Raw genomic sequence first — 72,089 nt, 5'->3', positions numbered from 1 at the left:
CTCCTTTTCTCCCTCTTCTGTCTCTTTTTCTGTCTCTCCAACTTTTCCCTCCTCTATTTCTTTTCCTTCCTCCTTCATTTCTTGCTTTGCTCTGTCACCACTGGCTTCATATTCTCCTCCTTGCTCTTACTCCTCCTCACTACCAGTAGGACTGACATCATAGGTTAATGCATTTATGTCATCCTTAGCTGTCATATTTCGGAAAAATTCCCATGCTATAGGGAGTGTAAAGGTATGGAGGGTTTCCTCTACTAGAATTTTGATTAATCCATGGTTATCCAATTTCCCTGAATTTCCTACTTGTACCTTGGTGCTGGAGTCAATGAGGGACTGAAGGAGGAAGTAAGGGATACTGAGCTTTTGAGGTGCTGGGGTATCTATACCAAATGTAGGTTTTAACCTCGTACAAAAATTACCTGCATACGAATTATAAACCACATAAAATAAACAATGTGAGAGCATAACACATAAAACACATATACACAGAGATTTTCCCCTGGATCCCAAAACTGGGACTACCAGCTTCATTTTTTATTATGTTCCTTTCAATGTTATAATACATATTTATACATGCAAAAGCATCCAATACCATGGACCAAAAACTATCGCAACCAATACAATGGACTGAAAACCATCGCCTCCAAAACATGTGAAAAAATAATGCACAAAACCATAGCTGGGCCCGCCCAACCTAACATAGGTTCCAAAACCAAAATTTTCCGAGGTGTTGCCCCGGACCCCATGTAGTGGGGTTACATGCACCCCTCTGACCCCCTCTGACCCCCCCGCTATGAAATCGCTGCAACAAAGGGGGGCCTTCACCCCCCCTTTAACCCCTCGGTTAATTACATGGGCTAGTCATGGAAAGAATATAACTAAAACCAACAGGCCATGACGAGAGTGTTAAAGTCATGATAGGTATTTTGAGGGAAATTAATATACCACTTGGATGCAACACTTGTAAGGGTTCGCTGGAAAAGTTGAAGGTGAATGGAATCATTGATGTAGGAATTCGAGTAGCACCAGAGGTGATATCTCATCACATGGGCTTATGGATCCTCTTCCACTTTTCCTTCAAACTTTGGAAAATCGCTCAGGATCTTCAATGGGACTAGAGGCTAATATGGCGAAAGAAGAATTAGGTCATTTGTGAGCCTAGACACATATGGTAATTCCAGTGTAGCCAAGAGCGGAAATTGAGTATTGAAAGGGATTTAAGGTCGATAAGTGGACCCGGTTGGCAAGACCCATCCCTGTTGGTAAGGATTTTCTCCCCACACTGTAGGTTACCTTGCCCGTATGGGGGGTTCTGACCTTGAAATCCTTGGAGATGTCTAGCCATAGGCTAATAATAACTAACATATGGGTTAAATGGCTGTTGAGCCTACTGCTCTTGGACATACATATTTTTCACTTGATGCCCCTAAGCATTAGGGTATTGAGCTTCTTTCCCCTGGACAAAAGGGTTTTGGACCTGATTCCCTTGGACAAAAGGATGTTGAACCTGTTGCCCTTAGACATAAGGATTCTGTGCCCGCTACTGTAAGACTTGAGTCTGGCCGTGCCTTTGCAAAGGTTGACCCTATTCATATGAGTATAAGGGTTGCCACTTCCCGGGTTGACCTTGTTGTTGTAGGGGTCTGACCTTATGGCTGTAAAGGTTGTCCCTATGGTTGCAGAGATTGACCATGTGAAGGCAAAGATTGGGAGGATTGTGGCACATACTGCACTTGCGACTGCATGTTTTTTTGCAATAGTTGTGAGGGATTCCTCTGTGGTTGTTGCAATTATCCTTACTGCGGCATTATCTACCCTTGCTACTCCAAGATTGGCCATTGATGGAATAAAGGTTGCCCTTGTTGCTGTAGAAGTTGTCCTTGTTACTACAAGGGTACTTCAGTTCCCGGAATGACACCTTGAAAGTTCCCAAACTGTATCTGGCCAGATCCACCTGGCGCAATGGATGGACTAGGTTGAACATAACGTCTAGGATAAGGAATGTAGGGTAGAATAACCATTGCTTGTGAACCATATGCAACATAAGGAGGTTGGTACTGAACCTGAGCCACATTAGGCTGGGGGTACTGGATGTTACTTGAACTAGATGAACCGACAGGGTTCAGCTCTTGGTATTGGACGTTACTCGATCCAGCAGGACCAATAGGGTTTAGAATGGCACCCAAAGAGGGTTGGTTCATTCCAACCATGTGATCTTGTGAGCCACTCACATTCGTTGTGCCAGACATCATAGAAATATTCAGAATTTGCCTCCCAGGTGGTGGGAGACCCTATCCACTTACCGGAGGGAATGAATAACTGACAAAGATGTGAATTGAGACTATCTGTTAAACAAGACATGTTACTTGGACTAACAAAACAAGAGGATTCAAAACGATGGGTTGCACCCGAAGTGAACTAACTGTAGAATGCAACATTAGTTGAGAGGTCGGGTTCTGAATGAACAGACTTGAGGTAGGCACAGTGCCAGATGCCTAGACAAGGTTGTGATATAGTGATAAGGTAGTAGGCGTACTCGAAACCAACTGATCCAAAGTCAAGTAATTACGTGGTAACTCAAGATGAACACTTGTCGAAATGCCTCCCGTGTAAGGGAAACCTTCGCGAGGTAAGTGATATTCTTTCTCCTTCACTATGCATGGAGTGGAAACCTCCGAGTGACTCAGAGAGGAGACTAGGATTTCGCCTTGTGATTCTATGGGTGAGAACAGGTGACGACGGACTACCAAAGATGTTAGAGAGGATAATTCTAAAGGAATACCTAGTTGATCACATGGGTTGTACGGATGCTACGGTGATATCACAATAGGATCTAACAAAGGATTCAGAGGATAGACAACCAATACAAGCTGACCTTCAGAAGTTGGCGTACTCTTGGGAGTCTGGATAGGATTATCTAGAGATTCTTGGGCAATGTCAGAAAGTGACCCAATATCTGCGAGAGGGAGGACGAGATGAAAAAGGTTAAATTCTAAAAACAATTTCAAGTTCAACACCTTGGTCCTCAAGTGACTACGGAAATTCAAGAAAGGGCTCCTCAGACAATCTTTGAGATAGAGGAGAGGAAGAGGAAGTAGGCAAACCTGATGGTTCAACCATGATGATTTTATCTCAATTAACTAGAAGAGAGAGATTTAATCCAAGGCTTTAAAATGTATTTAAAGGTATACTCACGATGTGGTTTGGAAGAAGGCTAACAAGAATGTTATATGATCATGGGAAAAAAAATTTAAGACAAAAGAACAAACTGGTGCTCTTTCATGCTTTAAGAGTCAAGAAAGAAGAAGAGGCAACTCTATCCCTTTCAGTTTGAAACGAGCTTGAAAGGACAAGCACTCAGATGATAATTTATATTTAGGGAGTCAAAAAGATCAAAATTACTACTCGGGATGATCTAGGCAAAAAGGATTACAAGGTAACCGTGAACTGCAGAATACTTCCCGGCAAATCGAGAAGTATGGGGAGGAAATCATCCCGAATTCTATGTTTGGTGTATCACGTTTATAAGGTAGCAGACTCGGCTTCTTATGGAAAAAGGATTTCAACCTAGTGGGGTCTCCCTTTATATATGCAATGGTATGGGGAGCACAACTCTATAATAGCATTGTCTAATGCCGAAGTGAACAACAACTGCTAGGTTTAAAGACACTGGAACACGTATCTAGCCTAGACCTTCTAAATGTGATCATTAGGTTTCAAATGCTCCTTAGGTTAATTGAATACATTTTAATGTTTATCTTGAAATTATGTCTCAGTTTTCAGGAATTATCAATGTGATTCGCAAAAAAACTCATATATGCACCTAAATGAGACAAGACCCTTTCAATTCAATGAATTGTTTACACTAATGTGAGTAGAAAACAAACTTAATGCAACAAACAAGTATTTGAAAGAAAAATGACCTTTCGCTATTTCGGTTTTTGAAAAAAAAATGATGAAAAACTCTTTCCAATTCCTGTCTTTCCTATCAAACGCACTTCAAGTAGTCCTTTCACTAGTGAAGAAAATTTATTTATTTTCCAAGGCAAATGACGATGCAACTCTAGTCTTCAATGATGCTAACTAATGTAAAATATTGATTCAACAAGCTAGAATTATGTATTTTTCAATGAAATGAGAAAAAAGATCTTTCACAAACACTTCAATGAATTTTTTTCAAAACAATCAACCTCGAGCAAATGCAAAGAAGAAAAGAAAATTCCTTCCAAACCAATGATGAAAAGACTCCACCAAGAACAAGGTGAGCAATGTGATCTATTCCCAAAAAGGGATGCTCAATCAAAAAATGAAACTTTTCAAACTTGTTAAATGGAAATCGAGGCAAAAAAGGACAAGAGACGAAATGCATGGAGAAACTTAACTAACAACTTGACTTGCTGAGCACACAAACAGGTGAATGGATGATGACCTAGATGCCCTAGGGATACAAACCATCCATGAAATCAAGAAACAAAGTGAAGAAAAGGCATACCAAACTAGCATATAAACGAAGCTAAAGGATCTTTCCAGTCAGGGAGAACACATTCAAAACATGATAAGAGACAGAAATCAAGAGGGAAAGACACACTGGTTATGATCTAGGGGAAACCCTGATCTTCACCTACAGGAATTAGCATGACTGCCTAACTGACAACAAGCACCAAAAGGGGGTTGGCACGACTATTTTTTAGAAACTTGCACTGATCGGTGCGACTGTCAGAAAAATAAACACGCTGACCGAGGATTCCAGGAAAGAAATAAAAATTTTCAAAGGTTAAAACTAGACTTTCCACTATAAATTTCAAACTCATAGTAGTAAAATATGAAAAGCAGAGAACACTAAAGGGAAATGGTGATACTAGAAAATTTCACACAACCATAAAATGAAAAACAATCAGACAAAAGGATTGGCTCCCAAGTGGAGTCGCCAATTTGTGGTGTAGGTAAATTCTCAGTGTGGACACAAACAATTCCTCTAGCTTGAGAGAGTGGGTCTAACAACAAACAAACAATCTATGGAAAATTTCCTTAAGATAGAATCAAATAAGAGGGCCTACCCCTTAGAACACTATTTTGTTTGGTGATGATCCTGCTTCCTCACTCCAACTACTTTCTATTTTCTTCCTTCGAATACATAAAAAAAGCAAAAAGACAACAAAAACAATAGCATACAAATTTTGTTTAGCCTAATTAACAGGTCAAAGAACATTAAGTCATCAAATGTAAGATAACACTTCAATGTAGGAAATCAATCAGTAGTTGTATTCATATAAGTTCAGAAAGAGATTACAACCAATGCCTTGACGTTGCTGGTCTCCTGCGATGTATCCGGGTTCCCACCCTTCTGCTAGCATCTCATTGATAGCCCCAACAATGGAAGATTTAAGGCCTCTTCCCTGTAGCCTCACACCAAACCAAACACACTATTATCCCTGAAACATCAACTAGAGAGCTACAATCTATAAATGTCTTGATGATTATTCAAGCTCCAAAAATACCAATACTCTAAAGTAGTGAAGCTTATAAAAGGATGGGTTTATATAGCCTAGATAGAGGGGAGATGGTTCCTCTTATCATGGGATAAGGATTTATCTCTTGGGTTGGTTCCATCCTAATAGGGGAAAGGAGCCCAAATTGACTTCCTCGGCTCCATCCAGCCCAACCATTTACCAGACTTCCATTACGAAGCTTCTAGACCTAGAAGCTTCGACTACGTATTTAAAAAACTTGCCAAAAGAGGATGGTCATGATTGAGGAAAGGCTCAGTAGCACCGTATGACACTAGTCTTAGATTTAATCTCTGTAAATCGGCGTGAGGAGGAAACGAGTCATTACCGTCGGTCTTGTAAACAGGGGTAAAAGGAAGATTCTTGGGAAATGATGCAAAAGGGAATTGTTTTGCTCATGAAGATGGACGCGATGGGAGTTTCCTCATGATGGGAAAGAATATAGGGATCACTGTAGAAGTCAACCAAGATCGTGGAATGGGGAGTGAAGGGATAGTGACAAAATGATGTGTAACAAGGCCATACCCCCATTGCAAAATGTCATCATCCATTTGCGTTGCAATATATCTAGTAGCCAGAACTAGTTGCAAATGTTGATGCTCAGAAAAAGGAGTCCCTGCATACATTGGAGATTGCACCTTCCAAGAGTGCTAGTGAGACAGAGGGAGATGGGATTCCCATTAATGGGCCACTAGTGAAAGGCTTCTTTGATGAATACTATCTCTGATTGGGAGAGTGTTAGGTAAAGAGGAGAGTTTGGACCTGTTAGGTCCCTATACTACTAGTGTAACCCCTTATTTTTATTAGTACAACCCCCTTATTATATTGTTGTGCCCATGTAGTCCCCATATTGTTATTATTGTGCCCTTACATTATTATTGTTATGTCGGCTCTGATTATATTATGACCCCTTAGACTCCTATATATAGAAAGGTAGTCTTTTCATTTGTATCTTCGAAGAATTGTTCATTTGTGTAATGTAAAGGAGGTTTCCACCTCAAAGAGGCTTATTTCTAAGGAGTTCATCTACCTTTTCTATCTTTTTGTGAGTTGGTTTCATAACATTTGCTATGAGAGCTTTGGATTCTAAGGTTTCACTGCTCCAAAGAGGTCATCATGGAATTTTCACTATAACCTTTTTTATGCGACATTTCAAATGCAAGAAGAAAACCCATTTGAGATGAAATCATGTTGAACCTTGTGACTGAATTTTATATCTTGTCTCACTATATTTTCAGAGATATGGTTTGAGGAACTCAGAGTTTTTGCAAGCTCCAAAATTTCATTGTGGAATGTTCAAGATAACACTTTCTCTACGACATTTCAAAAGCTAAAAAAAACCCATTTGAGAAGCAATCAGTCTAAACCTCGTCTTCAAATTTCAGATCTCGTCTCACTATATTTTCAGAGATATAATCTGAGGAAGTTAGGGTTTTTGCAAACCCCTGAATTACATTCCAAACAGGTCACCTTGGGAAAATCGTCATAACATTCTCCCTGAGCATCAGATTGAATTTTCGTAAGAAGTTACAAAAAGAGGACTTCCTATGGTTTTTTGTATATTAGCTTCAGGTACTAAGGTTGAAACAGTGTTATGTGGCACGTCATACAATTTCTCTCTACTAAACAAGTCTATAATCAGGTCACCGTTGGAGATTTCGTATAAGTCTTTCAAGTTCAAGCTCCTAAAATCAAGATGAGGAAGTTTGATGGCAAGGATGCGGTAAATTGGATACTGCAGATGGAGAAATATTTTGATCTACATGGTATTCCCTTGTTACAAAAGGTATTTATTCCATCTTAATATTTAGAACAAAATCAATTTTTATGGTATAAAGGGATTTGCTCTCGTAAACCACTTGTTACGTGGTCAATTTTCATGAAGAAAATTATAGCACATTATGAGGATGCAAAGAGAAACACCTTCTCTAGAGAAACACCACAAAAATTGGAAGAAAAAGAGCGAAAGGGCTTTGTTAGAAAGTGGAAGGAAAAATTATGGAAACAAGGAAGTCTACCCCTCACAACTATAAAGATGGAAGTGTTTTTTCTCCTAGTCTTCCACAACCTACAAGGGTTAGAACACAACAATTGGAAGAGAAAAAAGAAAAAGGGATTTGTTACAATTGTGATAAAAAATACATTAAAGGTCATAAGTGTGTTGAGAAGAAATTATTTTGCATTGATTGTGGAGAAGAGGAAGAAAAGGATCAAGAAAAGTCAAAAGAAGAGTATATACACTAGGAACATATCAAGAAGAAAAAGGTTCAAGAAGTGAAAGACCACATCAAGAAAGAAGAAATGACTCTAACCATATCTTGTAATGCAATGGCCAGAATTACCACTGCTCAAATTAGATAGAAGGACATTTCAAGTAGAGAAATGTTCAAGAAGTGAAAGATCACTTAGAGCATCAAGAAATGAATCCGACCATATATTGTAATTCACTGGAAGAAATTACCACTCCTCAAATTATCAATATAGAAGGGCATATCAAGAAGAAAAATATTCCAGCAGTGAAAGATCACATTGAGCATCAACAACAAGTTCTCCAACTTTTAAAGGATAACTCCAGTTTGGTGCAGAATTGAATGAAACAACATGCAGCGAAACATCGCAATGAAAGAAGTTTTGATGTAGGGGATTGGGTATTTTTATGGTTACATACATACAAACAAATGTCCCTCAAGAAAGCTATTTATGAGAAGGAAATGTTGGCAATACTACAAGCACTTAAGAAATGGCAGCCTTACCTAATGGGAAGACACTTCAAGGTAAAAACGGATCATGATAGTATTAAATACTTCTTAGAACAAAGATTATCCTCTGAACAAAAACAAAAATGGGTCACAAGGATGTCGGGTTATTACTTTGAGATCATCTACAAGAAAGGGAAACAAAATGTTGTGGCAGATGCACTCTCAAGAAATTATGAGGATGTGGAAGCATTGTTGTGTGCCATTTCTATTATCCAACCAAATTGGATAAAAGAAACAAGGTATGAATGTAAGAATGATGAAGAAGTGTGGCCACTCATTCAAAAGTTGCAGAAGATCCCAGTTCAAACAATATTTCCAGAACTTGACGAGGAAGGAAAAATCATATTAGAGCCTAGAGCAGTCACAAAAACAAGAACGCGACAGCTACGAAATCTATGAATTTTAGAGTATCTCATCAAGTGGAAGAACTTACCCACTGAAGATTCCATATGGGAGGACAAGAATTTTATACAGGATCATCAAGAACTACTCAAGCGTTGAGGACAACAGTTTTCGAAGGAGAGGGGCATGTTTTGTCCCTATACTACTAGTGTAACCCATTATTGTTATTAGTACAACCCCCTTATTATATTGTTGTGCCCATGTAGTCCCCATATTGTTATTATTGTGCCCTTACATTATTATTGTTATGTCGGCTTTGATTATATTATGACCCCTTAGACTCCTATATATAGAAAGGAAGTCTTTTCATTTGTATCATCAAAGAATTGTTCATTTGTGTAATGTAAAGGAGGTTTCCCCCTCAAAGAGGCTTATTTATAAGGTGTTCATCTACCTTTTCTATCCTTTTGTGAGTTGGTTTCATAACACGGCCATTGATTCTATGAGTCCTCCTAAAATAGTGTTGTCATTCCATTGCACACTTCCAACAAGAAATGATCATTGATTAAATATTTTTTTCTCCATGCCACATTCCACATATGAGATCCTTGAGGGCCTTCTAACATTCAAATAAGTTGGGAGTAACAGAGGCCATTGCACATATCTATTTTATCACATTCAACACCATGGTACTGAGAGGTTCTTTATCTAGTGCCACAATCTCTTGGCAGTTAACACCTAGCTTAAGATGTTGGTCTCGTAGTCCTAGACCCCTTTAGCTTTGGGAAGGCACACCTTATCCAAAAATACCAATGCCCATCTTCTCTCCATATTGGCACCTGCCCATACAAAGGAGCATTAAAGGCCGTGAACCATGTCAGGAATGGATTTAGGAGATGGTAGAGTTGAGAAAAAATAGATAGTCTTGGATTAGAGGATATATTTCAAAAGGATTAATCCTCTAGCAAGCTTAACGGTTCAACTTGAGATTTTTTCTTCAAATTTTATAACGAGCTCCTCCCATACTGATAAGTAGAGAGTATTAGAAATGGGGGGGGAGGGGGCTAGGTATTTGGATTGAAGGGAGCTCTTCGTGAAATGCATGAGATGAGAGAATTGGAGTTGAATGTCCTCAGGGGTGGTAAAGAATAAAATTTTAGATTTACCTTTATTTATATGTGTGCGTCAGGATGCAACAAAGGTATCTGATATTTATTTGATTTACTTTGTCTCTTGGATGCAAGGGTAGCGCGTGAGGAGGGTATCGTCCACAAATTTTTGGTGAGTTAAGAGTTGTTGGGAGGATCCAAGGGGGCGACCTAAAAGACACTGATGAAGAAGAGCATGCTTTATGGAATGGCTTAGACCTTTGGTAGCAAGTAAGACGATGTAGGGAGATAGTGGGTCTCCTTGTCGGATACCCCTGGATGGGGTAAGGGTAGGCGAGGGAGAGCCATCATCCAAGATTGAAAATAATTCTTTCAAGATAAGATCCATCACCTAGGAAGCCCATTTATCATTAATTCCATAATCCTTAAGAGTGTGACAGATGAATTTCCAACTGACCTTGTCAAAATATTTTGACATGTAATGTTTTAATATCATAATTAATTTTTTGCTGGAGCGAAGTGAGTGGATATGGGCTTAAACAAGGATGGTGTTCTATAGGATGTGTATCCCTTCTACATATCCTATTTTATTAGGAGAGATAAGAGCGGGGAGGAGAAAATTAAGTTTGTTTTCAATGGTTTTTGAGATGATTTTATAAATGACATTACAAAGAGATGTCAGACTAAAGTTAGTAGGAGAAGAGGATTTAGTAGATTTGAGGATGCGAAAGTTGGATTGAAGGGAGAAGGTAGTGAGGTGGAGCATCAGGATTCTTCTATGACTTTCTAAACATATTTGTCCAGAATATCCAAACAAGATTGGAAGAAGCCTTCTATGAATCCATCAAGGCTTGGGCACTTATCTCTTGGCATACTCATGACTGCTTCCACCACCTCTTGGAAGGTGATTTCCTTGAGGAATCGGGCATTATGATTTGTTGAGACAATCATTGAAATATGTTGTGTGATATTTTGAATGTCATTCTTTCTTTTAGGGGTTGGCTCTGCCAGAAGTGTTTTGAAGTACTGATAGATTTCTTGTGATATATCTTCATGATCATCCACATACTAATTGTTTCTGTTGTACAAGTGATGGATATGACTGTGTTCCCTAGAGTTAAGCATGGATTTGTGGAAGAAATTTGTGTTGTGATATCCTTCTTTGAGCCATTTTAGTCTAGATTTCTGCTTGTATAGGATATCCTTTTGAGCTAATGATTCATCTAATTTATATCATAGGACCCTTTCAGCTACCTTTGATTCTTCTATTTTTCCCTCTGCAATTATGGTTTTCTACACTACTATCATTTAATCATGTACCTTGAGCTTTTGTTGGAGGATGTTGCTAAAGTCTTTAATGTTCCACTCTTTCAATTTCTACTGGATAAATTTTAATCACTTTTGAAAGCAATACATGATGCACTAGAGAGTAGAAGAAAATTCTTGCCACAAGGTTTACATCAAGTTAGAGAGTAATTCCAGATGACGCAACCAAAATTCCTTGAGGAATAAGGGTTTGTTATGGAGTGATGCAAACCATCCAAGCTGAAGTTTAATTAGCCAATGATTAGAGCCATAGCTTGGGAGGATTACAACTTAAAAGTTGATGCTTATTAGAAAAATAGATTCCCAGAGGAGAAATCGATCAAGCCTTGAAGCCACCTTATGGGATCCCCCTCTTTTGTTGTTCCATATGTGGATTGGATTCAAGGTGTGTATATATATCATCTTACATTTGTTAATGAAGGAATTGAAGATTGAAACTTCCTCTTTGAGCCTTATGACAGCTCCCTTTTTTACCTGCAGAGATATTGGCAAGTTGAAATCCCCTGCCACGATCCATTGTTCATGCTGGACAAGATGGGTAATCGTGGAAAGGTTGGATATAAGAGAGTTTTTGTGCTGAGAAAGGGTAGGACCCTAAACATAGGACATGAAGCCATATGGAGAGGAGCATATTGGTTGAAAGCGAGTTATGACAATTCTGGGCAGGAAGATGGATTCTTTGAGGGTGACCATTGAAGGATTCAAATGAATAGATAGAGCACCAAAGGTGCCAACTACATAATGAGTGATCATATCACATTTTTTCCAGAAAGTGTGAACCATTTGGTAGAGGCTATGGTGAGAGAATTTTATTTCTTGGAGAAACAGGATGTTTGGATCTTTCTTTGAGAATTTATTTTTCACGATCTTACATTCGGATTTGTCATTTAAAACCCTAACATTCGAAGAGATGGATTTCATCGCTAGGGTTTGGAGATAAGAGGGAAGAGTGAGGTAATGGGAGACACTCTCCCTGATTTAACAAGAAATTCACCTAATTCTTAAAGTATTTGGTTGTTGGATTTTCTCACTTTTTTATTAGGCTCTATGACTAAGATGGAGTAGTCTTGGAGAACATTTCAATTAATTCCTAAAAAGGAAAGATAAGTGGAGGCTGAAGGGGAGATACTTGGTGGAGTTACTTGATTTAGGAACATGTCTTGATGGAATATATATGATTGTGCTCATTTGAATTTGATCTTCAAGAATGGGTGCAGGGTCCATGTTTTCCCATTCCTTTGCAATTTGCTACAGATACATAGCTTGCAAGTCCAAATCCTCCATATCTTCTTCTTCCATTGGCGACAAAAGATCTTGTTGGGAATTCTTGTTTGTAGGAGCCAGTTCTTGACTGGGAGGGGCTGGATCTAGTCATGTACTAGCTTGGTCTTTCTGAGGGGATTGCTCTAGAGGTTTTTGTGTTCTTGGTGTCTCCTAGTTCAATGAATTTTCCTCTTTTGAATGCTGGAGAACTGTGTATATATTAGTTCCTTGATTTCCCTTGAGAGAAGAGTTCTCTCATCAGCTTTGAGCTTCTCTTCTTCTTCCCCACACAGTGGTGAATCCTTCTTCTGAGGAGTGTTGATCAGTTGATCTATTACCTAGTGCAGTTGATTGAGGTGGTTTTATAGGGAAATCTCTAAAAAGGTGTCCATATGCATGACAATGGTGACACATGAAGGGGATTTGTTCATAGTCGATTAGTTTCTCCCATTTTATGCCTTCACAACTCAAGTGTATGCTTTTATGTAATTGTTTTGTCACATCCATGTACGCACATAATTCGGCATATGATGTGTACTTACGAGTTTTGGTGATGTCTGATAGTATAACAAATTTCCGTATTTTGATGTTGATGAGAGCCACGATCTTTGGATCTCGACATTCTTGTAGCAAGGAGTATAGTCTGATCCAAACATGTAGGAATAAGAAATCTTCCTTTTCTAGGTTAAATCTTGGTACCCAAGGTTCCATGAAGAGGCTTGCCAAATTCATGAAGTAGGGACCCCCCTTAAGGATGTGATTCCTATCTTTGATGTTGTTCAAAACCATGGTGAAAAATCCTCTTGGTCCCACATTAAGCTCTACTTATCCCTTGATATCTAGTTTCTTTGTCGCCAATTAATTAGGGTCTATTCGGAAGGCCAACGCCCTAGCAAGCGATATATTGGGTTTGCGTGGGGCAACGATTTGTTGTGGGCTCTCGTCTCGAACATGCACTAGGTGAGTTATTGGCATTTTGTGTAGCTACGAAATTTGTAGATTTACGCAACTACTACTAAGAAGGTCAATTAGACACCAATGATATGAAAGAGGGGTCGTGTCCCCCCATTGGGTGCATCACTGTAGTGGGATCAACTATTGCAATTTAGTATGCAGATCAAACCCTAACTTAAGTGTGTGAGTTAACACACTTACACTAATTGAATTGAAACCAAAATGCTTATATTTTAAAATTTTCTTGACTAAGTAATGTCTATTATATTAGCGTTTCAATCTAGTTGTGGTAAATGCCATCCATTAGGTTCCTTATTGGAAGAAGAATGTCCGTTTAACTTGAAATCTAAACTCTACCTTTCATATTTTTCCATAATTCAATTAAAAATCTACAAGTTATGTTAAAAAATAGATATTCTTGTTTTTTAATGCAATTAGTTTCTTTTTTTACTTTTCAAATAAATCTATTTATTAATGCAGTTGATTTTAATTTTTTTAATTTTTTAACCGGGACACTAATTGCTTCACATTTATTCCACTTGTTTATGATAGTTATAATATATATAGACTATAATATTTTATTATGACTAATATTTGTAGATGTTTTAAGTTATGAATAGAATTTATCCATATTTGATCAGAATAAATAGAGGTAGGAAATAATTGATTAAACAATTATATGATTGTTAAAATCAATTGCTCTAATTGTTATTAACTAGCATTTGCACCACATGTTGCAAAGGAAACGCCGTAAGGCAATGATATAAAAAACAATAGCATAGAAGAAAGAAGTCAAATTTTTATGCAAATGACATAAGAAACAACAGCATAGAAGAAAGAAGTCAAATTTTTATGCAATTTTGTTTCTTTACCGGTGTTATTTGTTATCATCAACAAATGGCTAGATCATCTATTCATATTACCAAGTGCTTTCAGTTCATAAGGTTTATCCTAAGGTCCTTGATGGATGCCAATACTGTCTTCTGGCATTGCTTGATGAACATTTGACAAAGGATGAGAACAATGATGTAATTGAAATTCAAAGATTATGAATAAATAAGGAAGACCTTTATATAAGGGAAATTAACTCAATATGTTCATTTTAAAGATATGCTATCACCAATATTAATATTCATTAGGTTGGGGACAAATAGAAAATTAGCATTAGGTTTCTAACATCCAAATGGTCTCACCATTGTTTGAATTAAGCACTCCTAGTGATAAAAAGAGTGAAAATGTGTTAAAAATTGGATTCTATGAGCTTCTAAAGGCCATTATGTTGTCAAAGATTGCCCGAGGTGAGAATTAATCAAGTGTCGGATACCCAAAAAACCAGCCATTGGATTTAGTAAACTACAAGTAAAGCCTGTTCAAGGTGTAAGATCGAATTTACCATAATGAGCATAGACAAACTAACTAGTGGACAGGTAGTCAAACAAACTATGTGCTTCTAAAGGCATTATGTCGTCAAATATTGCAGATGCCCCAACATGAGAATTAAACAGGTGGATGATACTAGAATTTGAATGTGTAACATCAAAGTTCCAAATGGCTAGTTTATAAAGAGAAAATTAGTAAGAAAGGAGCAGGGTAATCTTATATAATTTCATTGGCTTCACATTTGAACATTATGTTGTTCTGAACCATGATACCCTTAACTCATATATTAATTCAATGGAGTTGCCCTCTGTCAGGCTTGCCTGGGCATGTATTTATTTATGTGAGGTTGTGGCTAGTATCACAGTCACATGTCTCTGCCTTTCGCTTGCATGGATCTATGTTGGGCCCTGGCCGACCAGTAGTCTGCTCTACTTTCCATTGGTGCAACAGTGAGACACAGCCTTGAACAAAAGTTCAGTCTAGTAACGTAATAGAAAAGGCATATGTTCTTGACTTAAAGGGATGACCGGCTGGTGATCTCATATGTCGTTTTCCCATTTTCTGAGCATTCACATCCACCACTTCTTTAAGTATCGCTTGTGTTACAAGCGAAAGTTAGATTGCTTCTCTGTGTTGAATGATCCACTCAGGAGATTAATTTGAGTGTTAGGATGTTTAGCCAGTTTATAATTGAAATCGTGTAGAAAATTAATGAGAATTTGAAATCACTATTTTATTTATGAAACGAAAAAACGATTTAAACACATTAATTTTTTTCACCATATTCCGATGAGAACTGGGCCGTCAGGGCAAAATTGTAGTTTCAATAGATAATGCATCTCCTCAATCGCGTAGTCTAAACAGATCACAATTTTGCTCGAAAAAAAAAATAGAAATTCTAATATGATTTTGAGAAAATCTCACAGAATTTTTTGAGAATCTCGGATACCACTGTCAAGCTTCAGGATTTTGGGGTGCCCTCCTCTGTTTTCAAAGTCTTAATTTATATTGGAGAAGGGAATGACCAATGTCTTTTTATTTTCATTTTTGTTATACACTAAAAGAACTACTAGTACCCTTTTATCCACAATTTCTCTATACAAGGAGCATAGATTTAAATTTCCCAAAAAAAAATAACCTGTTACAATTTTACAAAATGTTAAAAGACACAACAGCATGAATACAGGGTATGCCAGCTTCCTTTTAAAAGCTTTGCACATGAAATCGAGCTCGAAACCAGATCTGCATAATCTTATATAATGTGACCACGATCTTACAACTGATGCATGAACTCCCTCTCCTGGGTAACAAATCTGGCTAAAGCAAACTTCCCAACACTTTTATAGGCATCTATAACTGCCTTGAACATGAATTCGTTTGGCTGAAAACCCTTGTGTTTCATTTTGTAAAACATTCTCCTATCTCCGTCTACCAACCCTAGCTTCCCATAGCTAATTGTCATACTTGCATAAGTAATTGTATCTGGTTCAAGACCTTTGGCTTGCATGATCATGAACATGTTGTAAGCTTCATTAATCCTCCCAGCACTACCAAGTGCATATATAACAGCATTGTAAGAAGACACATCAAAATCCAACCCAGAAGCTCTCAGTTCATCACAAGCTTCCAAAGCTTCAGCATGCATCCCCACTGCAGAAAAGATTGTCATTCTCAAGGCCTGAATACCATGTGGAAGCTACACAAGGAGCATAGATTTAAATTTCCCAAAAAAAAAATAACCTGTTACAATTTTACAAAATGTTAAAAGACACAACAGCATGAATACAGGGTATGCCAGCTTCCTTTTAAAAGTTGTGCACATGAAATCGAGCTCGAAACCAGATCTGCATAATCTTATATAATGTGACCATGATCTTGCAACTGATGCATGAACTCCCTCTCCTGGGTAACAAATCTGGCTAAAGCAGACTTCCCAGCACTTTTATAGGCATCTATAACTGCCTTGAACATGAATTCGTTTGGCTGAAAACCCTTCTGTTTCATTTTGTAAAACATTCTCCTAACACCGTCTACCAACCCTAGCTTCCCATAGCTAATTGTCATACTTGCATAAGTAATTGTATCTGGTTCAAGACCTTTGGCTTGCATGATCATGAACATGTTGTAAGCTTCATTAATCCTCCCAGCACTACCAAGTGCATATATAACAACATTGTAAGAAGACACATCAAAATCCAACCCAAAAGCTCTCAGTTCATCACAAGCTTCCAAAGCTTCAGCATGCATCCCCACTGCAGAAAAGATTGTCATTCTCAAGGCCTGAATACCATGTGGAAGCTATACAAGGAGCATAGATTTAAATTTCCCAAAAAAAAAATAACCTGTTACAATTTTACAAAATGTTAAAAGACACAACAGCATGAATACAGGGTATGCCAACTTCCTTTTAAAAGTTGTGCACATGAAATCGAGCTTGAAACCAGATCTGCATAATCTTATATAATGTGACCATGATCTTGCAACTGATGCATGAACTCCCTCTCCTGGGTAACAAATCTGGCTAAAGCAAACTTCCCAGCACTTTTATAGGCATCTATAACTGCCTTTGAACATGAATTCGTTTGGCTGAAAACCCTTCTGTTTCATTTTGTAAAACATTCTCCTAACACCGTCTACCAACCTTAGCTTCCCATAGCTAATTGTCATACTTGCATAAGTAATTGTATCTGGTTCAAGACCTTTGGCTTGCATGATCATGAACATGTTGTAAGCTTCATTAATCCTCCCAGCACTACCAAGTGCATATATAACAGCATTGTAAGAAGACACATCAAAATCTAACCCAGAAGCTCTCAGTTCATCACAAGCTTCCAAAGCTTCAGCATGCATCCCCACTGCAGAAAAGATTGTCATTCTCAAGGCCTAAATACCATGTGGAAGCCCACTTTTACGTGCAACATCGAGCTGCTCTACTGTATCCCTTGGAATGCCTCCTCCCTTTAGAAGAATGCCCAGTGTTTTGTATGTATTCTCATTGGGTGAAGCCTTTAGTTTTAACATTTGATGAAAAACTTCAGCAACCTCTCTCAATCTTCCATCTACAATGAACAGGCTAATGACGCTATTAAAAGAAAGAACGTTAGTAAGAAATCCCGATTCTAACATTTCCTTTGCAATTTCAGTGGCTTCATTAAGCCTTCCATTCTTTTTTTATAAGGACAACATCATGGAAAAAGAAAATTCATTTGCGTGCTGCTTTTCCTTCAAGACTTTGAATACTTCTTGTGCTTCAGTCACCATATCAGTGCGAGCATAAAGGTCAAGCATACAGCCTGATAAAAAGGCATCTGGTTCAACACCCAATTTCTGTATGCGTTTGTACGTTTCTTGTGCTTCCTTCAAAAAACCACGTTTACTATAAACCTTAATCAAAGAACTATACACCACAGAGTTCCCTGCAAAACCAGCATTTTGCATTATTTGAAAGTAACGTACAGCTTCTTCCACACATCCAGCTTCAACAAATGCATTTATCAAGGCACCATAAACAAAAACATCTAGCTCCACACCTGCGTTAACCATCTTTTCAAACATCTTCTCTGCCTCTGCAGCTCGACCCAATCTTCCATAGGCGGCAATAACAACACAAAATGATGAACCCTGGAGGTTGGGAGTGGATCATAAGCTCCCGGAAGAAACTTGGAAACTGAGGAGGCCAAGCTATAATGACACTGGGTAGCAGACCCCGCAATTACAAAGGAAAAGAACATACATTAGGTAATGTTAAACGTATGTAACTGGTAAACAAGCTGCAATTATTAAACGGAGATCAAGTTGGCCGATGCCACATATCCAAATCGAAGATTTATAACTCTTTATAATGTAGACAACTCCTTGAAATATGTAAACGATATAACATACGGGCAAACACGAGTAAGCAAGGAATTGAGTATACATCACATTATTTTATGAAGATATAACCGAAAACGCAAACCCCGAACTAGGTATACATATTTAGCAAAGATTCAAAAACAAATTTAAGAAAATGGTGCCGTCGACTGCTGGCCATGGTAGCCATATCAAACCGCAAAATAATTAACGGCACAGCTCTATAAACCTTCATCGTCACAAAAGAGAATAACAGGAAACTACATAATTTCAGAGCAGAATAAGCTCTAGGTGATATCTGAAATGATAATCACATCGTCATAGCAAAATTTATTTACATTTGGGAAAAAACACATTAAAAAGCTCTAACCCTCTTCTAAATTGAGCTTTTTGGCTATGAAACAGGCATCCCATAGATGCAGAGAGCCATAGCCACGCTTTAAGTTTCCCCTCCAACCAAGGCAATTTCTTACCCAAAACTGGAAACTCCGCCACTGTAGACACATCGCCCTACCAAGCAGGTTGAGCCAGCTCCGGGTCCCAACGTCCTCCATTGCATTTCAAATACAAGAAAACTGATTAGGGTATCTGATAGGGATTGAACGCCTACAGTCACGAAGAACAAGGAAATAAGAGCAGAACAAGTAAATAAGAGCAGAGAACCAGCTGAAAGATAAAACCAAAGCTTTTTACCTGTAAACATTTCTGATCCACCGCCAGACCATCAAACAGGACCCAAACAGAGTTACCGACCACCGAAACAGCACTGCGGAAAATGGCCGCATCAGAGCAACCTTCGCGGGTGGAATGCAAAACAAATGAAGTCATTCTCTCCACAGTTGGAGATGAGGAAACTCTGGCAAAAGCTCCACCGTTGGGTTGCATTGGAGCCACGCTTTAAATTTCCCCTCAAACTATGGCAAGTTCTTACCTGTAAGGAAACTCTGCCACTGTAGACACGTCGCCCTACCAAGCAGGTTGAGCCAGCTCGGGGTCCCAACGTCCTGCGTTGCATTTCAAATACAGGAAAACTGATTAGGGTTTATGATAGGGCTTGAACGCCTACAGTCACGAAGAACAAAGAAATAAGAGCGGAGAACCAGCTGAAAGATAAAACTAAAGCTTTTTACCTGTAAACATTTCTGATCCATCGCCAGACCATCAAACAAGACCCAAACAGAGTTACCGACCACCGAAACAGCACTGCGGAAAATGGCCGCATTAGAGCAAACTTCGCGGGTGGAATGCAAAACAAATGAAGTCATTCTCTCCATAGTTGGAGGATCTGAATCTGGCATCTTCGTTCATAATCCAGTTCGTCCTCTGTCTGTAAGGGGATTTTCATTCATAAAACGCGGAAAATTTCTTCTAATCGATGCAGGATTTCTCTTCCGATGGAGGAAATTTGAAGCCCTGAAGATCCATTGAAAACTTTGCCTGCAAAACCCTCACTGGAGATAAAAGCTCATCAAGCTCCAAGCTCCTAGAGTCGGATGCCCAGAGACGCTGCCTGCTCAGGGAGATTTGAAGCAGCGAGAAAAACTGTGCGGTGATTTGAAGCAGCGAGAAAAGCTGTGCCAAAAAAATATAAAAAACTAACCTAAACTACATCCAACGGTCTGGAACGTTTCAATCGTCTAACATCTAATCTGATGGCTCAAACAAGGACACAGTGGCAATTGGGGGAGTTGATTTCAGAGGGAAACGCCTTACGGCGTAAAAATGTTAGGTAGTAGCGGAAGAAATAATTTACGCAAGTCACTTGCAACCATAATAATTGTTTTGCATATGTAAAAATCTCTCTCCATCATACATTAATATTCTGATTGTTGGTTGTTGGAGAAAACAAGGCAATATATTTATGATGATAATGCTGGGATATTACAAAATGACAACACAAGATCGTTAGCTTGATTCTAATTATTGTAACCTTATAATATGCTGATTACAATTTTAATAGCTTTCTTGTTTATGACGTACTAAACCATACATAAGGAAAACTAGAGACATAGTTTTACTCTGATCTTGTTTGCCCCAGTGCCCCATCTAACCTGATGATTTATCGAAAACCAGAGATACGTAGTTTTACTCTCATTTTGTTAGTTCCTAAGCTAACATGATGATGGGCCTTATGGTATCAATCCCACTGGCCTTATGGCATCTCATGTGCCATTGCCTTTGTTTACCCCCCTGGGAACATTTTGAATAGAGACTCAACTCATAACAGCTTGAAAATGACCAAATCAACTGAGCTCCCCATGAATGACCAGAGCTACACGGCTGATTGCTCTTGACACCCTCCATATTTGGTGCTGTACACCAGCCCACCCATCACCACTATGATTGGCCTCATCACCTGCTACAAGCGCAAGCAAGTCACTTATACCAGGAAACGCTGTTGTCCCATACTTGTTGATTTTAGACGGCCCATATACCTGCATGCGAGCCAAACATATGTGCAACTCTGTTTTAATAACCTTGCATTTAAGAAACATCACAAACACAGCAATCATATATTTTGAACATATGTCCTTTACCAAGTGCTTATACCAAGGCGAACCAGGCAGCCCATCTGCGTCTGTAAATGCACGCTCTGCCATTACAAGATGGTCATTCAAGCTCCTCAGCTCTGCACTTTCATCCTCAAGAGCCTCCAGTTCCTGAATTTAGAGCATTATAAAGTTGTACCTAATCAATTACCATCCAAAAATTTAAAGGCCTTTATATCTCTTGCAGGGGTTTTGAAGAAGAAACCAAACCTGTGCTTTTTTCTTAATCTGCAACGCAGCTTTTCTGAGCTCAGCAATGGACTTATGCAATGGATTTGTAGACACGAAGCAAGGTGCATCGACAGAGCTTAACTGTGATTCTAATGTATCCACATACAACTGTCCCAATTACAGGCCAAATATGTCAAAGAATTTTCAATGGATTTTCAAAATTTGCATCTTCTGATACTAATTTGCCAAGTATAAGTATTAAGCAGTTGATTTATAGCATATGGTATCAATTAGAATTAGACTGAACAAAACTTCCTACTATCAATTAGAAAAGAGTTAACAAACACTTTGCTGCCATTTATGTTCAGAACAGCAGATGAATTTATGTTAGGTTTAGATTTTATTTATTTAAAATGAAAAACTTAACATGAATTTTTGCTTGTTTTTTAATATATTTGTTTATAAAAAAGACAAAGTCTTCATTTAAACTAATCCAACATCTTTCCTACCTGCAGATTGTCGGCATACGTTGTATAGTTGAAAGGGAGAACCTTTGCATCCGCTAGCTTGAGCGCTGTTAGACCCCCACATTGCTCCCACTGGACAATAGGTAGAAAATCAAATGTTTGATTATAATCATTAAATTTAACTCTCCGACCATCTTCAAAGGGGCTAGGGATGTCTGCCATGAAAAAACTGCACAGATACTAAGACTTTACAGGTTGTGCTGTGGGATGTATGTTACTGCAACCTGTAAGCCTTTGGATCCACACAACTTGTGCATGGCTGATATTCCTTGCCAGAGGGCAATGTATGGAACGTTGACAATGTACTTACGTGCAACATGCCTATGAAAATGCGGGTCGCCATATTTTGCCATCCACATGTAATCATCATACAGAGAATGATTTGCCGGAAAGTCTATCATCAATACATTGTAGAAATAAGTACAATAACTTGTTGATTTCTCTATTTGTATTTAATTTCAATTTCCTGTATTCTATGACTGTGATTTCTTTACCTTCTCCAAAGGTGAAGTCAGTGCCTGGAATTCCGGCATGCTGCACAAATGGGGCATAATCGGATCCCCCTCCACCTAACCTTTTAATCTGAGATTGAAATTTAGTAAGCTCTTTACAGCAATACCCAATTTTTATTGGCAATTTACAGCAATACCCGATTTTTATGGGCAAATATTAAGTACCATGTAGTCAAATCCGATGAGAATAATGTGATATTCAATTTGACCAGATGAAAAGAGAGTAAACCAAAACTAATCATTGACTTACTGTGTGGTACTTAATATTTGCCAAATTTCCTTCTGATAGGGAATCAGATTAATCATATTGATTTAAAACCAATGAGATGTAATCTTACTTATCCTTATCATTAATTGAAGCATAAAGTCATGAAACAAAACATGAGGACTTACCGAAGGATGGGAATCTTGGCTGGAAGAAGCCAAGATTAATCAGAATCAGATTAATCATATTAATTTAAAACCAGTGAGATGTAATCTTACTTATCATATCATTAATTGAAGGATAAGGTAATGAAACAAAACATGAACACTTACAGGAGGACGGGAATCTTGGCTGGAAGAAGCCCATGATTCATAGATTGTCTTTCCAGGATTGTTTGGATCTTCCACCTTTGCAAATCAGAGTATAATAATCAATTCAAAGTATAACGATCAGTATTTTACTGACAGTGGAAAGTAGAATATACCCACTTGAATAAAATATCCAACTGACCTCTTTAGCTATATCCTGAATAAAATCGTCAAGTTGGGGTGTTGATTGAGGTTTAAACCCCGGGCCCTTGACAGCCTCATCAACATTGAGATATGCCACGGCTGATGAGAACAGTAAATCATAGTTCTGCTCCACCCATTCCGTGGATCCAATCTGCAATTTTTATTGGTTGATAAATAGCATATATCTCAGAAAGATTCTAAGTTTTGTGTTAATCACATTTATTTAACATAGAAAGAGAAAAGTAGTAAAATTTTCAGAACTTTTTTGGATTAATCTATATATATATATATATATATATATTTTTTTTTTTTTCAATGTGAACTTTGTGGGGAATTTAAAAGAGTAAAGGGAACAGGACACCTACAGCTAATCCATAATTAAACAAATATTTAGTAGTAGTAATATTACTACTACTAGAGACTAGTTAAACTTACCCATCGATATAGACTCTTCTCTTGGTACAATGAGTAGCTATAATTATATTTTTGGAATCCCAAATGGATATCCTTGACACATACCTCCTCTATCTTAATCTAAACTACCATATTTATTCATGGATCAGATAACCGTCAAAAACAGAGCCCCAGAACATAATTGGGATGAAATACCGATTGCCAGAACATCATATTCCTCCACTCTTCATAAAGTAAATACAAGTTCTTACCAATGCGTATTCCTCTGCATCCAGTTACACAATAGTATACTTCTCTTTGGCTGCCAACCCTGTTTTAGCAACTTCCCTAGTCTCTGAGATATCTGAACAAGACAGAGAGTGGTTAACTTGGATATCTTTACGAATAGAAATAGGTTAGAAAAGAAGGGGGATTAAGCTAGCAATGATTCAGACTTCCAGAAGGGTTGCAGTTCCGCTATTCGGGTCACAGGCACCAAAAGTCCATGCATCGCGGTGGTTACCCAGCAAAACATACCTGCTTATCACCAAAGATATCTTTTTCTTATATCAATAGCTACAGTATTTCAAGCTGTAATATATTTAGTGAAGACTTGCAACAGGAGTTAGATGATATTAACCATTGTTTCAGCGTTAAAATACGCTCCATGAATGGACATGCATTGATACACTCATGAAGTTAAAGTCCCAGAAGGTGATCCACCTGTTAGGCTCCTCCGAACCTTTTATGAGTCCAAATACATCTCGAATTGGGGCAATGGTATGATTTGACTGAAATTACAATCAAACATCAATATGTAAGGATCTCTGCCTTGTATCAGAACTACAAAGATATTCAGATTAATTGCAACAAACATTACATGAGAGGAAAGACAGCTGTTATACAGTGTGAATTTGATCTAAAATCACCAGAATGTAAGATTTCCATTAAAGAAAAATAAGTATAGATTTCATAGCTTCTCACCCAAATATAAAATGTACTTTAAGGAGAGTGCTAAACACCATGCTTCTAACTGGTTATGAAATATGCACATATCACTACATATGTCCTAAACTAATGGTTCCGTTGAGGGGGCCTAAGTTCTAAATCTTGTTTGGAGAAGGCAGTCTCATGGAAGCAAATAGCCGAGCCTTTCATGAGTAATGGAATTTATATCTCATGAAAATTCTAATCTCCTCCTACTTCGGAGATTCTGATAATCTCACTGTCTTTTCTCTTATTCCGGTCGTCGAATTTTGCTGGCCTTGTGCGGTTTTCTGCTTATTCATATCGCCAAAGTAATGTCTTTTGCAGCCTTGCTACTCCGAAATCTTTCTCAGAAGACACTTTTCAGAATAATACGAAGCCCCTCTGTATAAGCATAGCCTAATATTATGCTTTGTGTGTAACAGAAAGCTAACTATCCACACCAGTTTTTAGAAAAATAGGAAGCTCCTCAATGAAACTATAGCGTAATATTGTACTTTCAGTGTTACAGGACGCTAGCTATCTACACCTTTAAATTAGATGAATTGTTAAAAGAAATGATGAAAGGGGCATATAATCAGTGATAGAGTAAGAGCAAGTACTATGTTTAATTCTTAGTTTATCCACTTTTCAACATGGTATTGGATTCAATAGGCTCCTCCAGGATGTTAGCAGTTCTGAGCAAGGGCGTTGGAAATCATGGAAAAATTGACAGAAACATACTTATTTTGAGGTATAAAATTTGACAAATTTTAATATCCCTGAAAATGGCAATTATAAATGATAGAAACATATTTATTTTGAAGTATAAAATTTAACAAATTTTAATATTCCTGAAAATGGCAATTATAATTGTTTGATAATATTACTCTAAAAATTTCAAAAATAAATGTCTGATAATATTACTATAAAAATTTCAAAAATTTTAGATTGTTATCTAATTAAACCCTAAAAATTTTAACTTTTTAGAGAGTAAATCACGCCTTTAGATTCAACTGTTAAGAATTCAGTTCTTAGTTTCAATTGTTAATTTCAATTATATATTAGCATTCTAATAAATGTTTCTTCTAAATTAAAGAGTTAGTTGGGCTGCTATCTAGCATTAGATTGGTAAGAGTTTATTATATTTGGTTCTTCTTAGCCAACTCATTTGTTCTACCTTAAGGCCACTCCTCTCAAAATTTTCAATTTCAATCGTTGCCAAAATTTGGGTAAGCAATTTAGAAAATTAATCTTGATTTCAATGTCAGGAAAAAATTGGGTGGTTTCAATCCAGATTAAAAAAAAAAAGATTGTGTTATTAATGCAAATTGTGTAGAGTTCAGATACTCCACCATCATCAAAGACACATAAAACTTGGAATAAATAGGATAGAGAACAGGACTAAGAATAAATAAAATTTAGGACTGAGAATAAACAAAACTGGATGGCTTTCTCCTTAAAATTAAGGATTGATTTTGAAACAGAATTGTTGGTTGGGCTGCTCTCCAGCCGTAAATTGGTAAGAGATTATTATATTTGGTAGCTTTCTGTCTGGAAAAATCATATTGGTGCATTCCCGGCTAAAATTTGGGTTCTTTCCGTGCAGGAAAAAAATAATTGAAACAGAAGCTAGTTTTTAAGGAGATGCGGTTTGAGCAACTCTTCCCAGCAGTTTCAAATTCAATCCTCGGACAAAAACGGGGTAGTGCTTGTCCCCTGCCCGCTGGTTTGAAACAGAAGCAAGATCTTCCAATTGGGAGGATTCATCGTGTCTTTTTAGGGGGTTTGAAGCAAGAAGTTGCGTAAAATCCTTATTGTGGAAAACTAAGATGTATGATTTTGGGGCTACAGAAGGGATGCAGGGTTAGATTGAATAAAGATGGGCATGCTTACCTTGTAATGAAGATTGAGAATGCTTGGTCCCCCACCAAGGCGATATGCAGGCAAGTCCAGAGCACCATGCCAATCAGCAGGAGCAACAGGGCCACCAAGCGACTTCATTATGGTTGTGGCATCCTCCGCTGATATTGGAATCGATGGAATCGTAGGCAGTTTAGTCCTGGGATCATCTACTGATAAGCGTTCTGAATCAGGGAGACTGGGCCAACCGGGCGTTAGAGGATCCCCAATTTCTTGATAAATAGAACCTCGTTGAACTCCAGATGGAGGTAACCATGTAGAGTCTGGATAGTATCCTTGTGTTCTGTTCCCTCCATAGTCTCGAGGATCAGAATATATCATAACTCCAACTGGAATATATCATAACTCCAACTGCTCCAGCTCCTGCAGCAATCTCTACAATATCTCCTCTGAAACTTTTTCCATATTTTGCGATAACAATGGCACCTTTAGCATCCAATCCCATGTCTCTGAGAGTGGAGTAGTCCTCTTCTCTGCCATAGTTGACAAACACCACTTCTGCAGAAATGTCTGCGGATGGAGAGTAAGAATGAAAGGTGGGAATGACTTTGGCGTTCTTGGTGGAAGGATCGCTTTCTATTTCCTGCTCCTTCAGTTTTAGCTGGATGACCTCCCCCTGCGGTAATGCGAGGGATAAAGACCTTGACAGAGGATAAGTCAGCAGAACTTCATAATCTGTGTAATGAGCATCCAGACCAGAATTATGAAAAGTGGAGAGAACATAGTCTGCTGTGGCAAAGTTTTCAGGGGTGCTGGCCACATGGGGTTCTTGGGTGATGACCTTGAGATGTTGAGCTATGGTGTCGTTGCATCTCATCTTCAAGAACAGTCTGTGATAGTCCTCGGCGCTGATGGTGGTCTTGGCCTTGATGGGTATTTCGAGTATTCGAGTACTGAAGGGGACGAGCATGGCTGCAGCGAGGAGAAAGGCGGTATATATCCCGCAGATGGATTGGAATCCTGAACAAGGAGAGGCTCTTCCCGTAGTGAATACTTCCATAATCCCATTGATAACTTGCTTCTGAATAACGCTACTCTGCTTTTTCTGTTCACCAAGTGCCCAACTGAAATGCCCAATTCATCCTGTATTAACACAAGACGGCCAGTTGATGTTTACAAAAACGATAGAGGTTGCCTACTATCCAGTACACCGCCCTCATGCAGGTCCGCCGCCCCCTCAACACCCGCGTCCGCCTCTGCAGGTCCGCCGCCGCCCCCTCAACACCCTCTAAACCCTAAAAAACTTTAACCTCTTAATCAACGGTTCATTTTTCTCCAATCGTCTAACACTAGATCTAAGGGCTACGATTACGACACGAAGACATTTTGGGAGATTGATTTCAGAGGGGAACGCCTTACGGCGTAAAAATAATATTTATCTTTCTATAAAAACTAAAATGCAAAACAATTATGTGTTGTTTCATCTTAAATATATAAGAGAAATGCATGATTGATACTTTCATTGTCTAACCCTAAGCATAGCCCTGTGCTAGGCTAGGCATCACCGAGGCCGATGAATGTTAACACAACCGTTTTATAGAAATACTTAACCGGTATGCAATTCAGAAATACATGGCGACCCAAGGTAGCGCGCCCAATTTTTTGGTGAGTTTGGGCAGAGTTGTTCCCTACCGAAACCATACATATGTTATTTGACAGACGGTTGTTTAAGAATATGATTCTTTATGGCATTAATTTTCGTTGGGGGGAAAACTCAATGCTTTAGTCATATAGATCGACAAATACTTTTGCCGAATGCTCTGAAAACATAAATAAGAAGTAAAATATGACACTTCGGATAATAAGGAATATTTCAAGAAATGTATTGCTGTTATTCACAATAATCACATGACAATCTCCCACCCATCATTTGGAGGGTTTCTGAGTCCTTTCTCACCATGTAGCTGGACCAAATGAGATATCAGTTGCATGCTCTCTCGAATCTTTTCTTTTCGTAATTGCACTATTCTGATTATTCAGGTACCCTTGGTCGGTCTATTCTGATTATTCTGGTAGTATATTTGTTATTTCTTGTCCATATCTGTATTCCAATGTCTAGATCAGGTACAGGTGTCGTATTCATGAAGTGTAATACTACGTCTGGTAGTTCCTCCTTTAAACATTTGGATTTAAGGATTATTGCACTCTGCATTAATCTGCTTAAACTGGACACGAACCTTTACCAGAGGACCTGTAGTTTTTACACTGAGATGGCCCCGATGGGGGCACGGGACCCCTTGGAAGCGATTCAAACAACCCGTTCCTCATCTCAATATTGGTATTATTTTCCACTGGATCTCCCTGAACTATGAACTTGAATTTCAGCGGCCTGCAAGCCGAACCTTCACGGACCATCGTGGCCACCATAATCATGGCAATCAATATTACCAGTCGTGCTGCTATTCTCATTTCCATCTGCAAACTATACAATTCTTCTCGTCGGATTCCCAGAAAAAAACGATTGCACCAATATGAATATCAGAAGAAGAATAGCAATAATATGAGCGTATCCCACTCTTTACATGCAAATATATAGAGGGAGGGAGAATAAGGGAGCCTTGACAATATGATCTTTGGCGATTCGTTTGACGTATTCAATGGAATGGCGTGGACTCCCAAAGTCATCGAAAATGAATCCCGTTCTGTTAACCTAAGTCTTCTGCACACTCCGCCAGTAAATTTTGAGTTTGAATTTCCGTTCATTAACAAACGTCTCTCTGATTAGAGAACACGCCGTTCGACTTAGCCGACCTAAACGTCTCTCTGATTAGAGAACACGCGGTTCGACTTATCAGACCTCGGTATATGTTTCTTGGTCAATTATTTCAAGTCTGTCTCCAGCCGTTGGATGATTCAAAACATGTTGCAATCGTCAGTCCTTTTTATTTAAATTAAAGGAACATATTTCAAAAATAAAATCAGTTATCGGTGGACCTTTGGATTTCTATATTCAGAGAAGTTTTATTTTAATAAGGAAGAAATATTGATTTTTTTGGTGTGTAACTAGGAAGTTTATTGCATGTAGGTGTAGGTGTAGGTGTAATGTACTTATGTAGAAAATTTTAAATGTTGTTTAAATTTATTAAAAGAAAAGTTGATGACGTGTAAATATTTAAATGTTGGCATATATCACAAGTCAAAAATCTATAACAAATTTCACAACCAAAATATTTTATAACAATATGACAAGATTTTTGATAATCCATATTCATCCCAATTTTTTCGTGGATACTATTAACTTGTAAAAAAATAGGCTTTGTTACAATAACATATGCCAATATCATAGCTTATCAATACCACATGGCAAAAAAATACAACTTAATTCACAATCAAAATATTTTATAACAATAACTTTCATAGTAAAATTATTTTATTTTAATTCAATTTTATAACATTTTTTTAAAATTTTATCTAAAAGGAAAAGGATTACAATTATTTTTGAAATATAGTTAAATCTTCTATCATGACTACTAAAAATATTGCCATAGAAATTAAATTAAGGTTTTAATTAATTAAAAAATGACTATATATATATATATATATACAAACCAACATAGATCCATCTTATCTTAGGATCCTGAGTGATGAAAGCATGCAAATTAAGTATCAATAATAGATTAAAGATAGTGCATGATTTTTAAAAGCTTTTTATTATTTTATTTTCATTGATATGATTGATCCAAAATAAAGGTTTAATATTTTAAAACCATTTGAGTCTTTTTAATTTAGATACTTTCTTAAATACAATACAACATGATCAAATTTAAGAGAGAGAAGGGGGAAAGGCGTGTTGGGGGGGGGGGGGGGCGGTGGTGGGGTGGGGGGCAGAGAAAGGGAGGGAGATAGCAGCAAAGATAGCGGGAAGATACAGAGGGAGAAAGAGAGAGAGGGAGGTGGGAGAGAGGGAGAGAGAAGAAGGAAGAGAGAGAAGGGACATAGAGAAGGAGAGAGGGAGACAGATAGAAAGAGAAGGATTTGTAGTGGGAGAGAGAGGGAGGAAAGAAAAAACATAGAGAGATAGAGGTGGAGAGAGATAGATTGGGAGCAACAAGGGATGGATTGAGAGAAAGTGAGGGAGAGAGGAGGGGAGGAAGAGAGAGAAGAGAGGAGAGAGACGAGGAGAGAAGGAAAGTAGAGATTGATGTAGACATAGAGATGGAGGGAAGAGAGGAAGGAGAGAGGGAAGGAGATAGTAATAGAGTTAGAGGAAAGAGAGAGAGAGAGAGTGATCGAGGGAGAGAGGAGGAGGGAGGTGAGAGAGAAGGAAAAGAGGGATGACTCAAGAGAGAGAAAGAGAGAGATTGAATTGGAGGGGAGAGAGAGGGAGGGAAGAAGAAATGTGTAGAAGGAGAATCATGGAGAGAGAGAGGGAGTGACAAGGGAGGGATGGAGAGAGAGTGAAGGAGAGAGGAGAGTGGGAGGGAAGAGAGAGAGAAGGAGAGAGATAGATAAGGATAGAAGTGAAGAGAGAGAGAGAGAGAGAGAAGGGGAAGAAAGGGAGAGGAAGAGGGAGGGAGAGAGAGATAGATATGGAGAGAGAGAGTGTGTGTTTTGGCGGTGATATAGAGAGAGGGAATAATAAAGAGACACATAAATATAAATATAGATATTATACAGTATTATATAACCGACCTAGGTCAATCTTAAACCCACATCTATCAAGTGTCGAGAGGGATCCAATCTCTCGAGGTGGAAACCTTTCCTCATGTTTTGCATTCAAAAAAGAGGTTTTCACCTCGAGAGATTGGATCCCTCTTGGCGCTTGGTAGATCTAGGGTTAAGATGGATCTAGGATGCTAATATAAAATATATAAAAAAAATTTAAGAAAACGGAAGATAAAAATAACGATTACAATTATATATATATATATATATATATATATATATATGATTTCATTTCACTTGAATTTTTTTTAATTAAATTTCTTTATATTATAATAGATTTGAAGAGTTGAGGTTGGGGTCTATATCTACTTCTTTTCTTTAACCACTTTTTAGGCAAGTTCGAAAATGGAGGTAACAATTTGACATGCATGTTAGCATAAGCCTGTGTATTAAAGGCAAATCAAGTGTCCAATTGAGTACTTAGTTTAAGTTGTAAGTCTGATTTCATCGGCATAACGATATAATATCATAGGAACAATTAAAAAAATTATTTTCTATGCACGTACATGTCTGAAGCAATGAATTATTGATATATAGATTATAGAACAACCTAACAACTTTGTGAATTATTGATATATAGACTATAGAACAACCTAACAACTTTGTATCAAATGCGTTCAAATAGGAACTAAAGTTTTTGTGTTGTACATAACAAATAAAATGCAATTTTATTATATTCAATGGATGTGTTTTCATTATATAAATGAATGTTTAATGTTATGTACAAAGTTTAGGTTTAGTGACTATTGCTATGAAGTTGATTATCTCTCATAGGTTTATTTCCTGTAGTTTTATGTGAAATTATCTTTTGAAATACAAATAATCCCTCCTTTATCAAATTGATTATGCAATGAACACAACATGACAACAATTCTTATTGTAATGTGTTTCAGATAATTCTATCTTCATATATCAACTACATTTACTTGTGTAATTGTGCTAGTAATTACTAATAATTAAATTAAAATTCAAAAAATTTATTCAATACATTTAATATATATGAAACATATACCTATTACCATGTTAAATTTTACTTGTAAAAATCTATGATGTAAGGTTAAATAAAATAGAAAATAAATATAATAAAATATGGTTAACCAAAGTCCCTCAATTATCTATACAATCCATTTACTTCTTTATTTCTTATGTTAATGCATTATTGTCTTTTCTTCCCCTTCTCATTTTGTCACCACTATTGAATTTTTATTTAAAAGTAGTAACCATGTTTATTATTGGTTATTTCTATTTTATTTATTTTGATAGTTAAATATTATTTAAAAATGTTTACGAAATAAAAATAAAAAGGCAATAAAAAAATTATTCAGTCACTCTTTTCTAGATAATAAAAGCATTTAACTAATCTTTATAGAAGAAGTTAATTATATAATAAAATTTATTATGAGTGGTAACAATATATAAATGAAGTTGTAGGAAATGTGAAGGGTCACTAATAAAAATATAATAATAATAAAAAATAGTGTTAGAATTAGACTAATGATTGAGACCAGGTTGACAAAATGGAGGGCTCTCATGCTCATAGAAAAGGAAAATAGAGGATAGGTAGAGATTATTGAGACTCTAGAAAGACTCAAGTAGTGAGGTGCATAAAAAAGAAACATAGTAGAATGAATAAGAACTCTCTGGGAAAAAGGATGAGAATTCACAATATGAGTAAGAAATATAAGTAAAGAGCCAATAACATGAGTGAGATCAACAAAAATTGAAAAATAAAATCAAAATCAACACATAGAAAATGCTCCACCAAAGATTACACCGACCCATGTTTCCAACATCCCATTCTTAATAATTCCAATAACACTAATACAAGTATCAACCCTAATAAACTAGTACAATGGCACAATCCATAACAAAAATGGACCCAAAAGCACCATTACTTTCTTGGGCATTGTAGGCATCTAATATAACCTATGTCCCCATGTCCCCGCAAGGGATTTATTACCGTAATATTTCCACATCACATATTATATGAAAGAGGGAAATATTGCAACCACTAATGGAAAATGACAAATAGATGCATTTGGATGAGATGCTTGAGGAAGTAGGAATCTAGGGAAATTGAGATTGTAGGGAAATTGTACCAAGTAGTACAATAAATAAAATATGGGAAACATAACACAAAAAAGTTAATTGAATAACATAATAGTTATCAAATACTTGATTGTCTAGAGACCATTATACAAATGGAAGAAAAGTGAATATATATATATATATATATATATATATATATATTAAGAAAATGATGATTTAGATGGTCTTCTCAAAAGCATGATCAACTGTAGAGTATTTTCTTACTCAAAATTTATTATATATATTATAAATAAACTATTATGTTGATAAGGGTATATAGTAAAAAATACATTTAAAATTTTAGAAAAATTGCAAAACATGTTAACTCATCTAGTAAGGGAGGTCATTCCCTAATCTTGCACTACCAAAATGGTGAGGAGGAGCATTTGGATATAGACGTTCTTCTGCATTGTAGTTGTTGAAGGAGGAATGTTCTTATAATCCTTCCACTCGTTGATGAATATTTGACACTACATATTTAGTTATTTGTTTAGTGGTTCGGTGATTGATTACTAGGTATATAAATGTGTTCACGCTAGCTATTTTATGATATAACCAAATTTGCAAATTCAAAACATTTTCCTAAAGGACGTAAATGTGCTCCATTAACCATCCAACCTCATCACTGTGAGGAGACATATTTATTGCCCAAAATATCTCATGATCCGAATGATATTGATCAAGAAAACCTTGAAGAAGATTTCCATGATGTGAACCTAGGCTTAGTTCTTCCTTCCTTTCCCAGGCTTTGTAAATCAACCACCCTTGTAGATGATCTTGGTGAAGCCAACATTGCCAAAATTATAACAATGCAAACCTCACATCCTTATCCCAAAAAGAAGTTAATAATTGACTTAAATTGTATAAGGAGACCATAGCCTTTTCAATATTTAGCACCAAAGTATTCTCCACCCCAACAAGATAACCTTGCCACATATAACAAGACTTTCAATTTCCATCCAAACTAACGAAAGACCCAACACAACAACCCTGCACTACCTAATCGAAATTAATGACTCTTGGAGAAAAATAACCACATTGCACCATGTATCCCAATGATACATAAAAGAGAGAACAAGGAAAGATTCATACCTAATGCTTACAAAGTAAAACACATTTTTTCTCTTTAAATGAGTGAGCCGTGGGGGATTTTGAACATCTGGTTGAGCTTGGGTCCCCCTTTCTCCCATTCTCTCATATGAATCCTAGTAATGTTTTCCAACAAACATAATGCCACCCAAAACAAACATAATACCATCCACAACACTAGATACTTTGCAAATTCTTTAAATTCAAATTCTCCCTACAAGGCCATTCCAACCAAAATGTACACCAAAACATTGTAGTGAGCTACCAAATATTAAAAACAAAATCCACCCTTACCTTGGGATTCCCTTCCTTCCCCTAGCTCGACTGATGTCCAACTATAGCCACCAACAAAAGCGTTTCCAACCGTAGCATAAGAAACCTTTAGAAAATCTCTAGAAATCAATTCTAACCAAATACCCATCACAACCAGAATGGAAACCAATACATTGTTGGGTGTTTCCAAAGACCAAAATAAAAATTTTCCTTTATCCCACCACCTTATGAGTGAATTAGAAAATTGTATATCAACTGCTACTCATTTTCTCCTTTCCCTTTACGATTTAAGGTTTTTGTGCCTACCTTGCAGATCACTTGCATAAGTGCTAAGGCAACCGTAGTGATTATTTAATGTCATATCAATAATGTGAATTGCATCACCTTGCACACCTTGATAGAAGAATAGTGTAGTTTCACTAAACGAAAGAACCTTAAGTGTGATGTAATTAATTCTCATAATTAAATTTCAAGGGAAGTATCTATGTCACAACAAAGAAATGTATAGAAATTATGTTGGTCACCAATAATTGGGTGCAAGTTATGAATAAATAAGAGAAACTACATGAATAATTCTAGGAAAGGATTAGTTAATTATAACAAGGGATGGAATGCCTCAGTAATTGTTTTGATGAAAAGAGATGAGAGGATGAAAGAGAAAAATAATGGTGAAAATGAATTCGATAAATGATTTCAGATCAATTAAGATAGCTTCATCTTGTCATGGTAAACTATTATAAAACACTATTATAGCTCAACAATTACAAATAAAATAAAAATTATTCTATAGAATATACGAGTCCTCAAAAACTTTATATCAACCAAGAAAGAATACACTTAATAAGTATAAAAATATTGATGGAAAAATGGACCAAGGAAGTAGAATAATTCCTTTAGCTATGGACCAAATTTCCAAAGGTGGTTAGAGAGTTGTGTTGCTCATTTGCAAAGGATGGGCAGGATGATGAATCAACCAGATGTTAACGAGAGACCCCTCTATGGTGATTCCATATGTGTCGTTAAGGCCTATTGGGCCCCTCATTTTGAATGTTGAAGGTATCCATGTCATAGTAGTGGGAAGGGGACAATGGTATAGAATCAGTGAACTGATTATAGAAGCATTGCACCATGTTTAAGAAATATTGTTTGGAGCATTATAGATCCTCAACATTTAACAAATACTAGAATGAGAGATGTAGGAATTACTCTAGCTGTCCAAAGATGAAGTGGAGAAAGATGGAATAGATATAGGCAATGTAAAAGGAAATAATAATGATCTCATCAAGACAAGACTAGAAGAAGTATAATGGTTGTAAATAGTATGAATGTACCTTTTCACCCTTGGGTAAAGATATATAATGTAAATTTTTATGCCTCAAGTCCCTTTTCATGGTTGGATGTTTGTTGATTCTCAAGTATTATAGTGAAGGGTTTTATATATATATATATATATAATTATTTCAATGTAATGAACTCATAATGGTGGTGTCATGGACAAGCGGTAATAAATGTATTATTTTACCTCTCATACTAAATAGATAAGGCCCTGTTACACAAAAATATCGTCACCATGATTATTTGCAGTCAGTGTGGGTCTATCATCACTTGTATTGTCCTCCTGAGCAAGTCTAAGACCTCAGCTCTTCAAATCAAGCTTTGGAAATGGGAGAAAGACATTAAAAATCAATGTAACTCTGGTTCCGCACTTTCTCTCATGGTAACCTGCGGTCCCGCACCTTATGTGTACAAAATCTGCGTACCTACCCGCTCTGTCCCTAATGGTGTAGGTGCGGACCCCTGTGAAAGTCAAAAGGCGCATGTTTTATCTTAAAAAACTCACTTTGGGTTAATTCTAGAGTTTTCTAGAAGAAATTTTGACGTGGATTTTTCACTCTGAGGTGGTTCATGCATCCCAAAAGAGAAGGAGCTAATCCCTTGACTAAAGGAGCTATCCCTTTGAAGGAGGGCTTTATCCCTTTGAAGGAGGACCTAGTAACTTCCCTCCATTGCACTATAAATACAGGCATTGGGGTGAGGACTAGAGAGGTTAGAAGCTGAACATTTTGAGGGTAAATGCTGGTGAAATTAAGACTTCCTAGTTGAGCTTAAGAGGAGAGATCACATACCTTTTTGGCTTCATTGGGGAGTGAGTGAAACTTGTCACAGTAGAGGAGACTTCTTGCTGGACCTTGGGAGGAGCGTGTACATCGTCAAGGCAAAGGTGGTAAAGTCCTTCTTCTTTTGAATTAATACAATCAAACTCATTTTTCTCAACAAGTATCTTATGTTATTTGTTTCATGAACTCCTTGACTTTCATGTTAAATATGTTTTATGCAATTGGCTTTTCAGGTGCTATTTAATTTGTTTGCCTTGTTTGTGTTTGCAGATTCGCGAAAAGGATCTCATTTGGATCAAAGGAGCGAGGGCATCCACAAGCTTGCGTTGGACCAAAGGTAGGCCCTAAAAACACTTGTTTGCTATTGTTTATTAAAGCATATTTAGAGAAAGATAGTGTCTGGTTGGTTTGCTTGTCATTAGGTCTTCTTTAGATTCTAGGAAAGTCTATCTTGTCCACAAGATCGACACATTCCGTGTGACAAAATGGCGACCATACTGGGGACTTTATTGTTTTCCTTGTTTATACTTTGACCTGAGAAACTGTATTTTCTGTTTCTGTTTTTGACTCGATGATTGTGGGATTGGGTGAATTTAGTTAATTTTGAGTCATTTTTTATTTTTCATAGCCTTGGGAGAAGTACGCACCCTCTGAGTTAAGCACAGTGCATACCTGTATGCACTTTTTCTTTGTGCACAGAGCATGAACACACCTGTGTAAACAGGCTGCCTACATACCCTGTCAAAAATTTGAGAAATTTTAAATTTTTCTCCTTTTTATCAGTTTAGAATTTGTTTATAGGTTTTAGCCATTGCCCAGACCTGCTTTTTCCCTGTCAAAAACTTTCCTTGGTTTAATTTCATTAGTGTTAGGGTTTTAGGTGGAATTCCTAGGAGTTTTGCTTGTTGGGCTTGTTTTTCATTTTTGGTTGTGTAGTGTGTTAGCCTCCTGCTACAGCAGGTATTCATTTTTCATGATTGACATTTTCACATGCCAAATATGTCATACTTTTCAAGCTACAATGTTCCATATTTCCACAAGAGCCATGAAGTGTGCTGGTCCAAATGCCACTGTTGTATTCCATTTTTTATGAGTCTTTCAGTTAAGGGAGAGCCAAACTACTTAATCTTGGTCTACCTAGGTTTCAATTTCCCGTTTTCGAATATAGAGAATGTATCTGTCCAAACAGTTTAATCTTGGCAGATTTGTAGATAGGTAGAAAATCAAAGGGACCCAACTGTTTAATCTGGGCCCTGGCAGAAATAAGTGTAGATCTAGATAGGAGGAATTCAAAAGAAAATTGTAAATATGGGTCTGCAAGTCTAAGTGCACGCAAAGAAAAAGAAAAAAATGTTAGGAGAGTAGGCTGGGTAGGTAGTTGTGGCTGCAGAATGATCATTCATAATCAATTTTTTGTTTCGAAGTGCTTTATCTTTACAGATCATAGTGCAGGCAATTTTCATTCAAAAGAGCTCAAAGCTGGACATAACTAACTCCCCCTTCTTCTAATTCCCCAAGTCCCTTACTAACTTTCCAAATAGGTCAAGATCTGCTTGATTCCTCTTAAAGTTTCATCATCATCCATAGCAGTTGCCTTGGTGAAGATCTGCTTCACTCAGGGATTTTTATTCTTCTCAAAATCCTTTTTTCCCTAAATTAGCCTAAGGTCCCTGACCTTGGCACCTGCTTATCACCTTCATATTAACTACTAACAGTATTATATAACTCCCTATCAGTTTTCCCCTTTCCCCTACTAAAATTTTGTATATAAAAATCCCCTATATAAATATCCCCCCTGGCAATGTAGCCACATTTTTGTAAGTCCGGGAAAAAACGGTCCATCCGGGGCTGTTTTTAGCCCATCCGAGTCATCACAGGGGTTAGATGACACCTCGTCATGCTAACAGCCTCTTCCCTAGCCCTAAAAACCCTTAAAACCTCGCGCATTTTCAACCCCATAATCCCCATTTCCTAAGTCTAAAACCCCGCCGCGTGCATATTAACTTCGGAATATTCCTTGAATATTCCCCACCCTAACTTCCCGTCGCTTCACCTTCGCCGCCAGCTATATGATCGTCCTGCGCCGATATCGACGGTTGGTGGGCCGTCCCATCTCCAAAGCACCCGAGCTTTAGCGTCCGGGAGATGGGCGGTATTATCGACGTACGTCCCGCCACGCATCAAGTGCTGGGCAGTGGCGGAGCCCCCTCTGACAAAACTGCTCCCCCCCAAAAGGCGGAGCCCCCTCTCACAAAACCGCTCCTACCCGGTGACGTCGCCGCTTACGTCACCCCCTTGCACAGTCGCCCCCTACGTCACCCCCTCTGCCCAGTCACATGTCGAGTCGTCTGCCTGCATGGCCCCTTGCCACGTGTCATGCCACGTCACCGTCCGTACATGATGATGTCATGCTGATGTCATCTTGCCACGTCATCATCCTGACGTCATTATTCACGTCACTCGACGTACAACGTCACGTCATGCTGATGTCATCAGCACTTTTTTGGCGCGAAAGGGCAAAAATCGCACTTCGAGGCCCCGAAATCAGATTCTGAGGCAGTTTTTGATGAGCGATTTGTGCCTAGCTAGATTTTTTGGGCCTTAATGGGGAATCTTCAGGGAATCTTTTTATTCTGCGGCCCCTAGCAAGCCCAAAAGGCGCCGAATGAGCCTTTTTTCTTTGCGAGGCACTCAAGAAGGAGCAAGAGACAGTTTTGAAGGAAACAGAGGCTGAACAGCGGCCGTTAAATGGTGATTTAGACCCACAGCACATCAGAACAACATCTACTTATTGCAAACGAGTATCAGAGGAAGAAGAAGAGCGAAAGAGTATCAGTCAAGATTTTTTTTAGGGACTCAAAGCACCTGAACATTCATGAGCCCACCAGAAAGTCAAATCAAGAAAAGTTAGCCTGTCCTAGCTCTCAAATCACAGTCTGAAGCATTCAATGCCGCCGAACAGCAAGGGTGCGAAGACCAATGCACAGTTATGACAAATGAACAGCACAGAGCCACCAGGACAGACATTAACTCATTTTGATACAGCTGCCCCCAGCATAGCTCAAAGATATTTTCTTGCATTTATTTCTGGATAAGATTAGGTTAAAAGTAATCAGTTTTCTGCCAGACCTGTGAGGTCGACTGTAATAGATAATTTTGGATAAATCTTCCCTATATATACCACCCTCTGTATTGTTTAAAGGGTCGGTTGGTTGATAGTCTTCAGTAGAGACTCGCACTGTATACCTGATATGTTTTCTGTAATCAAAGACTGCTGAATGGCTTGGAGAAAAGACTGTCTGCTCTGTGTCTAATGGTTTTGAAGAAGTGAATTTGGAATTATTGTGCTGCAACATGAGTCAATAAGTTTTCCTACCTCTGTTTTTCCATTTGATACAACGTCTAAAATAGTAGAAAGAAAGAATAGTCTAGAATTGGCTTAAATGCCCTCTATGCTCATTTTCTGCTATTTCTTTATGTTTTCATCTGGGTTAGAAATGAATATGAATTCCATATGGCTCATGTTCCCCCCTAATCCATTCATCTTTGACAGTTGTCTAGTAATTCTTAATTGCTCCTAGACAGAGCTCATTCACCTTCCCCCTTTTAAGCTGAGTGAGAGATTCTCTGTTGCCTCTCATTCCTTATCCCTCATTCCATCCTTTTAAGCTTTAAGTGTTGTTTCATGAGTAGCTACCTTGCTCCTTGTTTCTCTTATGACCAAGAAAATGCACCAGCAGTCCCCCTCCTTGACTCCACGCCCAATGGTTTGAAGCTTACCAGACTATGTTTTGCCTCTCTACTTGAGACATCTTCCTTCCCACCAAAAAAAAAACAAAAACCCTCTGAACTCAAGACCTAGCCTAAAATCCTTTCCAAACAAAGCTAAACCTAAAAGAGAGAGCCCTCTCTGATTGCAGGTTGGCTAGAACCTGCAGCCCAAAGTTGGTTTGTGGTTACCTCGGCCGTATCCTTTCTGGAGCTTAAGGACAACCTGAGTGATAACATAATGGCGACTCTGATGGGGACCATCCTCAGATAATTTCACAAAGAAAGTTGGAAAGCTCCACTGGGAAGACTCGAACCTTCACAACTAATTTTTTCAAGACTAGTTCTGATCTTTGATGGTGAACAGAGATCAGACACTCAAAGTTAATATATTCACCTGACGACTCCACATCATCCTCATAATAAAGACTCCACTGGAGAAATGAACCCAAAAGAAATTTATGAGTAGATCAGGCTTTTGACCGCGATTATTATCCAAGAGGTCATGTTCTTTCTCCTCCATGAAATCTTACTATACATATTGTTTGAACTTCACTTTTATGTTTTTCTCGTAGAAAATGTTGAAGAAAGCCCTCCTTGCACACCCGAACAACATCCTTTAAATGCTGCTAATGCTCACCTTATAGTCAAGGAGGACACTACTGTCAAAGCAAATCATCCTATCCCTGTTCATACCGAACCCAGTCATTTAGTCCCTGTACACAATCACGCACCTCGTAAGGTTCCTGATAGATATAAGCCACTCATTCTGCCTCCCGTGCTTAATCCTTTGCCCAAAAATCATCCCATGCATCTCCCAAGATTTGATGGAGAGAATGGAGTTACTGCCCAAAAGCATATTCAGGCTTTTGAAGATTATTTGAACATTTTTGAAGTGGAGGATGAGGATGTTAGTGTTAGGCTGTTTGCCCTTTCTTTGCAAAGTGAAGTTAGGACTTGGTTTAAAGCATTGCCTGAGGCAAGCATCTCGAATCTCCAGCAGTTATTCAAACTTTTCCTTGATAGATGGATGATCAAAGTAAATTTCCTCGTGCTCATAGAAGAATACAATCAGTTAAAAAGGATTCCAAATGAATCTGTTCAACAATTTTCTGACCGATTTAATCAAGTTTATCATTCTATACCATTGAATATAAGACCTCCCCCTGATTTGGCCCTATTACATTATCCAGCAGCATTTGATCCAGAAATGGAATTTGATCTGAGAGAAAGGAGCCCCTCTACTATGCAACACATGCAAGAACATGGCAGTAGATGTAGAGGTTAATCTGAAAGTTAGGGAGGAGAAGTTGAAAGCAGAAAAAGAGGATGAACCTGACATCTTTTTAGAGAAAGCAGAGGAATTGAAGCAGATGTGCACAATGGAAGTTGAATGTTTAGAGCGCCAGAACAGATCTGTTTTGCAAAAGGAAGGTAATGATATTCATAAACAAACCAGCTACAAAACATATGACATATTCATACAACCATACATGATGGAGCAGTCTCCTGATATAATGTATGAATATAATAGCTTGTCTTCTTTCAACTGTCTGCCCAAATATGATCAGTATGATGATGACTATGAGCCTAACGACCAAATCAGTCTTGCAGAAGAGTTACATCTTATTTTTGCAGAGAGCACAGTTCAGGATCAGCTGCCTGAAAACAATGATCAGCATGCCCATCTCAGCTATGAAGAAAAGGAAGAAAATGCAGAATGTGTTGATTTCAGTGAAGGAGATTTACCATTTTGTTTCAAGTCTTTTCAGTTTATTAGGGAAAAATATCATGCCGCTAATAATCAAGTGTCACCATGTTCTATTACTGATCAGCTAGAGGAAAGTCCAGGCCCTGCTCCTAAAGCATTAACACTAGATTTTCAGCCGCAAAGTGCCAGTGAATGTTAGATTGAGGAAGACTCAGAAGCGGCAGCATGCGACCAAAAAATTCAATTGGATTCCCTGCCTGTTGATTTTCAGCCATCTCGGATAGTTGAAGAAGAAAAAAAACAGTCAGCACAAATCTGTCAAGTGCCATCTGAGCCAGCTTTCAAAGAATCACAGGCACTATCCCATGTTTTGCAGAATTCATCTGATGGCAAGCTGTGTGATGACGTAAATCACTGCTCTTCTCTGCCAGCAGGCTGCGAAGCATAATATCAAGTGGTTGATTATCCCCCAATTCTAAAGCATGATAGCTATCCCAAACTTTTGTACAGTTCTTTAGTTCAGTCCGGCAATAATGTATATATGCTACAAGACCCTTTTGTACAGTTTCTTATTTCAGCAAAGAAGGTCAGCAGTTACCTAATCTTCTCAAAAATTAACAAAGCCAAATCAAATTGCAAGATCTCCATTTCAGGTAACAGCAAGCACAAGCAGCAGAGGCCATTCATGTTTGTAATGCTTAAATGGCTACATTGGCTGTTTCATTTTACCTAACGGAAAAGTAAGTGTTGGTTAGGGTAGGTAGGTAGGATTAATAAGGCAGTCGGCCAAGCAAAAATTTTGCATAATACAACAACAATTGAATACAAGGCAGTCTGACCTGCTGTTCTTGGCTTTTCACAAGGAAAAGCCATCCCCAAGTGGAGCCACTGTTAGCCTCCTGCTGCAGCAGGTATTCATTTTTCATGATTGACATTTTCACATGCCAAATATGTCATACTTTGCAAGCTACAGTGTTCCATATTTCCACAAGAGCCATGAAGTGTGCTGGTCCAAATGCCACTATTGTATTCCATTTTTGATGAGTTTTTCAGTTAAGGGAGAGCCAAACTGCTTAATCTTGGTCTCCCTAGGTTTCAATTTCCTGTTTGAGAATATAGAGAATGTATCTGTCCAAACAGTTTAATCTTGGAAGATTTGTAGATAGGTAGAAAATCAAAGGGACCCAACTGTTTAATCTGGGCCCTGGCAGAAATAAGTGTAGATCTAGATAGGAGGAATTCAAAAGAAAATTGTAAATTTGGGTCTGCAAGTCTAAGTGCACCCAAAGAAAAAGAAAAAAATGTTAGGAGAGTAGGCTGGGTAGGTAGTTGTGGTTGCAGAATGATGATTGATAATCAATTTTGTGTTTTGAAGTGCTTTATCTTTACAGATCACAGTGCAGGTAGTTTTCATTCAAAAGAGCTCAAAGCTGGACATAACTAACTCCCCCTTCTTCTAATTCCCCAAGTCGCTTACTAACTTTCCCAAGAGGTCAAGATCTGCTTGATTCCTCTTAAAGTTTCATCATCATCCATAGAAGTTGCCTTGGTGAAGATCTGCTTCACTCAAGGATTTTTATTCTTTTCAAAATCCCTTTTTCCCTAAATTAGCCTAAGGTCCCTGACCTTGGCGCCTGCTTATCACCTTCATATTAACTACTAACAATGTTATATAACTCCCTATCAGTTTTCCCCTTTCCCCTATTAAAACGTTGTATATAAAAATCCCATATATAAATATCCCCCCCTGGCAATGTAGCCATATTTTTGTAGTCCGGGAAGAAACGGTTCATCCGGGGCTGTTTTTAGCCCATCCGAGTCATCACAGGGGTTAGATGACACCTGGTCATGCTAACAGCCTCTTCCCTAGCCCTAAAAACCCTCAAAACCCTGCGCATTTTCAACCCCATAACCCCCATTCCCGAAGTCTAAAACCCTGCTGCGCGCATATTAACTTTGGAATATTCCTTGAATATTCCCCGCCCTAACTTCCCGCCGCTTCACATTCGCCACCAGCCGTCCGACCGTCCTGCGCCCAGATCGACGGTTGGCAGGCCGTCCCATCTCCAAAGCGCCGAGCTTTAGCGTTCGGGAGATGGGCGGTATTACCGCCGTACCTCTCGCCACGCGTCAACCGCTGGGCAGTGGCGGAGCCCCCTCTGACAAAACCGCTCCCCCCAAAAGGTGGTGCACCACAAAACCACTTACCGCCTCCTACCCGGTGACGTCGCCGCTTACGTCACCCCCTTGCATAGTCACCCCCTACATCACCCCCCTCTGCCCAGTCACATGTCGAGTCATCTGCCTGCGTGGCCCCATGCCACGTGTCATGCCACGTCACTGTCCGTACATGATGACATCATGATGATGTCATCCTGCCACGTCATCATGCTGATGTCATTACTGACGTCACCCGCCGTACAACGTCACGTCATGCTGACGTCATCAACACTTTTTTGGCACGAAAGCGCAAAAATTGCACTTCGGGGCCCCGGAATCAGATTCTGAGGCAGTTTTTGATGAGCGATTTGCGCCTAGCTAGATTTTTTGGGCCTGAAAGGGGAATCTTTATGGAATCGTTTTATTCTATGCCCCCCAGCAAGCCCGAAAGGCACCAAATGAGCCGTTTTTCTTTGCGAGGCACTGAGGAAGGAGCAGGAGACAATTTTGAAGGAAATAGAAGCTGAACAGCGGCCGTTAAATGGTGATTTAGACCCACAGCACATCAGAACATCATCTACTTATTTCCAAAGAGTAACAGAGGAAGAAGAAGAGCCAAAGAGTATCAGTCAAGATTTTTTTTAGGGGCTCAAAGCACCTGAACATTGATGAGCCCCCCAGAAAGTCAAATCAAGAAAAGTAAGCCTTTCCTAGCTCTCAAATCACAGTTTGAAGCATTCAATGCCGCCGAACAGCAAGGGTGCGAAGACCAATGCACATTTATGACAGATGAATAGCGCAGAGCCACCAGGACAGACATTAACTCATTTTGATACAGCTGCCCCGAGCATAGCTCAAAGATATTTTCTTGCATTTATTTCTGGATAAGATTAGGTTAAAAGTAATCAGTTTTCTGCCAGACCTGTTAGGTCGGCTGTAATAGATAATTTTGGATAAATCTTCCCTATATATACCACCCTCTGTATTGTTTAAAGGGTCGGTTGGTTGATAGTCTTCAGTAGAGACTTGCACTGTATACCTGATATGTTTTCTGTAATCAAAGACTGCTGAAAGGCTTGGAGAAAAGACTATCTGCTCTGTGTCTAATGGTTTTGAAGAAGTGAATTTGGAATTCTTGTGCTGCAACATGACTCAATAAGTTTTCCTACCTCTGTTTTTCCATTTGATACACCGTCTAAAATAGTAGAAAGAAAGAATAGTCTAAAATTGGTTTAAATGCCCTCTATGCTCATTTTCTGCTATTTCTTTATGTTTTCATCTGGGTTAGAAATGAATATGAATTCCATATGGCTCATGTTTTCCCCTAATCCATTCATCTTTGACAGTTGTCTAGGAATTCTTAATTGCTCCTAGACAGAGCTCATTCACCTTCCCCCTTTTAAGCTGAGTGAGAGATTCTTTGTTGCCTCTCATTCCTTATCCCTCATTCCATCCTTTTAAGCTTTAAGTGTTGTTTCATGAGAAACTACCTTGCTCCTTGTTTCTCTTATGGCCAAGAAAACGCACCAGCAATCCCCCTCCTTGACTCCACGCCCAATGGTTTGAAGCTTACCAGACTATGTTTTGCCTCTCTACTTGAGACATCTTCCTTCCCACCAAAAACAAAACAAAAACCCTCTGAACTCAAGACCTAGCCTAAAATCCTTTTCAAACAAAGCTAAACCTAAAAGAGAGAGCCCTTTTTGATTGCAGGTTGGCTAGAACCTGCAGTCCAAAGTTGGTTTGTGGTTACCTCGGTCGTATCCTTTCCGGATCTTAAGGACAACCTGAGTGATAACATAGTGGCTCTGAGCTTAGAAGCTGTAGGGACCTTAGATTACCTTGGTGTCTACCAGGCTTCTTATGAGTCTGACCATTTATGAAATCTCCCCTTGTTGAGGAATCCATTTTGAGTTTTCTCATTTCAAAATTTCGAAAAACTTATATTTAAAAGTTTGGATTTTCATTTTAAAAAAAAGAAAACGAATGATTGGTTGTTTTTTGACTAATTTTGATTTTGCATAAATTAGTCCTTAGCTCACATTTAGCTAAGTAAAACATCCTAAAAAAGACTTTTAGTAGGCTTTGACTTCAAGTAGCTTTTTATAGTTTGTAGCTCTCAAAGTTAGTCATTTTCATTAGTTTTGAGTGTTTTATTGACAAAATATAAAAAAAATCTCTTTTCGAAAAAGTTTGTTTTTCTAGTGGTTGAGTGCTTTGAAAAGAAAAGGGAAATTTTTGTGAAATAACTAGTTGTCTCGTTTTGAGTGCTTTGGAAAGGAAAAATCTCTTCTTTTAATTTGTTTAATTGAGAAATATTTGTGTTTACAAAGTATTTGCATTCTCAAACTCTTTCTTAGTTTAGAAGTTCATCGAAGAGAAAGGATTGTTTAAATCATCTTAGGTGCATCTTTTTAGTGATTTCGAGTCGAGTCTTTACACCACGAGTTTCATCTCTGCCACCTCTTGACTTAAACAACAACCACTAAAATTAACGCTTAAAGTAAACTTCACCTAGTAACATTTTATTTCTAGGGCTCTGATACACCAACTTAGCTTAGGCTAGTGTCTTGGAGTAGGAGAGTAATTAACTCTCCAAGACAGTAAAAACAAACAAGTAGCTGTATCTTGTGGTAGGAAGAAATCCAATTGTTGCATTTATGCTCTAGGAAAACTCCTCTTAAAGGAGAAGCACGAGATCGTGTCCGAACTAGTGTGGGAATCAATCCTTCCTCATTGGGAACGATGCCAGATATTCCCGTATTAAAAACGGTAAACCTCAGATTAACCATTGTCGAGGAGCCTGGGGTCACTTGTTGGTAAACCTTGGATTATGTCAAGGAGCCTTAATGGGGATTGAGCTTGCTACTCTGCCCTTGCACGCGTATCGGATCTAGACTATTCCCCCAGGTGTATTTTTCTCAGTTGGTAGCCTTAGTGACCATATTCTTTAGGACTCTTCCTAAGGTGACAGTGGTGGGAAGATCCCACTGTACCTGGAGCAGACGTCGGCTAGACTCACTTGGATTTTCTAGGGGGTTCACTTCACTCAAGATGGTTAAGTGGAGGAACTTGGTCTAGTCTATCCATTAAGTAGGTTGCCGGGGTAACTGTTCCAACCGCCATTTCTGTACTGAATTCTGCGACGTTGGATTTCATCACCAACTAGTGTTTTCGGTCCGGAAAGTTACTGTTTGTGTGTGTTTGATATCTAGATTCTTTAGGCGTGTGATTCAAATTTGTTTGGTTCTTTAGAGGCTTTAGGTGGTTTTCATTGAAATTTTACTTTGTTTGTGTGTGAAGTAGTTAAAAGTTTTTAACTGTGGCTGAATTACCAAGATAGTCCCGTAGACTTCGGGGCCAGTCTCTTGAGTTTGTAACCATGGCTGATTTACTGAGGAAGTGTCATAGACTTCAGGGCCAACATACTGAAGAAGTCCCGAGCCAGCTGGAAGGCTTGAAAGTCCTCGTAACTCCTAGTGGTAGTAAATTTGGGTCACCTAAAGAAGGAGAGTCTTCATTGGTTGTACATCCTGATTACCAAACTCTAGTAACAGGTTACGACCCACAATCGATTTCAGTTTCCGAACTTGATGGTAGCTTTTCATCTACTAGTGATATAGGTGAAGAACCTAAGATATCTGAACCTGTCACTCCAACATCGGGGTTTGTCTCTCCAACTTCTAGTGGTCCTAATTCACCTAGGGTAGAAAGAGTAATTACCCAAGATCTTCCTCCTGGACTTATTGCTATTGAAGAACTTGCTCCGGAAGAAGAAGTAGGCATCCCTATCCCGGAAAATCAACCTGTTCTTGATTTAAGGGAGCATGAATCAATTTTTTACAGTCCGCCTAGGAGTACTACTTGGTATCTTTCTTTGACTAATTATTTGGAAAACCCAGGGTTAAGTTTTTCATCACCTCATACTCCTTATCATCCTAGAGGTTTTTATACTCTCGTAAATATGTCAGGTCAGTCGTCCATGTTTACTCAATCGCCTGAATCTTTTTTGTACGGCGGTCCTTCTGTTCCCTCTGGGTATCAGTCACTTTTTGGTACTCTTTTGGGAGCATCTCCTCAACCCATTGAGCAAGGGTTATTAACTGGAAGCAATGGTACAAAGCCGTTGAGCGTAGAAGACATTCTTTGATGTCAGGTTCTATTCCCAATTCTCAACCTCAAGGTGGCCAGTTACCACCTGGGGGGCAACCTCAATTAACGCCTGGGGGGCACCCTCAAGGTACACAATTTGCATATGGGGGGCAACCTCAAGTACAGTACGTACCTACGGTACAGTACGTTCCTCAAGGTCAACCCCACACTCAATATGTACCCCAAGGTCAAACCCAGTATCAATTTATCCCTCAAGGTCAACCCCAGTATCAGTACGTGCCTCAAGGGTATCTACCCCAAGGTCAGTACTCGAATCAAGGTTTCCAAGCACCCCAAGGTCAATCGTATGTTCAAGGAACGGGAAATGTACCTTTCAATTATCAATCCTACCCTCAACCCGGTTATGGTCCCCATTATTCTCAACCTGTTATGGGCCAGTACCCCGGAATGAACATAGTGTGGGATCCATCGCAAACCCACCAGGTGTTGCAGCCAAGTGTACAGTTGTCATCTCAAACTGGACAACCCTTAGTTTCTGGTACACCCCAGCAACTAGTCCAGTCTAACATTCAAACTTCTGTACCTTCAGTATTTTCTCAGTCCGGGCCTACTACGCCTCGTACTCCATCTCAAATGATTGCTGAAACTGCTGCAACATTTGTTCAATCTACCCCACCTACTTCTGGAGTATCGACAACTCCAGTTTCTACTGTTCCTGTATCTACTCCTCAGACATCTTTACCACCGTCTGGATCCACGATTCAAACTACGGTTCAGATGCCTGTAGGACAACCTCGTTTAAGTACGGTTGTCACAAGTCAACCACAATTCACTTATCAACCGTACCAGGGACAGTACCAATTCGGTCCTGTTGTGCAGCAGCCAGTCTATCAGTATCAACCGTACCCTGGGTACACTTATCAACAACCTCAACAACCCCAGTATGGTCCGGTTAATCCTGGTTTTCCGGGAGGATACAATATCCCGAACGCGATTCCTATTCCTAGTTATCCCGGATATCCTCCTCCTGGGGCTGGTCTCATGACCCAGAGTTTTAGGGATCCTAATCGGCAGTTACCGTTTATCGTAACCTTGGACTTACAAGATTTGTCACGCCTAACTAATGATCCCATTAATTATCTTCCGTTTTGGCCACCAATGCCGAATAAGTTGCCCAGTGACATTCCCGAGTTCGAAGGTAAATCAGGAGAGGACCCGTCAAACCATGTGATGACTTACCACCTCTGGTGTGCATCTAACTCCATCACAGATGATTTGATCCGTCTTAGACTTTTCCAGTGCACTCAAATTGGTCTCGCGGCCAAGTGGTACATTGAGTTACCGCGAGGCACTTTTTTATAATTTTAGTCAGTTAGCTACCTCGTTTTTAACTCATTTTCAGTTGCCAGTCCGATATGACAATTGTACGGAATTACTAACTTCGTTAAAGCAATCGACGTCCACTTATATTTCTGATCATATTCATGAATGGAGACGTCGACGGCGTTTAGTGAAGGAATTTATTCCGGATCAGATTTTGGCTGAGTGATTTGTAAAATCTTTGTTGCCAAAGATCACTGAAGATATGGCTAAATCCGGAGTTGCTACTGAGGAGCAAGTAATTGCTCAAGCACAATACCTTGACTTAGTTTATACTTAGTCAGGTACGTTACACGAAAAGATCCCCGATCTTCCCGAGTCAAATCAAATCGCTGTAGCTCCTTCGGGATCTCATGCCACTGATGGTATGATTGGTACAGTTAACACTAAAAGTAAGAAGAAGTCTTCCAAGAATTCTTCTCCTATTATAACCTTGCCTGATTCCCCAACAGGAGATTCTTCTGCAGAGGTTTCCGCCGATATTTAGGTTGTAGAGTCATCTACAGCTAAATCAATATCCGGTGGGAAGAAGAAAGGAAAGAAGCAGAATAAAAAGGACAAAAATTCAAAGGAGAAACCTAAAAAGGCAGAATCTAATGATGAAAAGCACAAACCTCGTTATCCATGTCTCATTTATGACGAAGAACATTTTACAAGAGACTGCCCTCATCTTGCAGAGGTTGCGAAGATTGTCAAAGGTTCCCAAACTCCTGTTGTCTTGAAGGATCCATTTCCATGTCAAGACAGCAAGATGATAGGTTCTTCCTCGAGTGCCAATGAAGAACCCATATTGATGATGTCCAATGTTAGGATTGCAACTCGATCGCAAGATTATGGTAGTAAAAGTCCTGTTGATGGCAAAGAAGCAGAATCTTCTCATTCTAATCCATCAACCTCAACTCCCGTTTCCGATCCACTACAGATCGAGAAACCTAATCCAGACTTAGTAATCAAACCGCCCGCTAAGGGTATACTTCGAAAGTCAGCTTTCAATCCACATGCAAGAGCGGCTCAGAACTATAACATTGTTGAGGATCTAGCTGTTTCACCCTCAGCAATGTTGACTTTGGAAGTGACGCAATCATGTCCAACACAGCGCAAATTACTTTTGTCGGCTATAGGAGCTGTTGACGTTCAGGACCCGAACCTAATAATTTTCTATCTAGAAAATAGTACACCGCGTCTCGCTCATCATATGGCTTTCCAGATCCCAGTGATAGTAAAAAACAAGCCTATTCATCAGACTGTAATTGATGAGGGAGCCTCAACGTGCATTATGTCGATACAGTGTTGGAGATCTCTTGGTTCTCATTCACTAAATCAATCCCCGACAATTCTTAAGGCCTTTGATGGCCGTGGGTTTCATCCTTTTGGCATTCTACAGGATTTGCCTATAGGGGTTGAAGGAAAAACTGTTAGTCTAGATGTGGAGGTGGTTGATGCCCCTCTAGATTAGAACCTTCTCTTGGGTCGAAGTTAGTCTTACGCTATGACAGCGGTCGTTTCATCGGTCTTTCGAGTAATAAATTTTCCACACAATGGAAAGATCATAACAATAGACCAGCTGGCTTACTTTTCATCCGGCCGAGCCTCTTCGGAGAGTATTCAGCATGTTGGTAAAATGACTATCCCATATAAGGATGTTGGAGTAGGATTAGTTAAAGATGCCGGTTTACTGGGAACTTTTCCTTTTCCTCCAATCAACGCATCATCTTCATTTGCAACCATTCATATGATTACATCAGACATCATTATTTATGATGATCCTTGGATCATTCCTTCTGAATCTGAGATAGACTCATTTGGTAATTCCATGCCTTTGAGTCCATATGAAATTTCCTATGAAGCCGTGCAGTCTTTTGCCGACCTATGTTCAACCGAAAATGACTTAACGAATGTGGTCTGTGAGGAATCACTTTTCACATCAACCTTGGATTTAACTACGTTTTATGAACTTGTTCACTCTGACAAGCAAATTCGTGAAATCCTATGTGTAGATGATTTACCATGGGAAGATCTCCATCACAGGTCTTCGTTTTTACCCGAGAATGATCATTTTGAAAATGATTTCTCATCAATTTTTACGACTGAATATGTCAAGGAACCATAGAATCTAATGAAACATCCTGATTCAGAGTTAAATTTGGGAAACATCTCTCGAACTATTCCTATTGGCATTTCGTTAAGCCCAGAATTGTTGAGAACATTCATATAGGTGCCTCATGTACAGATGACGAAATTCAATTATATAAGGCCCTATTTCAATAATTCCATGACGTGTTTGCCTGGTCCTATGAGGAAATGCCAGGAATTGATCTCGCGATTGTTGTTCATGAGATCAAGACTTACCTGGATGCTAAACCCTTCCGGCAACGTTTGCGTCAGATTCACCCATGAAAAGCTGCTGCAATTAAAACAGAAGTTGAAAAACGGTTGAAAGCAGGTTTCATTTATCTGATCCCGTTAACAGATTGGGTATTGAATATTGTTTCGGTTAACAAAAAACATGGAACACTAAGAATATGCATCGATTATATGGACATTAATCGAGCATGTCCAAAGGATAATTACCCAACTCCCTATATCGATCAAATCATTGATGATTGTGCTGGCAGTGAAATATTTTCCTTTATGGACGGTTTTTCCGGATACAATCAAATCAATATTCTACCTACCGATCAACCAAAAACGGCTTTCATTTGTCCATGGGGGACATTTGCTTATTGCAAGTTACCTTTTGGGCTTAAGAATTCCGGAGCAACTTTTCAAAGGGCGATGTCTTATGTGTTTCATGACATCAAGCACATTGTGCAACCCTATCTCGATGACTTGCCTGCTTATTCATTACATCAAGCTGATCACCTCGTCCATTTACAAGCAATCTTTATGAGGTGTAGGCATTATCGGATTCGGTTGAACCCACACAAATGTGTCTTTTGTATAGAAACGGGTCGATTGTTGGGATTTGTAGTTTCGAAAGCTGGCATTCGCGTTGATCCCTCGAAGGTTGAAGCCATCATCAATTTGCCTCCTCCTTCGAGTCTTCGCCAACTCCAAAGTTTGCAGGGGATAGCAAACTTTTTACGACGATTCATTCTTAACTACGCCGGGGTTACAAAGGGTTTTACTTGGTTGTTGAAACAGAACACTCCATTCTATTGGGATGAGATAGCTTAGAAATCTTTTGATGCACTAAAACATGCGTTGACCCATGCACCGTTGTTGCATCCTCCCAACTACAACCAGGATTACTTCTTGTATATCGCCGCCTCTCATTCCACCATTGGAATGGTCTTAGTTCAGGAAGATGAATCGGAACGGAACATGTGATATATTACCTTAGTCGAACGTTAAATCCAACCGAGCTGAAATACCCACATGTGGAGAAATTGGGATTGCCAGCCATTCAAGCTGTCAAACATTTTCGTCACTACATTTTACTACGTAAAACTACGGTAATATCGGATTGCAACCCTATGATCTACATTTTGACCAAGCAATTGCTAGGGGGCAAGTACTCTAAATGGATCATTATCCTGTAGGAGTTCGACTTGGAGTTTGAGAAATCTAAGTCTAAGAAATCTTTAGTTTTTGCGGAGTTAATGTGTGACTTCTCGCGTGCTGACACAGAAACTGTGGTGGAGGAGCCCATTGTGGACGAATCCTTGTTTCTATTCAGCACTTTAGATCCTTGGTGTGGGGATATGATCGTCTATCTCCAGACCCAATCCTTTCGGCCAGAAATTTCAACGTCGGAACGTCGAAAAATTCGATTCCAGTCCCAACAATTCAAAATTATTGGAGATACTCTTTATCGCCGTGGGGCGGACTCTATTTTTTGACGTTGCTTAACTCACGAAGAAGCTGAAAGGGTTCGAAATGACTATCACTCTGGAGCGTGTGGCGGTCATATGTCTGGGTATGCCACAACCCAAAATATATTGCGCGCTGGCTACTTCTGGCCGTCTTTGTTTAAAGATCGTATTACGGCGGTCTGAAAATTCCACAACTGCCAGATTTTTGATCATAAGATGCTCACTCCACCTGCTCCTCTCCACCCTATAATTGCCGTTGGTCCTTTTGCTAAATGGGGTATCGATTTTATTACATGTAACCCTCACTCGGCTGGGGGGCATGCGTATATCATCCTTGCGGTAGATTATTTTACTAAGTGGGCCGAGGCGATGCCTACATTTGAGGCAGACGACAAAACAGCTGCAATTTTCATGTTCAATCATATAATTGCTAGGTTTGTTGTCCCACAAGTGATAATCACTGATCATGGGCATCATTTTCGAAACATTATGATGACCGAACTTATAGGCCAGCTTGGTTTACGTCACGATAGTTCAACCCCTTATTATCCACAAGCGAATGGTCTAGTTGAATCCATCAACAAAGTTTTAGTTATCATGATCCGACGAATCATTGGGATTCATCTGTCGAATTGGCACAACATGCTATTTTCACCGCTTTGGGCATACCGAACTTCAGTAAAAATGTCAACAGGGTTCACTCCTTTCCAACTAGTCTATGATTTGGAAGCTGTGTTACCCATTGAATGTGAAATCCCGTCACTGCAAATGGCCATCGAGTTACTTCTAGCCACTTCCGAAGAGGAAAAGCGTTTGTTATACTTAGCTCAATTAGATGAGAATCGACGTGATGTTGCATTGGCGATCGAGACTCACGCAAAATGTATGAAAGCTCAGTATGATCGAAATGTGACCCCTCGAAATTTTTCAGAAGGAGACCTAGTGTTATTATATGATCAAGCTAATGATAAATTAGGCGCTGGAAAATTCATTCCTATGTGGCATGGTCCCTATATTGTCAAGCAAAAGCTAGCAAAAGGGGCCTATGAATTGGTAGACTTTGACGGGGACTCTTTAGGTAAACCCAGAAATGGTCTTTACCTGAAGAGGTATTATGCTTAAAAGAATGGGTATGGAGATTTTTTAGTTAGGTTAGTTTTTCTTTCTAGCTGGTGTGTTTCAATTTAAAAAGTGTGCTTAGCTTAGAGAGTGTTTTTTCGTCATTATTCCTGCTTATCTTGGTTTTACTCTTGATATTGCAGATGTAGATGCCACTCCAAACATACATTGGATTTGCTGATGGTGCTTGTCGTAATACATGGAACATCTCTTCCGCAGCTTGGGTTATCTATTCGCCCTCTGACGAGTTAGTTTCTATGCATGGGGTAAGCCTCGGTCAAGCAACAAACAACATTGCAGAATATAGTGCAGTGATTGAGTTATTATCTGAATCTATTTCATTTGGGATTCGGAGTTTCATAGTGAGGTTAGATTCTAAACTCGTTGTATTACAGCTTAATAGAGTGTATGCCATTAGAAATCTAGTGTTATTGAGATTATTTTTGAGAGTGCGTCTCTTGGAACGTGAATTTGATTACATTGAATATCAGCATATTCTAAGGTCTTTAAATACATTAGTAGATGCAATTGCTTCTCGAGTGTTAAATAGACATTTGCAATAATCATACATGTAAATTTAAAACCATTTCATAACATGATTTACAAGATAAGCCGGTAACAGTGATATATATATAGGAGTGTGTCAAAAAATACATTGTCTTCGATCATAGGTTGAAAAACACCTTATGATCAGCAAAAATGATAAGTACAAAAAACAAAAATGTCACATGTGCCCACAATAGGCGATCATCCTATCACTGGTGATGATCTCTATAAGAAACCACTACCCGGGCCACCTTGCAAAGGAACCTCCTAAAAGGTCCCGGGACTCCAATCGCATAGCGCTGAAGTCGACGAGGAATGTCATCTATAGTGGTCTCGGGAATATCTCCCGTCAAACGCTCGAGATGACCCTCCAACTTGACCAAAACCTCTGCTGATTCGTCCTGCCGGGCAGGCACGGGTGCAACTGGTTGCTTCCTATTGAAAGGCCAGAGAGCGGCTGGTCGCTGTGGACCCACATCTTCAGTTGAAACTTTTGCTATCAGTTTTGAGACGATGGAAAATAACAAAAAAAGAAATTAAAATAGGAAAAATGTTGAAAAGGATTTTACCTGAGTCATCCCACTGCTCTCCTGTTGGAAGAGCCATGTCTAGGTCACCCCGCAAATCTATCCCAGCATAAGGGAAATCCTGAATGGAAAAGACCTGGTTTTCCAACCATTGGAAATACTCAGGTTTGAATCGAGCAACCTCCGTCCTCTCGTCCGGGTGACGGGCCATGACTGCGACCCATCGCATTAGTTTGGGCTCTCGAGGAAGCCCAGCTCCAACAGTAAGGTGCCGCAGTATCAGCATAGGAACCCTCTCCAGGCCAAAAATCACGACCAAAGCCCCATAACCAAAGGTCTTTAGTCGTCCGCTCTTGGCCCTGGTCAGTTGGCGTTTCACATTGGCCATCACAGCATCGCACCAGTTGAAGATGGTGCCTCGAAAGCAATCAACTGCCATACGCATCTGGGATCCGGTGATAGTAAATGCAATCACCATGAGTTCAGGATGGGATATGGTCTTTATGTCTATCCCTTTGTCCCTAGCCTGGCTGTTGCAGTACTCTAGCCGGAGGCTATCGACAGACTGGCCACCTGGCCTAGTCCCGTGCAGAGTCAAGTCTTCGCCTCTCTTAGGCAAACCAGTCAAAAAATAAATGTCCGCCAGCTCGATTTCAAGCTGGTGGCCGCCAATGAAGAAGCACTGGTCCTGTATGCTCCATCTGTCAACCAGCCACTGTAAGAAATCCACCTGAGCCCTCATGCCAGGAATGACCCAGAATTTGTACAGTCTGCACGCCCTCAAAGCATCAAGTGAAGGCTGATAATTCCATGTGGTAGCATCCACGTCCTCATGCTCTCGTTCACGCCAATCTAGCATGATGTACTCTCTGCATCAAGTATAAGGATAAATTAAATTGCTAGAAAACATTTTGTATGGTCCATTTTTGAGAATTTTTGGGTTCAAAACCCTTGCGGCGGGGTACGCACCCTCCGAGTTAGACACAGTGCGTGGGACTGTACTTTGTCTACACGGAAGGTGCGGACCCCGAGCTTTTTCCCAATGGAGAAAAAGTCGGGGTCCGCGGGTCCGCAATGGTAAACCTGCGGACCCCCGCGCGCGGGTTTTGCACCTAAAAACCCTCCCAAAAATGAAATGAAGGACTAAAACAAAAAATCAAACAGTTAAAAATGAAGAGTGGGATGATGTGGATTACCTGGAGAAGACGACGTTCGATTCCGACGGTTGGATTTTCCGCGATCTTCACGGGAAGTTTTTTGAGCAAAAGCACTATTTTCTCACCCAAACTCAAACGGTAAAAATGAATTGACAAAGGCCCTTTTTATAAGTTTTTTGAGTAAATGAATTGCAAATTTGCTTATGTTTCACTTTGAAAAGGTATTTTTGCAACATTTTTATCCATTTCAAATAGGTATGAGTAATGTTTGTGTTTTCGTGTAGAATAAAGGATTATTCAGGTGAAATCTATCATTTTCGACAGAAAAAAATGTAGAGTCATCTTTAAGCTCTTTTTTGACTCCTAAAACATGAAAAGATTGCCGAGTGTTTCTTTTAAACTCGTTAAAATGGAATTAAAAGACGATCCACTTACAGCTCTTTTCCGACCGTAAAAACATGAAAAGATTGCCAGATTTTTGTCATTTCGAATTCGATATTGGTTATAAAACGACGTGTCATTGATCGCTTTTTTACTTTTTTGGGTCAAGGGCACTGATAACGAAAATTAATCCTTGGTTGTAAAAGATCAGGCGGTTCTCTCAAGTATTATTTTATACTTTTTCGGGCTTGGGAGACACAAATTTACGAAAAAGGTCAACCCTGGAGTCTTCTTAAGTTTTTTAAGACTCTCTAAAATTGAAAAACACCGAGTTTCTCCTATACTAGACTCGTTAAAATTTCACAGTAAAGGACCTGTTCAATTACAAACAGGAATGAACCACTCCTTCTTAGGGTTCGAATTTTAACTAAGTTGGACTCATCCGAAGGATGAACTTATAATCAAGCAAATGTTATCCTCCTCAAGCTTGTCAAAAATAAAGAGGTACTTGCCAGAAATGGTTGGGGAAAAGAGAGAAAAATGAGTCTATTTGTCATACTTTGTAACCACTCTTGAACACGACACTTTTATTCACCCGGGTTGGGAAATCCTTTGCCTAATAGTTGATCAAACCAAATTGAAAGTCTTCAGCCGGTTTCTGGGTATTAACTTTTGGTCAATTGTCACCAAGCCATCTGTCATGTCATTATGTGTTCAAGAGGTCACTGCCAATAAGCCATTCATCTGCAAAATATCTGTCATCCATCTTGACCATCCCTGAGTCAGTCCTTGCAACTAAATTTCTTCAACTTGATCTATGATTTCGTGTTGTGGGCTTGCCTACGACGGATCGCTTTCTATCGACATCAGATTATTATATAGAAAGATGATCTAGGAATCGTCAATACCTTGAGATCTGCATGCCTCAATGGCAGGTTTCTCGCCTTTGACGACAGTTTACATCATTGACTTCCGATCAAAGGATTCAGTGATATGTTCGACATCAACACATCTATTCACATCTCATGGATTGTACTAGGTACTTTGAGAGCCATTGACATCACTGGTGGTTTCTCTCACACTTGTTAACAGTTTACATCATTGACTGGTAATCAATTGGTTTCTACCATGTTTGACATCAACACATTTATTCGCATGGATAGAATCGTACTATTTCGGGAAGTAGAAATGAAGACCCTGGATCTAGTTTCCACCATCCAGGCTGCGAGGAATTTTGTATTCATTATGTTGTGGACTATTCATAAACAGATGGCTGCGTCCATACTGTGTTCACATGAGTCTATACTTGTGATGCTTTACAAGATCATTCCTATATCAGACCAGTAGATAGTTTTCTAGTTAGTTTTGATCTGAGTATGGGAATGCCTACCTCAGCGATGATATGATCTCATATATATATCTTGCATTGAATGTTTTTACAGGTTCCGACCGGGCTCTCCACAAGATGATCCTCGAAATGATAAAGTACTTCACTCTTCCTATATGATAAATGAAATCCTCATCTACTACAGACTTCGCACTTTAGGGGGCAATCTGTTACACAAAAATATCGTCACCATGATTATTTGCAGTCAGTATGGGTCTATCATCACTTGTACTGTCCTCTTGAGCAAGTCTAAGACCTCAGCTCTTCAAATCAAGCTTTGGAAATGGGAGAAAGATATTAAAAATCAATGTAACTCTGGTTCCGCACTTTCTCTCATGGTCACCTGCGGTCCCACACCTTATGTGTACAAAAGCTGCATACCTACCCGCTCTGTCCCTAATGATGTAGGTGCGGACCCCTATGAAAGTCAGAAGGCGCAAGTTTTATCTTAAAAAACTCACTTTGGGTTAATTCTAGAGTTTTCTAGAAGACATTTTGACGTGGATTTTTTGCTCTGAGGTGGTTCATGCATCCAAAAAGAGAAGGAGCTAATCCCTTGACTAAAGGAGCTATCCCTTTGAAGGAGGGCTTTGTCCCTTTGAAGGAGGACCTAGTAACTTCCCTCCATTACACTATAAATACAGGCATTGGGGTGAGGACTAGAGAGGTTAGAAGCTGAACATTTTGAGGGTAAATTCTGGTGAAATTAAGACTTCCTAGTTGAGCTTAAGAGGAGAGATCACATACCTTTTTGGCTTCATTGGGGAGTGAGTGAAACTTGTCAAAGTAGAGGAGACTTCTTGCTGGACCGTGGGAGGAGCTTGTACAGCGTCAACGCAAAGGTTGTAAAGTTCTTCTTCTTTTGAATTAATACAATCAAACTCATTTTTCTCAACAAGTATCTTATGTTATTTGTTTCATGAACTCATTGACTTTCATGTCAAATATGTTTTCTGCAATTGGCTTTTCAGGTGCTATTTAATTTGTTTGCCTTGTTTGTGTTTTCAGATTCATGAAAAGGAGCTCATTTGGATCAAAGGAGCGAGGGCATCCACAAGCTTGCGTTGGACCAAAGGTAGGCCTTAAAAACACTTGTTTGCTATTGTTTATTAAAGCATATTTAGAGAAAGATAGTGTCTGGTTCGTTTGCTTGTCATTAGGTCTTCTTTCGATTCTAGGAAGGTCTATCTTGTCCACAAGATCGACCCATTCCGTGTGATAGGCCCTTGAAATTTTGTTCACTTCTTTGTGTTTGGTGATGATGTGTTTTATTTTTATTGCTTGACTATGTTACTGAACAAACATTGTTGATCTAATCTATATTGTGAACTCACATAGTTTGTTATTATTGTTTATTAGACATTAAGTGCATTTATATGAGATGTGAGCTCATGGGTAATATTTTCATAATATCTAGGGAAGCTATTATCTATAGCTAAAGACAAAGCTAAGATGGAAGAGGTATTTTAATAGAAACATATATTTCATTTTTATGGATAGCGATTAACAAGGGAGAGGAACAATCATTTAATCCAAATATAGCTTAATGGGAAAATTTCTTAAAGGATTTTGACGAACCAATTTAGAACATTAAGTAATTGAGAAATGACTTTTGGATGTCCATAGTGCATGACGTAAACATCTATATTGATATACAACATAGCTGACACCATGGAAGCATCCTCGCATGAAATTATATGGAAGCATCCTACATTTACTCTCTATGTAGCAACTAACTAGATTATATTCTACCAAAGGGATGATGTTATAGAGGGATAAATACTCAAAGCACAAACACTAAATGTATATTGTGTAATCTGGATATCTAACTAAATGGATTGTATTGTATCCAAGGGATGATGTTCTAGAGCAATAAATACTCGAAGAACAAGCACTAAGCGTATATTTTGTAATGTGGATAGGTGAGGAAAAAATGATATTTGCTTAGATTCATATGCTATTTTTGAGTCTTACAAGATAGAGATTGTAAACTAGAACACAATCGGAACATAGAGGTAAATACATTTTCATACGTAAGTTGTTTGAAAAATGATAAATAACGTGTTGTTAGACAAAAGGGAATTTTTTGTCATTGATGTTAACAACATCATATCAGTGTGGCCACGCATGGAAGGATGGAAAGGAGAGAATAGAAATAAGTAAGGGACTTGTATTAGTTAAGGCACACTAGGAATAGATGGAGAATTATGGAAATACTAAGGTTGATGTTGATTAAAGATACTTTATTTGAGAGAAGAATTTCCGTACACATCAATTCTTAATAGTTATATATGACACACATCATAAATTAATTAACAAACTTTGAACCACTTAATATATATTTTATGGAATTTAATAAAAAATAAAATTATAACTGAAACAGGCTAGAAGGAGAGTTGATTTTGTATGATTGCCACATTTAACAAACTTCTCGTTGGTCTTTCATTTGTGTTTCGGTTTAGCCTCATTTTCTGCGGAGGCATACTCTTCCAAATGGTATATTGAGATGTTGTGGCCTATCAACAAGGTAGTCATGCTAGTTTTATGCAATTTTGGAAGAACATTCACCCGAAAAGAATCGGCTAGATCGACTGGATATACAAACATGGACGATTATACGATACACGTTTTAGGTGATGCAGACACCTTTATTATATATGTGGTTTAATCAATTCATTTGGTAATTTTATATTATAAAGTGAACTTTGCCTACACAAAGGTTATATCAGTCTAAATGTGTCTAAGCTTTGATCTGTAAGAGTTTTAATATATATTAATATTTCAACAATCTATATTTGATATAAAGAGACTTAATATATATATATATATATATATATATATATATATATATATATATATATATATATATATATATATAAAAGAATTAAAAAATATCAAGTACATTCAATTATAATCAATATAATTTAAACTAAATTAAATATATTATATGACCTAAAACATTTTAAAGAACATAATATATAACAAGAATTTCTGGAGTTTACAGTTGAGTATGAGTTGAAACCTAAACATCATATGAAATGAAAATATTTTTATTTTTTGGTTTGAAATTGATTCATAAAAATTTGTATAAGGTTGTGAATTTTTATTGGTTATACATTTCTTAATGTAGAGATAGATTTATTTTCTTGAAAATATAAAAAATTTATATGGATATGTTTTTAAATACATAAACCAATTTTGTTTTTTAAAAATATTTGGAACATTAATAATATAAGTTACACCAAATTTATTACTCGAAAAAAAAGTTCCACCAAATTTTAAACAAGAAAAGGTGAAAAACTTATAATAATGAAACTAGTATATTCAAAAATTGAAAATTTTATAATAATCAAAAACATATATATATTCAAAAAACTAAAACCAATTTGACAAGACTCGAGAATGTATAACAATCAATGTACTAATTTGCTATGTTTATTGATTCTGTAAAGCATTATGCTAACAACAATGTTCGATCAACCCAATATATATGCAATCAATATATCATTCAATTTACACAACATATACATATCCTAGAATGTATACACAACATATACATATTCTAAAATGTATAGAAATCAATGTAATAAGGTGATATGCTTATTGATTGTGTCAAGCATTATCCTAATAATAAACAATATATGTTGTGGGAAAGAAGCATTACAAGTGTTTATTTAATTTGAAATTATAATTTCTTACTAAAAAAATGTGAATATATTTTTAACAACTCAAAAATATATTCAAATTATATTTAATTTTATGATAATTTTTCTTTTTATTTAATATTTCAAGTAATTAACATCTTATTACCTTTCTTCCTTTGTGTCAATAAATAAATGTTTTAATGCTTCAAACTTAAAACATAAAAATGGTGTCAAGTTGAAATCCTAAAACTATTGATTTCAATTATCAAATAACTTTGTTTTAGATATACTTTATCAATAAATAAATTCTATTTAACAATATTTTGAATAAATAAATTCTACATAATCTATAAATAAAGTCAATTTAATTTAATTGATGAATATTTTGAAATACCATTTTATTATATAAAAAAATTTAGTGCCTTTAAAAAATTTTATTTAAATTTTGAATATTACAATTCATTATTCTATATTATCTATCCTTATTTTAGAATAAAGTATTTCAATAAAAATATTCTATTTTTATATTTGAAATAAATAAACTCTATAAATTAACCGATATTAATAATTAACCTCAATGTCAATTTGATTAACAAATATTTTGTATTTTTTTTATTATATTAAAAAAAAATATTTCAAAAATACTTTAGTTAAATTTTGAAATCACAACTTGAAATCTATAACTATTTTAAAATAAGGTATTCGAGTTTTTAATTTAATAATTATATGAGATGAAATAGATGTGATCTTTATTGAATATTTATAAAATATTTTTAATCATTATTGAATATTACTAAAACTATTTACTTGAAAATATTTGTATATTTTATAATTTACTCTCCGAAATTGATTTTTAATTTAATGATTATAGTACATGAAAGAAATGTAATCTTTATTGAATATTCGTATAGAATTTAGATTAGTATGTTTGTTTATCTTATAATTCAGTCTCCAATATTTGAATATATTTATCAATAACTAAAGGTGGATAACAAGGATTTAAATTTTACGAAATATTATAAATATTCTTAATAGTAGTTAACAAATAAAATATTGAGATTTATCTTCATATTAAATTTCTCTTGATCATGGTGTGTTAGGTTACTATCTCAAAAAAAGATAGAAAAGATAGATCAATGCCTTAGAAATAAGTCTCTTCGAGGGGGAAACCTCCTTTACATTACACAAATGAACAATTATTAGATGATTCAAATGAAAAAACATCCTTTCTATATATAGGAGTCTAAGGGATCACAATATAACCAAGCCGACCTAACAATAATAATATAAAGGCACAAAAATAGCAATAGACAGATTCTATGGGGCACAATAATAACAATATGGGGACAACAGGGGCACAACAATATTAATAATGGATACAACTACAATTGTAATGGGGGAATCACTAGTATTAATGGGACCTAACATGCCCCTCTCCTTCAAAAAAGTGTTTTCCTTAATGCTTGAGTAGTTATGGATGCTTACATATAAAATTCTCATCCTCCCATGCGGAATCTTCAGCGGATAAGTTCTTCAACTTGATGAGAAACTCCAAAATTGAACTATTTCATAGCTGTCAAGTTCTTGTTTCTGTGACTGGTTTCGGTTCCAATATAATTTTTCCTTCCTTGTCAACCCCTGATAATATTGTTTGAACTGGGAGCTTGTCGCCTATAACCTTCTTTAAACATGAAACATGGAAAATTGGGTGCACTCCAGAAGCTACAGGAAGCTCCAATTTGTATTCCATAGTACCAATCTTTTGCAATACCTTGTACGGACCATAATACTTTGGTGATAATTTATTATCCTTCTTAGCTTTCTTGAGGGAAATTTGTTTATACGGTTGTATCCATAGGAATATCCAGTCACCTACATCAAAACTTCTTTCGCTGCAATGTTGATCTGCCTGTTGTTTCATTCTATTCTGCGCCAACACGAGGTTATCCTTTAGGAGTTGGAGAACTTGTTTTTGATGCTCAATGTGATGTTCCACTGCTTGAACCTTAGAATTTTCTCTTAAATATGATGTGATGGATGGTGGCCGATATCCATAAACTACCATAAATGCGGTCATTTTTGTTGCACTATGGAAGGAAGTGTTATACCACCATTCAGCCAGAGGCAACCATTTGACCCATTTTTTCTGTTTGTCAGATACAAAGCAACGAAGATATCCTTCCAAACATTCATTTACTATCTCAGTTTTACCATCAGATTGAGGATGATAAGATGAGCTATGAGCTAACTGAGTACCAAGACAAGAAAATAATTCTGTCCAAAAATTTCCAGTGAAAATGGGATCTCTGTCACTTACAATAATCTTTGGGTTTCCATGTATCTTTTGAATTGTCTGCATAAATGCAGTAGAAACTGTACTAGCTTTAAATGGATGTGATAATGAACAAAAGTGTGCATACTTGGTAAGTTTGTCAACTACCACCATGATGGCACTCTTTCCTTTAGACTTGGGTAAACTTGTGATAAAATCCATTGAAACCTCCTCCCAACATTGGCTTGGAATGGATAAAGGTTGCAATAGGCCTAGGTCTTAATTGTTTCAACTTTATTTTTGTTGGTAAACCAAACATTCCACCACAAACTTCTGAATATCCAATTTGAGACCATCCCAAAAAAATTCCTTCTTAACCCTATGGTAAGCTTTTAAAAATCCTGAGTGCCCTCCTAAGGGAGAAGTGTTCAATTCCATAAGAATCTTTTGTTTGAGTTAGGAATTTTTACAGAGGTATAAGCAATCTTTGTACCATAACGAATCATTGTTCCAGCTAAATGTATTAGATGTATTGGAATCTTGTTGTAACTTTCGAATATGTGCCCACACTTCCTCATCATTCCATCATTCCTCCCTTGATTCATTTACCCAATATGATTGGATAATAGAAATGGCGCACAACAATGCTTCCACATCCTCATCCTTTCTTGAGGGTGCATCTGCCACAACATTTTGCTTCCCCTTTTGTTAGACAATTTCAAAGTCATAACCCAACATCTTTGTGACCCATTTTTGTTGCTCTTCAAAGGATAATCTTTGTTCTAAAAAGTATTTAAGGCTACCATGATCCATTTTTACCTTAAAGTGTCTTCCCATTAGGTAGGGTCGCCATTTCTTAAGTTCATGTAGTATTCCCAACATTTCCTTCTCGTAAATAGCTTTGTGTAAATACTTTCTCTTGATTGGACGATTTTCGAAAGAAATGGGTCTTTCATCTTGCATTAAAACAACACCAATTCCATTTCCTGAAGCATCACATTCCACAATAAAGGTTTTTGTGAAGTCCGGTGTAGCTAAGACCGGTGCTTCGCACATTTCCTCTTTAAGATGTTTGAAGGCCTTTGTTTCTTCTACAGTCCATGAAAATCCATTTTTCTTCAATAATGTTGTTAGAGGTGCTACTATTCTCCCATAATTCTTAACAAACTTGCGATAATTCCCTGTTAACCAGAGAAATCCTTGCAAATGCTTTATGGATTTGGGGATTTTCCATTCCTTAATGGCTTTAATTTTGCTACGGTCTAGCTTAAAACCTTCATGAGATACAATACGACCTAGATATTCCACCTCTTGTACTCCAAAGAAACATTTGGAGCTTTTTGCGTATACTTGTTTCTCCTCCAATAGTTGTAACACCTTGTTAACATGTTCAAGGTGATCCTTCCAAGACTTGTTGTAGATTAGTATATCATCAAAAATAACTAACACAAATTTTATAAGGAAGGGTTTGACAATGGAATTCATCAAACCTTGAAATGTAGAAGGTACATTGGTAAGGCCAAAAGGCATGACAAAAAATTCATAATGACCCTCATGAGTTCTAAATGTTGTTTTCAAAATGTCTTGATTCTTCATTCTGATTTGATGATATCCTAAACGAAAATCCAACTTTGGTGAAGTAAATTGATCCATGCAATTCATCCAATAATTCATCAGTGATAGGAATGGGGAATTTATCTTTAATAGTGAGCTTGTTGAGCTCACTATAATCCAGACAAATGCAACATGATCCATCCTTCTTGTGCACCAATACGACTGAATAGAGAAAGAACTTTGACTAGGTTAAATTATACCAGCCTCTACCATTTCTACAACTATACGTTCAATTTCACTCTTTTGGGCATACAGATATTTGTACGGCCTGATGTTCGGAGGAACACTTCTTAGAATGAAATGAATAGCATGATCCTTGTCATTAATAGGTGGGAGACCTTTAGGAGTCTTGAATACCCTGGAATGATTTTCCAAGACCTTTTGGAGATCTGGAGAAATATATGATTTCGATGTGGAAACATCTAGTGAACATAATTGTGCAATTACACCTCGTTGTTCCTTTTTTACAAGATTTTTCATATCATTAGAGCTCATTATCTTTCCCAGTTTCGCTGTAATACCCCTTAATTCAACTTCCTTTCCTTTCGTAGAAAATTTCATGAAAATCTTTTAAAAATTAAAAGCTATTGTACCCAAGGGTTGTAGCCATTGGACTCCTAATACAACATCAGCACCACCCATTGCAATGGAAAGCATTGGGCTATTCAATACATATTCTCCCATGGATAGCTTGATATTATGGCACTTTCTAGAGAAATTTATGCTACCTCCACTTTCAACCATCACTTGACACTCTAGTGTTGGATATAGGAAGCAATCAATTCTTTTGCTATCTTACAATGAATAAAATTGAGGGTACTTCTTGAATAAATCAACACTATTACCTTTTTCTTCTTGATATGTCCTTCTATCCTGATAGTTTGAGGAGTGGTAATTCCAGCCAATGCATTACAAGATATGGTCAAATTCATTTCTTCTTTATCTAGGGTTTGTTCCTGGAGTATATCCTCTTCTTTTGACATTTCTTGTTCCTTTTCTTCCTCCTCTTCACAATCTATGTAGAATAATTTCTTCTTAGCACACTTATGACCTTTAGTGTATTTGCTATCACAACTATAACAAAGCCCTTTTGCTCTTTTTTCTTCCAATTGTTCTGGCATCAACCTTATAGGTTGCGGAAGGCTAGGCGCAGCGGCACTTCCATCTTTATAGTTGTGAGTGGTAGGCTTCCTAGTTGCCATAATTTTTCTTTCCATTTTTCTTGCTGACCTAAATGCCTTCTCCAATGAATCAGGTTCCCAAAGGCAAACCTCATGTTGGATATTATCTTTTGAAGTCCCTATGAACACATCAATCCTATGCTCCTCTGTGATATCTTTTACCCTTATGTTAAATTTTTGGAAGTCCTCAATGTGCTTCGTTATTTAACCCTTTTGTTTGAGACTTATCGATTGGCTAAAAAAGGTGTTTCATTTTGTATCCTCATAATGTGCTGCCATTTCTTCCGTAAAAATTGCCCAAGTGACAATTTGTTTACGAGAGCAAAGCCATTGATACCATACAAACTGATTTGGTTCCAAATATAAAGTTGCAATACGTACCTTTTGTGTGTTTTTCACATTATGGAGATCGAAAAATTGGTCCATCTATAGTGTCCATGTTGCACGATCCTTGCCATCAAACTTCCTCATATCGTTTTTTAGAATATGGTGGGTTTTCAATCCAACTTTAGAATCTACGAAATCATGATTAACATTTCTTTTGTTCTCATCATGGGTTTCCTTTACTACCCTTTCACCATTAGTGACCACTTCTTGTAGAAATTTATTCAAATTTATCTTCAATTCTTCCATCTTACCATCCATGCCATTCCTCTTAGCTTCCATGCCATTCATATTAACTTGCATGCCATTCATATTAGCTTCCATGCCATTCATCTTGGCTTCATTTACTTCTAGTGAGAGTAAAATTTGTTGTACTTGGTCTTGTAATTTTGATATATCATGTTGCATTTGTTCCTCTTCTTCACGAGTCGTGCTAGAGCTTTTAGGTTGCTTACTAGGTGTTTCCATTTTCTTTCTTCAGGGCATTAATTAATCATATCTCCGTAGATGTGGATCTTGAATATCTGAAATATTGTGCTTTGGTATCCCTTTGAGTCCTCTTTCTAACCTTGCAAGTCTGATCAAGATTGGATTCTCTAAGACGAGTTATGCGAATTCTCCCACAGTGCCAAAGTCCTCTTTCTATAACTTCTTACGAAAATTCAATCCAATTTTCATAACAAAATTTATGATGATTTTCCAAAGGTGACCTGTTTTAAACGTAATTCGGGGGTCTGCAAAAACCCTAACTTCCTGAGATCATATCTTCGAGAATATAGTGAGACAAGCTCTGAAATTTGGACCTGAGTTTCAGTGCGATTTTGTCTCGAATAGTTTTTTTTTTTGCTTCTGAAACGTTGCAGAAAAAAAGTTATAGTGAAAATTCCACAATGTCCTATTTGGAGTAGCGAAACCATAGAATCCTAAGCTTTGATACGAAATGTTAGGAAACCAACTCACAAAAAGATAGAAAAGATAGATCAATGCCTTTGAAATAAGCCTCTTTGAGGGGGCAACCTCCTTTACATTACACAAATGAACAATTTTTAGATGATTCAAATGACAAAACCTCCTTTCCATATATAGGAGTCTAAGGGGTCACAATATAACCAAGGCGACCTCACAATAATAATATAAAGGCACAAAAATAATAGTAGATGGATTCTGTGGGGCACAATAATAACAATATGGGGACAATAGGGGCACAACAATATTAATAAGGGATACAACTACAATAGTGATGGGAGAATCACTAGTATTATAGGGACCTAACATGGTCAACCATGTTTTATAGAATCAATAATTGTGACACAAGGTCAATCATGGTCAAGAATAGTCTAATGTTGCATTGTGATAAAGATTGTCTCCATATTAAAATCAACTATGGTCAACCATGGTTGAACATCATATTGTGACAAAAATTGTATGGATATGAAAAGCAATCATGGTCAAGAATAGTCAACCATGGTTCAACACTGCATTATAAGAAGGATTGTCTCAATATCAAAATCATAAATGGTCAACCATGTTTATTTTAGGGTTTAAAATATTTATCTTATGGTTTATATACCTTTGGTTTATGAGATTAGATTTAATATTATTCCCTTGGGGTTTTAGTATTGATCCCTTAGGTTTATTTATCTCCTTGGGTTTATAATATCAATCCCTTAGGTTTATTAATCTAAGGGTTCAACCATGGTCAAGCATCACCCAACATCACATTGTGACAAAGATTGCATCAATATGAAAACCAACCATGTTCAACCATGTTTATTTAAAGGTTTATAATATTAATCTTACGGTTTATATAATTTTGGTTTGTATTATTCCAATGGTTTTAATATTATTCCCTCGGGTTTTTAGTTTTAATCCCTTGAGTTTATTATTCTTTTGGATTTATAGTATCAATCATGGTCAATCATGGTCCAACGTCGCAATATAACAAATATTGTCTCGATATGAAAATCATTCATGTTCAATCACAGTCAATCTTGCTCCAACATTGCATTGTGACAAGGATTGTCTCAATATGAAAATAACCTATTGTCAACCATGTTTATTTAAGTGTTTATAATATTTATCTTAATGTTTATATACCTTGTGTTTATAATATTAGTCCCTTGGGTTCAATATTAGTCGCTTGGGTTTGTAATCCCTTAAGGTATTAGTATTAAGGTCATGGGTTTCTACTATCAAACATGGTAAACCATGGTCAACCATGCTCACACATGTTTTATAGAATCAATCATGGTGAACTATGGTCCAACGTTGCATTTTGGCAAAGATTGTGCCAATATGAAAATCAATCATAGTTATTTTAATAACGATGGTTTTATAATTAATCCCTTGGGTTTATAATACAAATCCCTTGGGTTAGTTATTCCTTTGGCTTTATAATATTAATCATAGTCAACCATGGTAAGTCATAACCAGTCATGGTCAACCATGGTAAAAAATGGTCAAATGTGACATTGTGACAAAAATTGTCACAATATCAAAATCAACCATGGTCAACCATGGTACAACGTCGCATTGTGGCAAGGATTGTCTTGATATGAAAATCAATCATGGTCAAGCATTGTCAACCATGGTCCAATGTCACATTGTGACAAGGATTGTACCAGTATGGAAATCAACCATGGTCAACCATATTCCAACGTCGCATTGTGATAATGATTGTCTCAATATGAAAATCAGCCGTGGGAAATCATGCTCCAACATCTCATTGGGACAAATTTTTCTTATATGAAAATAAATCATGGTCAAGCATGGTTAACCGTGGTCCAACATCACATTATGACAAGGATTGCCTCAATATGAAAATAAGCCTTGGCCAACTATGTTTATTTTATGGTTTATAATATTTATCTTCCAGTTTACATACCTTGGGCTTGTAATATTAATTAGATTAATATTATCCCCTTGGATTCATAATCCCTTAGGGTTTTAGTATTAATCCCTTGCGTTTATTATTCTGTTGGGTTTATTATTCCCTTAGGTTTATAATATCAATCCATTTACTTTATTATTCCCTTGGGTTCATAATATTTAACAATATTTTTATTATCACAACAATATTTAATAATATTTTTTTTAACATAAAGATTGCCTCAATAGGAAAATCAACCATGGTAAACCATAGTCCTATGTTGCATTGTGACAAATATTGTCTCGATATGAATATCAATCATGGTCAGGCATGGGCATCCACGGTCTAATGTCACATTTTCACAAGGATTGTCTCAATATGGAAATCAACCATGGTCAACCATGTTTATTTTAGGGTTTATAATATTTACCTTAGGGTTTACATGGCTTGGGTTTATAAATGTTATCCCTTTGTTTTATTATTCCCTTAGCTTTACAATATCAATCACTTTGGTTTATTAATATAAGGGTTAATATTCCTAGGGTTTAATATTATTCCCTTCAGTTTATAATCACTTGGGATTTTAGTATTAATCCCTAGGGTTCATTATCATGTTCTACCATGGTCCAACGCCACACTGTGACAAATATTGTCACAATATGAAAATCAACCATAGTCAACTAGTTTATTTCATGGTTTATAATATTAATCCATTGGGTTTAATATTATTGCTTTGGGTTCATAATCCTTTGGGGTTTTAGTATTAATCCCTTAGGTTTATTATTCCCTTGGGTTTATAATATCAATCCCTTGGGTTTATTATTCCCTTGAGTTTATAATATTAATAATATTTCTATTAACATAATAATAATTTTATTAACACAAATACTATCTCAATATGAAAATCATCCATGGTCAATCATGGTCCTATGTCGTATTGGGAAAAACATTGTCCTGATGGGAAAATCAATCATGGTTAACCATGGTCCAATGTCACATTATGACAAGGATTATCATTGTTGAGAAGATTTTTTGGCGAAATCACATCATGATATATTTGTCGACGCGTTTCGAACCAACAAGTGTGGTTCATCGCGAGAACAAGTTGAACAATCTAACTAAGGCAGCAAATTAAATAGAGAGAGAAGATAATCCAATGACTATATTGGACCGGGAACATCTATATTTGACCATGAAATGGCTAGGTTTGACGAGGAAACTATATTAGGACTGAGGGATATGGATAGGGAAAGTTAGTTTGGTTAATTTTATTATTAAATTTAATAGTTTATAATAAATCAAGAAGGTTCACTTAATTGGTAAGTTAGAGTAAATTTAATTTAACCATTCTTGGAAGCCTATTTAATTATATTATATTGCTGATTAACAAAATCTTAGTTTTAACTCCATATAATTAAGGAGTATAAAATAATATATATAGTATTAATGTTAAAGTTGTATAAATTTAAATTAATCTTATTAATAATAAAGGAATTTATAAGAAAGGTTAAAAAGTTAACATAATAAGTGTCAAACTTAGAGGAAAGCAAAATATCTTATGAAATATATTATTTTAAGGTTATTT

At 37.6% G+C, this 72,089-nt stretch overlaps 1 pseudogene across 1 annotated transcript; it reads right to left on the bottom strand.

Annotated features, from left to right (window-relative positions):
- Window positions 1-20,367: 20,367 nt before the first annotated feature.
- LOC149151282 (putative glutamate carboxypeptidase LAMP1) lies at window positions 20,368-27,395 on the bottom strand (annotated as a pseudogene). Its single transcript, XR_016262467.1, has 12 exons — window positions 26,218-27,395; window positions 24,079-24,146; window positions 23,811-23,892; window positions 23,628-23,719; window positions 22,961-23,113; window positions 22,791-22,857; window positions 22,228-22,338; window positions 22,033-22,127; window positions 21,716-21,805; window positions 21,246-21,374; window positions 21,024-21,146; window positions 20,368-20,921 (listed from the first exon to the last, which is right to left on the bottom strand). The product of XR_016262467.1 is annotated as a putative glutamate carboxypeptidase LAMP1 (transcript).
- Between the last annotated feature and the right edge of the window lie 44,694 nt (window positions 27,396-72,089).

The sequence above is a fragment of the Pinus tabuliformis genome, chromosome 9, assembly GCF_031772625.1.
Source record: "Pinus tabuliformis cultivar Carrire ecotype Pingquan chromosome 9, CPIR1, whole genome shotgun sequence".
In the NCBI taxonomy this organism is placed as follows: Eukaryota; Viridiplantae; Streptophyta; class Pinopsida; order Pinales; family Pinaceae; genus Pinus; species Pinus tabuliformis.
This window is presented reverse-complemented; position numbering and strand designations above follow the sequence as displayed.